This window comes from Sapajus apella, unplaced genomic scaffold (assembly GCF_009761245.1).
Source record: "Sapajus apella isolate SASKATOON/1434 unplaced genomic scaffold, GSC_monkey_1.0 scaffold179, whole genome shotgun sequence".
NCBI lineage: Eukaryota > Metazoa > Chordata > Mammalia > Primates > Cebidae > Sapajus > Sapajus apella.
In genome coordinates this window covers 261,491-331,598 of record NW_022437119.1, presented here as the reverse complement: position 1 = coordinate 331,598, position 70,108 = coordinate 261,491, and the positions used below count along the sequence as shown (strand labels likewise).

Sequence of the window (70,108 nt, the reverse complement as noted above, 5' to 3'; positions counted from 1 at the left end):
GTGTGTGTGTGTGTGTGTGTGTGTGTGTGTGTGTGTGTGTGTGTGTATCTTCTCTTTCCCTCTGAAAAGACAACTCTCTGCTCACTTGAGTGGCCTCTTCCCAAATCAGAGCCTCTCTTCCTTTTCCCATGCCTCTCATCTTTTACTTCTCTCTTCCTCTCCTGTCTTTTGCCTTTTTTGGAGATAGAGAGAAGTGAGGAAACTGGAAGTTATACTGTGTGTCTCCAATAGCGTCCACAGTTGAAATAATAATGGCTAACATTCAGGAGGGAGTTATGATGGTCCAGAACTACACCAGGAACTCTCCAGAGAATATGATATGTTTGGTGAGGGACAGGACATTATGTAACATAGGAGCATAAAATGTGAGGAGTGTAGAAGAAAGACACTGGATGCCAGTGTGACCAAACATCCCTGTTTTCCTGAGACTGTCCAGGATTTTGTACTGACATTTCTGCATCCTGAGCAGACACTCAGACCTGGGCTAACGAGGATGGTTTGTCATCGTACTGTGCTACCACTTGCTCTTTTTAATTAAAGAGCTTACTCTGTCTTTCCTCACCCTTCATGGTTTTCTTGTAATTCAGCTCAGGGGGAAGAAGTAGGGTGCTCTTTGCCAAAGGACTGCTATCTAAATCTCTATCTCAGTGGTCTTAGCCTTTTTGTCTGCTGCTATACAAAATAAATGACCACTGGAGGCATGAAATGCACTAAGCACTACTGCACAGATGGAATGATCTCTGAATTTGCACACGATTCCTAGTGATTTGCTATAATTAGATCCCTTTCTCTCATACTACACAAGTACATAAGTAGAAGATAGACTTTTTTAAGCAGAGAAAAAATGAATCTCCCCTAGTTTACTTTTAGAGATAGTAATTAGTTATACTGTAGTCCCCCACTTATCCATGATCCATGGTTTCCCTTTTGGATGTTTAGTTATCGGCAGTAAACCAAGGTAACAAACTGTACGTAAATAGAAAATTCTAGAAAAAATTCCTAAGTCTCACACTGTTCTGAGTAGCATAATAAAAATCTCTCCCTGCTCTACCTCATCCAATCCAGGATATAAGTAATCTCTCTGTCCATCATATTCAGGACTGTAGACACTCCCTTCCTGTTAGTCACTTAGTAGGTGTCTGGGTGATCAGATGGACTGTCATAGTATCACAGTGCTTGTGTTCAAAGAACCTTTATTTTACTTCATTATGGCCCCAGAATGCAAGGGAAGTGATGCTGGCCATTCAGATATGACAAAAAGAAGCTGTAAAGTGCTTGTATTAAGTAAAAAGGTGAAAGTTTTTTACTTAAATAAAGAAAAATAATTGTATGGTGAGGTTGCTAAGACCTACAGTAAGAACAAATATTCTATCTGTTGGATTGTGAAGAAGGAAAAAAATTACACTAGTTTTGCTGTCACATCTCAAACTTTAAAAGTTATAGCCACAGTATGTGATAAGTACTTAGCTATGATGGAAAAGGTATTAAATTTGTGGGTGGAAGACATGAAGAGAAATGTGGAAATGTGTTCTAGTTGATGGCAATAGGGTTAGGTACTATCCACAGTTTCAGGCATCTATCTGCTAGGCATCCTGGAACATATTCCCTCTGGATAAGTGGGATCAACTGTAAATATTTGTGACTGCTCAAATTGGCCTTGGTACACTTGTGTGCCATGTCACCACAATTGATAACTATTTATTTAGCTTCTTTCTTTTCAAGGTGTGTGTAATCCATGATGTAGCATGAGCATTGCCTGGAAGCTGAAGAGAAATACAGACCCTTGAGCCTCAATTCACAACTGCTCAATCCAAATCTACCTTTTAACAAGGACCTCAACTGATTTGTACTTATATTACAGTTTGAGAAACACTCTAGAGCAGTGATTCCCAAGTGTTATACTGGACCAGCAGCATTAGCATCACTTGGGAACTTGACAGTAGTGTAAACTGTCAGGCCCCCCTCCAAATCTACTGAATCAGAAACTCTGGGAGTGGTGCCCAGACATCTGTGTTTTAACTAGCCCTCCAGGTGATTCCAATGTGAGCTAAAGTTTGAGAGCCACTGTCTAGAGCATTGACAGAAAAGCATGATACTCCTATTCCATGATATGTAGCCTACGGCAAGTATGGTTAGTCAATCATGACGTCCTTTCTGACTGAACCTGGACATGGCTTCAGTGTTTCTCAAAATGGCATTCTAGTCAGTCACTAGCAGTTTATGGAGATCTATTTGTCATCCCAGCATAAGTGGCTACACAAATGCCTCAACAGGAACCTATGCACATACGTTAACAAAGAGAGGAGGCATTCTTTTTGGCACAGGCTAAAAAAGCCCCTGTGTGACTTCCATGAAAATACTGATAGCAGTTAGCATGAGGATTATGTCCTTCAATTGTTAGTCTCATAAAGCAAGGCTATAGTAAATTCACATTATCGGGGCAGTGCTCAAAATGCACTGCTACTATGCTTATTCAATATACTAAGTCTCTCCTCCAACCCTCAGCCATCCCTCTCATCCTTTTGTCCCTCTTATGTGTATTATGATGCAGGAGAGCTGTGAGCTTGCTAGTATAGCTCTCATAGGTACCTGCACCTCCAACTTCTAATACTCGGTGACCGCCTCATTTATTTATTAGTATCTGTCTTGCCCATTTCATGAGAGCAGAAATCACATTCATCTTGCTTATTGTTTTTATTAGTTTCCTAGGGCTACCATAACAAATTATTATAAATTGAGTGGATTAAAACAACAGAAATGTATTCTCTTGCAATTCTAGAGGCCAGAAATCTGAAATCAGTGTCATTGGGCCAAAATGAAGGTGCCTCCAGAAGCTCTAGGAGAGACTAATCTTTGCCTCTTTCAGCTTCTCATGGCTGCCAGAATTCTTTGGTTTATGTTGTACCATGTCAATCTCTACTGCTATTGTAATATCTCCACTGACTATGACCCTCTTGCCTCCCTCTTATAAGGATCGGTGATTACACTGGGCCCACTCAGACAATTCCACTCAGCATGGGCTCCTCTCCTCAAGATACTTAATTTAATTACACCTTTTGCCATATAAGGTAATATTTTCATGTTTCAGGGATTAGGATGTAGACATATATTTGGGGCCATCATTCAGTTCACCATACTGCTGAATCACCATGATTGCCTGGCTCTTAGTAGGCCCCCAATAAAACTGTATGATATGAGTGGATGAAACAATAAAGAAATGAAGATGCAAGAGTAGATGGTATCATCTAGGAAGAGTGCTGACAGAGAAGATGGCTTTGTTTTTGATGGGGAGAGTAGTATGGGGTCAGGGGTGGCTACATATATATATATATATATATATATGTGTGTGTGTGTGTGTGTGTGTGTGTGCGCGCATGCGTGCTACATATATATGTATATATGAATATATATATATATATTGTGTGCGCGCTACATATATATGTATATATGATTTTATATATATATATATATACATATATATATAGTCAACTTTTAAGTTCAGGGGTACATGTGTAGGATGTGCAGGTTTTTTAACATACGTAAATGTGTGCCATGGGGATTTGCTGCACAGATCATCCCATCACCTATGTATTAATCCCAGCCTCCATTAGCTATTCTTTTGGATGCTCTCTCTCCCACCACCTGCCCCAGCAGGCCCCAGTGTGTGTTGATTTCCCCCATGTATCCATGTGTTCTCATCATTCAGCTCCCACTTGTAAGTGAGAACATGCTGTGTTTGGTTTTCTGTTCCTGGGTTAATTTGTTGAAGATAATGGCTTCCAATACCATCCATGTCATTGCAAAGAATGTGATATTGTTCCTTTTTATGGCTGCATAGTATTCCATGGTGTATTTGACCACATTTTCTTTATCCAGTCTATCATTGATAGGCATTTGGATTGATGTCGTTGCTATTGTGAATAGTGCTACAATGAACACTATGTATCTTTATATAGAATGCATGTATCTTTATATAGAATGCATGCATATATCTTTATATAGAATGATTTATATTCCTTTGGGTATATGCCCAGTAATGAGACTGCTGGGTCAAATGGTATTTCTGTCTCTGTGTCTTTGACAAATCCCAACACTGTCTTCCACAATGGTTGAACTAGTTTACACTCTCACCAACAGTGTAAAAGCATTCCTTTTTCTCTGCAACCTCACCAGTATCTATTGTTTTTTGACTTTTTAATAAAAGTCATTCTGACCAGTGTGAGATGGTATCTCTTTGTTGTTTTTATTTGTATTTCTCTGATGATCAGCGATATTGAGCTTTTGTCATATACTTGTTGGCTGCATGTATGTTTTATTTTGAGAAGTGTCTGTTCATGTCCTTTGCTCACTTTTTAATGGTTTTTTTTTTCTTGTAAATTTGTTTAAGTTCCTTGTAGACTCTGGATATTAGACCTTTGTCACATTAGATTGTAAAGATTTTCCCCCTTCCTGTAGGTTGTCTGCTCACTGTGATGATAGTTTCTTTTGCTGTGCAGAAGTTCTTTAGTTTGATTAGATCCCTTTTCTCAATTTTTGTTTTTGTTGCAACTGCTTTTGGCATTTTCATCATGAAATCTTTACCCATGCCTATGTCCTAAATGGTATTATGTAGATTTTCTTCTAGGGTTTTTATAGTTTTGGGTTTTACATTTAAGTCTTTAATCTATCTTAAATTAATTTTTGTATCTGGTGTAAAGAAGGAGTCCAGCTTAAATTTTCTGCATTTGTCCAGTCAGCACTCCCAGCACCATTTATTGAACAGGAAGTCTTTTCTTCATTGCTTGTTTTTGTCAAGTTTGTTGAAGATTCAATGGTTGTAGGTGTGCAATCTTGTTTCTGAGTTCTCTATTCTGTTCCATTTGTCTATGTGTCTGCTCTTGTACAAGTACCATGCTGTTTTGGTTATTGTACCTTGTATTAACAGTATAGTTCAAAGTCAGGTAGCATGATGCCTCCAGCTTTATTGTTTTTGCTTAGACTTTTCTTAGCTATTCAGACTATTTTTTGGTTACATACAAATTTTAAAATAGTTTCTTCTAATTCTGTGAAGAATGACAATGGTAATTTCATGGGGATAGCATTGAATCTATAAATTACTTTGGGCAGTATGGCCATTTTCATGACACTGATTCTTCCTATCCATGAGTATGAAATGTTTTTCTATTTGTTTGTGTCCTCTCTGATCTCTTTGAGCAGTGGTTTGTCATTTTCCTTAAAGACATCCTTTACTTCCCTTGTTAGCGGTATTCCTAGATATTTTATTCTGTTTGTAGCAGTTGTGAATTCATGATTTGGCTATCTGCCTTGCCTGTTTGTATATAGAAATGCTAGTGATTTTTGTACATTGATTTTTCACCCAGAGAGTTTGTTGAAGTTGCTTATCAGCTTAAGAAGCTTTTGGACTGAGATGATGGGGTTTTCTAGATATAGAACCATGTCACCCATAAATAAAGATAATTTGATTTCCTCTAATCCTAACTTCTAATACTATGTTGAAAAGGAGTGATGAGACACTGCATCTTTGTCTTGTGCTGGTTTTCAATGGGAATGTTTTCAGCTTTTGTCCATTCAGCATGGTGGTGACAATGGGTTTGTCATATTTTATTATTATTTTGAGTTATGTTCCTTCATTTCCTAGTTTATTGAGGGTTTTTAACTTGGGTGAATGTTGAATTTTAGCAAAAGCCTTTCCTGCATCTATTGAGATAATCATGTCATTTTTGTCTTCATTTCTGTTTATGTGAATCATATTTATTGATTTGCCTTTGTTGCATCCTGGGATTGAAGCCTACTTGATTGTGGTCCATAAGTTTTTTGATGTGCTGCTGGATTCAGTTTGCCAGTATTTTATTGAAGATTTTTGCATCATGTTCGTCAAGGATATGGGCCTAAAGTTTTTTTATTGTTGTTGTATTTCTGCCAGGTTTTGGTATCAGGATGATGCTGGCCTCAAATAATTAGCTGGGGAGGAGTCCTTTCTTTTTAATTTTTTGGAATAGTTTCCATAGAAATGGTACCAGCTCTTCTTTGTACCTCTGGTAAAATTAAGCTGTGAATCCATTTGGTCCTGTGCCTTTTTTGATTGGTAGGTTATTTATTGCTGCCTCAATTTCAGAACTCATTATTGGTCTGTTCATAGATTCAATTTCCTCCTGATTTAGTCTTGGGAGCGTGTATGTGCCCAGGAATTTATCCGTTTCTTCTAGATTTTCTAGTTTTTGTGCATAGAGGTGTTTATAATATTCTCAGATGGTTGTTTGTATTTCTATGGGGTCAGTGGTAATATCCCCCTTATCATTTTTGATTGTGTTTATTTGATTCTTCTCTCTTTTTTTCTTTATGAGCCAAGCTAATGGTTTATATATTTTATTAATTTTCTCAAATAAACAGTTCCTGGATTCACTGACTTTTTTGAAGTGTTTTTTGCGTCTCTCTTCTCTTTCAGTTCAGCTTTAATCTTGGTTATTTCTTGTCTTTTGCTTGCATTGGGATTTGTTTGCTCTTGGTTCTCTAGTACTTTTAGTTGAGATGTTACCTTGTTAACTTGAGATCTTTATAGCTTTTTTAATATGGGCATTTAGTGCCATAAATTCCCTCTTAACACCACTTTTGTTGTATCTCAAAAATTCTGGTATGTTGTCTCTTTGTTTTCATCAGTTTCAAAGAACTTCTTGATTTCTGCCTTAATTTCATTGTTTATCCAAAAATCATTCAGGAGCAGGTTGTTCAATTTCCACATGGCTGTGTAGTTTGAATGAGTTTCTTAATCTTGAGTTGTAATTTGATTGTGCTGTGAGAATTTGTTATAATTTCAGTTCTTTTGCATTTGCTGAAGAATGTTTTACTTCTTGTTTGTTATGAGATTAATTTTACAGTAAGTGCCAGGTGGTGATGAGAAGAACGTATATTCTGTTAAATAAGTCAGGAGTTTGATACATATCTATCAGGTCTACTTAATATAAAGCTAAGTTCAGGTTCTAAATATTTTGTTAATTTTCTGTCTTGATGACTTGTCTAATACTGTCAGTGGGGTGTTAAAGTCTTCCGCTATTATTGAGTGGGAGTCTAAGTCTCTTTGAAGATCTCTAAGCACTTGCTTTATGAATCTGGATGTTTCAGATAGTTAGCTCTTCTTGTTGAATTGAACCCTTTACCATTATGCAATGCCCTTCTTTGTCTCTTTTGATCTTTGTTGGTTTAAAGTCTGTTTTGCTGGAAACTAGGCATGCAACTCCTGCTTTTTTCTGTTTTCCATTTGCTTGGTAAATTTTCCTTCATCCCTTTATTGTGAGCCTATGTGTATATTTGCATGTGAGATGGGTCTCTTTAATACAGCCCACCAATGGGTCTTGTCTTTTCATTCAGCTTGCCATTCTGTGTCTTAATTGAGGCATTTAGCCCATTTACATTTAAAGCTAGTATTGATATATGTGGATTTGATCCTGTCATCGTGATGTTAGCTGGTTATTTTGCAGACTTATTTGTGTGGTTGCTTTATAGGGTCATTGGTCTGTGTACTTCAGTGTATTTTTGCAGAGGTTGGTAATGCTTTTTCCTTTCCATATTTAGTGCTTCCTTCGGGAACTCTTTCAAGGCAGGTCTGGTGGTGATGAATTCCGAAAGCATTTGCCTGTATCAGAGGATGTTGTTTCTCTTTTGCTTATGAAGTTTAGTTTGGCCAGAAGTGGAATTCTGGGTTGAAAATTTTTTTCTTTAACAATGTTGAATATTGCCTCCCAATCTCTTCTGGCTTTTAGGGTTTCTGCTGAGAGGTCTGCCGTTAGTCTGATGGGCTTCCTTTTGTAGATGAACTGGATTTTCTCTATGCCTGCCCTTAACATTTTTTCTTTCATTTCAACCTTGGAGAATCTCACGATTATGTGTTTTGGGGTTGATCTTCTCATTGAGTATCTTACTGGGGTTCTCTGCATTTCCCAAATTTGAATGTTGGCCTGTCTTGCTAGGTTTGGGAAATTCTCCTGGATGATATCCTAAAGTATATTTTCCAACTTGGTTCCATTCTCCCTGTGTCTTTCAGGTACCCTAATCAGTCATAGGTTTGGCCTCTTTATGTAATGCCATATTTCTCAGAGGTTTTGTTCATTCCTTTTAGTTCTTTTTTCTCTGCTTTTGTCTACCCAACTTATTTCAGAAAGGTAGTCTTAAAGCTCTGAGATTTTTTCCTCCACTTGATATACTCAGCTATTGATACTTGTGATTGCATTGTGAAGTACGTGTGTTGTGTTTTACAGCTCCATCAAGTAGGTTATCTTCCTCTCTAAACTGGCTATTTGGTTATCAGCTTCTGTATTGTTTTATCATGATTTTTAGTGTCTTTGCATTGGGTTACAACATGCTCCTTTAGCTCAGTGAAGTTCATTATTACCTACCTTCTGAAGCCTACATCTGTCAAATCAGTCATCTCAGCCTCAGTTCTGTGCCCTTGCTGGAGAAGTGTTGTGGTCATTTGTAGAAGAGGCACTCTGGCTTTTTGACTTTTCAGTGTTTTTATGTTGGTTCTTTCTCATCTTTTTGGGCTTCTCTACCTTGCATCTTTGAGGTTGCTGACCTTTGAATGAGGTTTTTGTGGGTATTTTGTTGTTGTTGTTTTCTGTTTGTTTTTATTTCAACAGTCAGGCCACTCTACTGTAAGGCTGCTACAGTTTGCTAGGGGTCCACTCCAGACCCCAGTCACTTCAATTCCTCATGTACCCAGAGGTATCACAAGTGAAAACCATGAAACAGCAAAGATGGCCACCAGTTCCTTCTCCTGGAAGCTGTGTCCCAGGGATTACTGACCTGTTGCTGGCCTACATGCACCTGTATGAGATGGCTGAAGACCCCCATTGGGAGGTCTCACCCAGTCAGGAGGAATGGGATCAGCTACCTGCCCATAAAAGTAGTATGGCTGCTTTTTGGTAGAGCAGGTGTGCTGCACTGGAGGGTTGGAGTAGGGGGCTTCTTTATCCAGATCACCTGTATTCTCCAAAGCCAGCAGGCTGGAGCACTGAGTCAACAGAACCACAGAAATTGTAGCTGCCCTGCTCCCCAGGAGCTCTGTCCCAGGTAGAGATCAAAGCTTTGTCCATAGAACCCTTGCTGGAGTGGCTAAAGCCCCTGCAGGAAGGTCCTGCCCAGTGAGGAAGAATGGATCGAGGTCTTGCTTAAAGAAGCAGTCTGGCCACAATCTGGCAAGGCTGCTGTGCTGCATTGTGGGGTACCCTTCCTTATGTGAATCATCTGTATTCTCCACAGCTGGAAGGCTGGAACGACTGAGTCTACTGAATCACAGAAATGGTGGCTGTCCCACCAGGAACTTGAACCATTTCAAGTAGACTCCAACTCACTGCCATTGGGAGCTGGGATTTCAAGCTAGTAAACCTTAACCTGTGAGGTGCTGTGGAAGTGGAACCCACAGAAACATGCTTCCTGGCTCCCTGGATTCGGCTCCCTTCCTAGGAATATGTACAGAAGGAATTCCCACCTTGCTGGGAAACTCAGAGCCAGTATGTGTAAAACTTTTGGGTCTCTGTGTGTGTTCTAGTGGCTGCTCTGCTGAAACTCCACACAGCTTTGTGTATTAGACCCAAGGCCCTGGTAACGTGGTCTCACAAAGGGAATCTCCAGATCTACAGGTTGCAAAGATCCATGGCGGAGGCGTGGTTCCCCAGGCAGGGTCATACAATCACTCACTGCTTCCCTGGGCTGGGGTTGCCTCCCTTGGCTCCATGCAGCTCTCAGTGGGCCATCACCCACTCCCGACTTTTCTTCATTCTCCATGGGTCAATCTGCTCCTCCAGTCAGTCCCAATGTGAAAACCTGGATATCTCAGTTGAAAGTGCTAAATTCACATTGCCCCTTTTCATTCTCTCTGTGAGTGTGGCAGACCACAGCAACTTCTACTCAGCCATCTTGAATCACTCCAAGGAGATGGCATTCAAAGGCAGCCTTGTGTAGTGCTTAAGAGCACAGTCTCTGGGGCCAGACTGCATGGGTTTGTATCCCAACTATGCCACTCACTAGCTGTGTAACTTTGGGCAACTTACTTAACTTCTCTATGCCTCTGTTTCTTCATTTGTAAAATGAGCACAGCAATACCTACTTTGTAGAATTATTTTAAGAATTATATGAGCTAATGTACATAAAGGTCTTAGGCTAGTGTTTTGCATGTTATCTAATAACGTTAGGTATACCCAGCACAAAGCACAGGGTCAAGCATACAGAAGATATTGAAAATGCATGTTGAATGAAAACAGGAAGGAAGGCACAGACTCTGTCCTCCAGGCACTCTTGGCTTGGTAAAAAAATTTTAAGAAAAACCTTAGGATGGCTGTAATATTTCAGCAGAATGAGAAAAGTACCCTAAACAAGGAGGAAGAAAAGATCAATCAGGATCTAAGAGGGGAACATGATGGATAATTAGTGGCCCTGGGAAGGATATATGAAGTGATGACCTCTGAGATGGGCCTTAAAGAACCAGTTGGATTTTCTAAGTGGACATCAAGGCAGTTTGGATGGAAAATGTACTTGAGCAAAGGAGTGGAAGCAGGAATGCATATGGTATGTCTGGTATAATGGGAATCTGGATAATGACAATCAAAGGAAAGGAAGAGAGATATATAATGGTTGATGATGCTCAGATTTTTGAATGGCCTTGAATGCTAGGCTAACAAGTTAATTGAGTAGGCAATAGGAAGCCCTCAAATATTTTTTAACTGAGTAAATTACACAACCAGTGAGTATGTTTTAGGAATACTGATTGGGAAAAAATGAATTGGAGATGGGGAGAGGCAGGGGAACAAGTGAGGATGTTACTGTTGTATACCAGGAAAGAGGGGAAGGGTGCCCTAACCTAGGTGGATGACAGAAGGTACTGAAAAGAAATGAAGGCTACAAGAATGTATTACAGGGGTGAAATTAACAATATTTAGTAGCAAGGGGTAAGGAAAAACACAGATTCCAGGCTTTCCTACTGAATAGCTGTGGGACTTAGTGCAATTCATTTAACTTTTCTGTGTCTCAGCTTCCTCATCTATAAAATTGGGTTAGCTGACTCAAAAAAAATTCTTATGAGGCAACCAATGTTTTAGACTACATAAAATTACTATGACTCTTACTGGCATATGAGCTGTTTGGTTGCAAGTAACAGAAACACAATTCAATTGAGCTTAAACTCCACAAAACATCAGAATATATTTGTTAACATAATCAAAACAGGGAAAGGACAAGAATGGCATTGGCCTTGGGGACAGGTGGAAATCAGAAAGATAAACAATGCTTTTAAGCGTTCTTTCTTCCTCTTATCTGTCTTCTGTTTATGCGTCAGCTGTATTCTTTCCTGCTGGAGGCTGGCATTCTCCATGTGGTGAGAAACTTGACTACAGGGCTGCATCAAGTTCACATCCTTCCATGCCATTGATCCAAGAACAAAAAGGGTTTTCATCTCTAGCTCCAATGAGAAAAATCCAAGAAAAGAATGTGAATTGGCCAGGTTTATATCTTATGAGCACTATATATTTGGACCTAGCTCTATAACAATAGCAGGGATGGGAGGTGAGATGCTAGGAATGGCAGCTTCCTAGAGTCACATAGTCATGGTGGAAGAGAAACAGTTTCTCAAAAGAGACTTAGCACCTGTGGAGACTTCTGGGACCAGGGCAACCACCACAATGCAAGTCACATAGGCAATAGAGGTGAAGGAGTCAAGGCCACCTGAAGGTTCGGGACTGGTCATATCATTCAAAAAGAAACTCGAGGAAAGCTAGTATATTGGGGAGCATGCTCTGTGTGCTTGGATCCCTGCTGCTCCCTACCTCTAGGGTACATATGCAGATTGCCTTTCTGATGGCATTAACTCTATCCTCCCCTATCCACAACCATGCCCCAGCATTTTTAACAGCTGGCTCACCTTGAGAAGCCCTTGGTGCCACATGGCTCTGTTGTACCTTCATGTTCTACTTTCTCAGTCCCTTGTGCAGTCCTGTGTCCAGGGTGTGTGTGGTTCTGTTCTCACCCTCTTTTCAGCTGTTTCCAAGAAGCACACACCTAATACTTAAGTGGACACTTCAAACATGACTACAATGTGACTGACCTGTGTGCTTTATGCCAACTCATCCTCCCTTCCTCAGGTTATGTAATTTTTTTCCTCAAAAGTATCAGAGTCAGATCAGAGCTGTGCAAGCCAGTAGCATCCCCTGGGTACTGCTGTCCCTGGCCTTGAACTTTTCTGGTTGGGAAACTACAGTAATACTTTGATATTGATGACAATAATGACAATGATTATGATGATGATGATGATGAAGAGAAGTACCATAAGGATGCTGATAATTACTTAGTTTTCCATAGGACCCTTCTTTTCAAAATGAGACCCAATCACCACATTATCTCACTAGAGCTACATAACTCTGGAAGGCAGTAAAGGCCATTGGAAAGAACAAAGCTGGCCAACTGCAAAGACTTGGGTTTTGTGTTTCACCTCTGTCATGCATGGACAAGTCATTTCACCTCTTCAAGTCTCACTTTCCCTTCTATCAAATGGAATAATTATAGTATCTGTTTCATAGGTTTCCAGGGAAGACGCAATATGAAAAAACAAAGTGTGTTTCAGGTAGTAAGTGTTCAGTAAACCTTTATTTTTAATATCAATGATGAAGGACATCCAGGTTCATGGTTGCTCTTTTTGATATATTACCTTGGGCAAGTTACTAAATCTCACTGTGTCTCAAATTCCTCATCTCTGGGGTAAGGAGTTATTAATAATGTACTCAACATGTAGGGTTCTTGTGAATGTCAGATGTGTTTTGATTTGTAAAACATATAGAAGGGTACCTTGCCCAGGGTCAATGCCCAATCAATTATTAAGTTTCAGAATTAGGCACAGATGAGTTTGAATGTCAGCTTTGCTATGTACTAGCTTTGTGACCTGGGAAAAATTACTGAATTACTCTCAGCCTCATCTGCAAAATAGGGATTATCATGACATCTGCCTTCTGCAAAGACTGTGAGGACTCAATAAGACAATGTATATACAGTTCCCAGCACTGTGTCTGGTGCCAAGTTGTAACTGATCTTATTTTTGTCTTCTTTTACTCAAATGTAGTGACATCACAAAAACAAAGCCTAAACCCAAGGATTAAAAAGGCTTGATTTGGTCAAAGAAATAAGACCTGTAGTGGCTTGAATAATGGACTTCTAAAAGGTTTGTCCAAGTCCTAATTCCTAGATCCTATGGTTGTGACATTATTTGGAAAAGGGGTCTTTGTAGAAGTAATTAGGTTAAGGATCTTGACGGGAAATTATTGTGGATTATCTGGATGTGCTCTAAATCCAATGACAAGTGTCCTTTTTAGATAGAGGAAAGGGAGACTTGATATTGAGAGAGACATAGAGAAGAGGTGGATATGAAGATGGCAGCAGAAGTTGGAATGATGCATTTATGAACATCAAAGGTTAAGGGCAACCATCAGAAGGTAGGAGCGAGGCAGCAGCCAATGGATTCTCCCTCAGAGCCTTCAGAAGGAACAACCCCACCCACACTTGGATTTCCAACTTCTGACCTCCAAATCTGTGAAAGAATAAATTTCTGTTGTTTTAAACCAATCAATTTGTATACAGCAGCCCTAGAAAACTAATATAGACTGTAGAAGGTAAGCTAAGAGATTAGTTGAGGTGGGGGAGATATTTTACCAAAGGTCTGACACAGCACCTCTAGCCCATGCCATTTTTCTGTTAGAATTGGGGATTAGAATGTGGCCGAGAGACTTCTAAGGACCCTACAAGGAAAGGCATTGAAGTCATTTTAGGTAGAAAAAGATTTCCACAAGGGAAAGAACTGCCTCTCACCCTGAGTAGGAATCATATCTCTCAATACCCTAACAGATTCCAAATAATTTAAGAGGTTGGCCATAATAAGCCACTTGGGAAAATGAGGCTAGATAGACTAACCTGCATAATAGAAGAGGCAGAAAAAAATGGACTCCATATGAAACAAGAAAAGATCAATTTACCCTCTTGGCTATGTTGTGATCTTATTGCTTTTGAAAATTAAATTCCACTTAGGGAAAAAAAGGAACGACAACTTATTGATTGCCAAGTCTCTGCAGGCACCTGGCGCACAATTTCGGATGTGATGGTGACAACTACTCGGAGAGGATGACAAGTGTTATTGTTACTTTCATTTTACCAATTAGGTTACTGAGACCTAAAGTCTCACAGCTATTGAGTGATGGAGCTGAATTTTAAACTCACCTCTGAAAAGGTGAAATATATGTGCAAATACATAAATGTATTTATCTAGAGTGATAACAACTTTGATCAGATAGTCCAAGAATATTATGACTTATTGGCTGAAGAATTCTCACTGGAATCTTCTATTCTTATTCTCCTGATCTCTTCTGAGGTATCACCTTCTTGGGCAAGTCTTCCTTTACACTTCCCTCTAAAACAATCAAGCAAACAGATTGGGCAAGGTGCCTCTTCTCTGTACTCTATGCCACTGTTTCCAAGTGCTTTCCAAGCTCTATCGTCTGTTCATATTTATACCTCCTCTACCAAACAAACTGTGAACAACTCAAGCACAGGTACTATGTTCTCTCCATCTGCATATCACTGGCACCAACCCCAGGTCCTAGTGTATGGGAAGAACTCAGCAATGTCAGATGGATGGATGGTTGGGTGGGTGGATGGATGGGTGGTTGGGTAGATGGATGGATGGATAGACAATAGACGATAAATGATACAGGGATGGATGGTGGATGATGGATGATAGATGGTGGCAGAGTTTTTCCAAGGTCAATAGTTCTGGACTTCTTTCATTGTTTGAAGCTCATGATGTATTAAGAAAACAAGTGATGCCAAAATAGGGTCACAACACTTGTATTACCATTAATATATTAACATGGTAACAATTTTAACATGCACTTAAAGTATCACTGTAGTTTTTAACATCATCTGGATTATATGTGCTATTATCTATAAAGGGCTCAGAATAGGTCCTCATACCTAGCAAGTACCATGTGGCTGTTGTTGTCATTTAATGATTAGTCAAAAATTTAACTTTAAGATCTTCTGTAAATATGTGGGATGTGGGTCAGACCCAGAGACCTCCTTCTTCCACATCTCCTACTACATTTAATCAGTCCTGGTTGGATAAATAGAAGGGTTACTCTTTTCTTTGAAGTGTAGTCCCCATTTAATCTCTTTGCCTCATTCCTGAAAGCCCTTATTGTAGATGTATGCTGAAAGACGTTGATTTAGCTGATAAAGTATATATTACACTTGGTGAAAACAACAAATCAGCTTTGTAACAGCTGTATAGTAGTAGAAAGGAACACTGGTCTTTCAGTCCCAATATCTATCCCTGACTCTGTTCCTAAGATAATATGGAAACCTTGAGCAACTTCTTCTCCCCTCTAGGTCTCAGTCTTCTTATCTGTAAAACAGGGAAGATAATCAGACCAGATTACCCCTGAAGTTCACTTGAATTTTGGAAATGTTATGAATCTCTCAATCTACTGGTAAAGCAGAATGATCAGAACAAAAAGACCAGTAAGAGTCCTAGATTCCTAAGCAAGTAAGATGAAGAAGGTCATCAGGTAATTACAAGTGACCTCAGGTAGTGAGGAAGGGCACAAAGACAGCATGGTTTATCTCTGTTTTCAGGCTTTCCAGCTAAGGGTGGGCTGATGAGTGAACAGATGCTTTTAGGAAAAGGCCTTGGCTTTCCTTGTCACCTTGAGGTGTGTATGCATATGGGAAGAGGGGTAGAGCAGAAATGAAACTACCACTTTTGAGTGTCTACCATGAACTAGGTAGGATGCTAAGTATTTATGAGCACAATATTATTATCTGCATTTTACAGACAAGGAAACTAAAGCTGAATGAGATGGAATTACCCCAACAGGTAGATAGACAACTTTTCAGTTTCTCATTTCTACTATCCAACTTCCCTAGTAATATGGGGAGCCAGACTATGCCTGGTGGTACTCTGTTTCACAGGACTAATCATGTTTTCCTTTGTAATAGCAAATATTTATGAAGGAGCTTGGAACAGCAGAACCAAGCAAACACACACACACCCACACACACACACTAACTATGCACACTTGCTTAGTCCATGACACATGCATTTTGCTGCTCCCCAGCACATGACCAGCTTCAGCCCCTCCTTTATTATTATTATTTTTAGAGATCAGGTTTTACCCTGTCATCCAGGCTGGCGTGCAGTGGCATGACCACAGCTCACTGCAGCCTCGAATTCCTGGGCTTAAGCAATCCTCCCACCTCAGCCCCCCAAGTAGCTGGGACTATAGGCATGCACCATCATGCCTGGCTAATGTTTAAGGAAAAATTTTTGTAGACACAGGGTCTTACTATGTTGCCCAGGCTGGTCCCAAATTCCTGCACACAAATGGTGCTTCTTTTTTGGGTATTACAGCAGAGAAGTATTTTTCTCATTAGTTCCAAGAAGAATTTTGTCACTGTCCCAAACACAAAGAAATAATCCCTGAAGGACATCCAAATGGTCTCAAGAAGGTCTTTTGTCTCCCATAAACACTCCTTGCCCATCCATATCCATGGCTGTTTTCTCATCTCCTACCTTGACTCATTTCCCTCAGACATTTCCATATGTGTTATTTTCCGCAGTCTTATCCTCTAGTGAGGGCACTTTGGTTGTTTCTGCCTACCCAGCAATAATCTCCCCCTCTTCTGATGATGTTAACTTTTAATTGAGGAGTTATTTGGCCTCCCTTCTCACTCCAAATAGTTTGGGTGGGATTTATGCCCATTCATCCCTCAGGCGTGGACATGTGACTTAGGCCTGGCCTATTGATGAATTCCAGCCTCTTCACCACATCGATGGTTTAGGATTAAACAAGGAACTCAATCCAGTTCAATGGAACTCAATTCTAGAGTTTTGGTTGGAAGTTTTGGAAAATAGATGTCTTTTTAGTAGATTTATATCTCTGAGGTCCTCAGAAAGGGGCCAGTCTGACAGGGAAAGCCTGCTTAAACTGGGTTTCTGTCATTTGCAATGAACAGAGAGAGAAGTCCCTCTCTGCCATTCTCCCTCACCTCTTCAACCAGAAATACACTGGCCTTTTTGGTAAGGTTGCCTTAATGACAAGCAGATGTCAGACTGAGGCACTTAAGCAGCTCCAAAGCTGGCTTCCTCTTAAGGTCCATGTTGTATGCGTCTGTCTCTGCCTTTATGGATTCTCCCACCAAAAGAGCTGTTTTCCTCTTCTACCTTATCCCCCTAACCTCTACTCCCCATCTCCAGCATTCCCAATTTTATTGCTGATCCAGGCTTCTAATAATAAAGGTCTACTGCTTCCCTTGCAGATTTCATATTCCCAGATGGCAATTTCTGTGTCTATTGAAGGCACTTAACTAAATTTACTTAAACAAAGGATCATATGGCTTGTAGAAGGGTAGGTCCCACCATTTACTATACCTGGCACTTTAGAATGTTTAGATATATAACAAATGATAACAAATAAAAGTAGTTTGCCTAAAACTACTTGTTTTTTAGGGCATGTTTTGTATTTCTGGAAAGGGCATCCAGACAGCTTTAGATTAGAACTTTAGATGATGTCTAGAGAGATTTAGAAGGTGCTGCTGTTTCTTTTGTTTCTTAAAATAAATGATATCATTTTATATCCTTCACTAAGTGCTTGCTGTGTCCCTTCTCTGTGCCAAGCCATGTGCTAAATGCTAGGGATAATGAGAGGTAGAAAGAGAGAGAGAGATGAGCCAAGAAGGTACAGTCCCCAAAGCACATACATTGAGTATTTGTTAAATGACTTGGACAGGTTACTTAACTTCTCTGGCCTCAGTCTCCACATCTGTCAGCTGTTTCATTTTCTGTCTTTGTCATAGTAGTGCTGTGGAGAACAAACGGGATCATGACTGGGAAAATACATCAAGTTTCTCCAGGTAGGAGGTGGGAATGGGAGTGGTCTTGTGGTCTGTTTTAGAACTTCCAGACTGATCCAGAGTCTCCTTGTTTTTGACTCTACCCGTTTCGTACTGCCCAAAGGCCAAACCTATCCATACAAGGTCCCAGATAAGTAGCTCCTAGAGAACATAGATCACAGGGAGCACAGACTCAGCATGATCACCTTAGATATACTTACAGGGGCAGGAATGAGGAGTGGGGCACCATGACACCCAGGTTGGTTAGTGATTTAGCCTACAGATTGCTCTAAATGAGAGGATGTTACACAAACTTAGCCTTCAGCCTGGTGAAGCCACTACATACATACTGTACTGCTCAACAAACACTGGGCATGGAATTTCAAAATTTATCTCATGACCTTCACTCACTCCTAAATATGTTCACTGCAATCCCTACTCCTACAATCTAGCAGCTCTGGCCCAAAACAAAGGAGTCATCCCTGACTCCTCCCACTCCACCCCCACTTCCAAATAGGCACCTAATGCTGTTTATTCTAGTTCCGAAATTCTTATCAAATGTGTCCACGTCCCTCCATCTTCATTCCATCCCCCTATTCCATGCCACTGTAGTCTCTCACTTGGTTCTCTGTAACAGTTACCCATTCGGTCCCCTGTTTCTTTTCCTATCTCTACCATTCAAGGTCCCACAATGCTGCCAGTAGGATATTTTAAAAATGCAAATCTCAGCATGTCAACCCTTTGCTTAGAACACTTTAATGGCTTCCCACTGCTTTCAGAATAAAGTTTCCACTCCTTACCATGGTCCATAAGGCCCTGTATAATCTATTCTCTCTCTCCCTTTCTAACTTCATCTCATGCCATGCTCACCCTAGCTCTCTGTGCTACAACTACATTAACCTTCTCTCAAAGTTTTCCCCCATTCAGTCTTCCTATTACTTTAGGGGATTTCCTTTCAATCCTTACCACTTCACCACAAATTTTCTTTAATTTTTGGTTTCAATGGATGTATCACTTCCTCTTAGAAGCCTTCACTCTATGAATGCTCAGCCTAATGAATGCTCAGACTAGGAAGGTATTTCTCTCTCTCTCTCTCTCTCTCTTTCTCTCTCTCTCTCTCTGAGACACACACACACATACACACACAAACACTCACACATACACACAGACACACACACCCTCAGTATCCCATATATCTCCTTCTTAGCATTTCTCAAAGTGGAGTGAAATGAATGTGCAATCAGTTGTGTATATACTGCCCCCATCTTACCCAGCTTGAGCTTTCTAGGGGTACTGGCCATGGTTTTCCTCACTCCTGGCTCTGGAGGCCTCAGTCAGAGCCTAGCATGAGCTTGGCCCCAAGCAGGAGCACTCTGACTCATCAAAGCCCTGGTAGTTTACTAAGCTAAGTGACCTCAACCCTTCTGTTTACCGTAGCCCTGAACCTGAGAAAAAGTTTCAATAAGTCCATTGTGAGCTACCTTCTCTGCCTCAAATCTTATGCTCTATGTCTATCCTATTTCAGGCCATCATCCTCTATCTCAGCTACACTCCTACAACTGCATTCTAACTGGTTTCCTGCATACCTTTGGATAGCTTTTTCTCCTCAGATTCTCTTTCATCAACCTCAGACCCTTATCTGAAAAACTCCTCACTGTTCCCACCAGAGTCCCCTCTTTTTATATCATTGCCAAGTTTATGCCTATGCTATTTCTTCCACTGGAATACCCTTTCCTGATATCTTAGCCTGTCCAAGTTTTATTCAATCTTTAAAATATACTTTAACTGATACCTTCTATATTTAGTCTTCTCTAATTCTCTCCTTCTCTTAGCTGAAAGAGTTCTTTCTCCTGTTCTGAACTTCACTGGCACTTTATCAGTACTTCCTTCATGGTTCTAGTTACTTTCTGCCTACCTATATTATAGTCGTGAATTAATGTGTCATCTCTATGACTACCACTTATCAGGACACTGGGAGCAAAAGGCTATCTTTATAGCCCCCATGGTGCCTTGCACTTGCACGGTGCCTACCACATCAAAGGGGCACAATACGCATCTGTGGAATGAATTTCTTCATCAACCCTTTTTCAACCTCCCCCTCCCCCACTCAGCTGCCTACTCATATATGCTGTAGTAGTTTTCTAGGTCTGCAATAACCAAGTACCACAGACTGAGTGGTTTTAACAGCAGAAATGTTTTGTGTCACATACCTGGAGTCTAAATTCAATATCATGGTGTCAGCAAGGTTGTTTTCTTCAGGGGGTTATGAGGGAAGGATATGTCCCAGACCTCTCTCCTTGGCTTGTAGATGGCCGTCTTCTCCTTATCTGTCTTCACATTGTCTTCCCTCTGTATAATTCCATTTCTGTGTCCAAATTTCTCCTTTTTAAAAAGACAGCAGTCATATTGGATTAAAGCCTACCACGCTAATGACAAACAAAAATTGTTCTTCAGGACCCAACCCTAATTAAATCCAATTCCAGTCAAGTGTTTACTGTGTGGGGGACACTGGACTAAGTGTAACAGAAAGGAATAAATATTGATTTCTCCATATTTGAGGATCTAATGATGAAGTTACTATATAATAGTACCTAGTATGATTGTTGGCATGTAGGGGGCATATTATACATGTTTAAAAAATATGGTCCTGCTATGGAAGTCAAAGGCCCCAGATTTTACTGTTAATTTTATCACTTGTTTGCTGTGTAGCATTGGGAAACCACTTCCAGCCACTCAGCCTGTTTCCCTATCTTAGGACCTTAGGGCCTTTCCAGTTCAAAAATCAGCTGGTGAGTCTTTGATACGGAGAGAAATGACATCAAGACCCACATCAGTCAGAGTTACTCCTGTCCTGCCTTGCTGTATTCCAGCTAACTTGTTTTTGAACTTGCAGCCCTATGCTGCGGCCTCAGGTTACTTGATATTGACCTCTCTAGCTCAGGAGAGGATGGGCTTATCAAAAATGGCTGTCAGTAAGGGTCTCCGGAAAATGCAGACTCCAGGAATTCCTTGAAGGCAGCTATTACACCGTGACTTTTATTTAAAAAGCATTATTTTTATGTATCTATTGTGGGAATTTTCAAGCATACACAAAACTAAAGAGAAATGTACAATGAACTACCCTATACCCATTATTCAGCTGCAACAATTATCAACTCAAGGACATTATTGGTTATTCTATATCTCTACCCATTCCCTTCAAGTTCAACCATCATGTCATTTCATTTATAAGTGCTCTGGTATATAGCTGTAAATGGTAAGGCAATTTTAACACAGTAACTATATCACATCTAACAAATTAACAATTCCTTAACTACTAAATATCCACTCCCTCTTGTTTCATAAATGTGTTCTTGCATTTGGTATGTTTTATTCTGGATCCAAACAGGGTCCACATATTACATTTGGTTCATGTATATTTCAAATGCCTTTCAATCATTAAGTTTGCCCTCCTTCTTTTGCTTCCTTGAAATTTATTTGTTGAAGAAACAGAAGAGCATAACATATTCGTCTCTGTATCCCTGGTGCCTCGTGCAGTGGCTAGGAAATAATCAGAACTTAATGCTAGGTAGATGGATGATCCAGTGAGTGAGTCGGTGAGCCATTGAGTTAAGGACCACAGCCTCATCTTCCTAGCAAGATGTTTGAATGGGCTCTGTGCTTTCAGACATAGACAGCTCTCAGCTGTTTTCACTTGTTGTTCATACTTGGAAGAGTCTCTCTCCATTGATCCCTTAGTCTCCTGGTCTGCAAAGTGGAGCTGCTAATACCTGGCTTCTGCTTCAGTTGTCCAGGAAGTTGTGACAAAGGCTGAGATTTAAAAAAAAAAAAAAAAACCTAAAACAGCTTTGAGCAATTGGTGCTATAAATATCAGAGAAGGAATTCTATTATTAAATGTCCCTTCGTTCATTGAAGCTTTCAGCAGAGTGGTATGGTTGATAAGTAGAGCCCCTTTTCTTTGTCCTTTCCACACTGCTTCCACGAATGTGGTGACTGGAAAAGACACAGCCAGGAGCATGCCCTGGGGTGGGGAGCCCTGAGGCCAGGAGTCCTGGGATCCTTTTAGACAAATCTGCTCAGCTCTGGCCGGAGAAGCCCTGCAATATCCCATTCCATCCTGGCAAAAATAGAATAGCCAGGAGAATGCGAGGACTGAGACAACTGTTCCTGTTTTGAAAAGCATCGGAAGGATGTGGCTACAGGTGGGGGTGAATTTCTGCCCCTAAAAGCCAAGCCCAGCCAGGAAGCTGCAGGGCCTGCATGGTGGGGAGCTAAGATTTGGGCTGGATTCCTGACAGCACCTGTGACCCCAGTGTCTGGTCATGCCGCTGGTAACAATGGAGAACTTCTTGCCTGGAAATTCTGCATGTATTTATGAGTCAATTAGTTTTCATTCCAAACAAAGAAGATCAGAGAAGCTCTGATGAGTGGCCAGTATCTGCTACAGAGAAGCTAATCACCAGTTAGGTCAGGTTTCAGCTTTCCCTGGTTTGGAGAAAATACCATTCTGAAGCTAGTAGCCATGTGGTGTAGCTCTGATCCACGCAAGCAGCCAGGAAACACTTCCCTTTGGGGCATCTCTCATCTAACCTGCACTCCCACAGGGGCTCTGCAGGAGGCTGTATTCAATATTTTCCTCCTACTTAACCTCTCTCTCTCTCCCCACAAACACACTTTCCACATGGTGGCACTCATTGAAACCAGTACCTCTGGTCTATAACATACTGGGCACGCACGCAGAGTATGTGCCATGAAATTACAAAAAGGACAACAGAACATAAAAGTTTGCAAAATGAGCAAATCACTAGGAATTTTAAAAGTAAATTTGAAAGTAATGAGGACCTAGTAGTCCCCATATGTGAAGTGGGAAGTTTGGAAGTTTCAGCCTTTTCTGAGCTTTCTGTGTACCCAAAAGAGAAGCTTATTTTGGAAGTAGAATAACTATGATTTTTTTCCTCATCAACTCAAAAAGTGGTTGAACTGATTTAGCTCAAACTATAAAAAGACAAAAACCAAATGCGCCCTGGGACAAGATTTCTGTGTGCAATAGAATGGAAGTAACTAGAGGGGTAAGGCCATGAAAATGAGTTCCTTAAAATCACATTCCTTCACCTGATCTTTCAGATGTCCATTAGAGAGTTTTGAGACTCAATTTTGGATGTGGGGTTCTAAGTAAAATAGGTTAGTTAATTCAGAATTAAACCGTCTTTTTAAATAAGAGGTTACTAGAAGTTTCTAGGAATATGAAATTATTTTTCTCTAAACATTTTAATTTGATTTTATATAAAGCTACTGGCACAGCCAAGACTATCATATCTGTTTAACAAATGGAATTAACTCTGTATTGACCAATTAAGGAGGGAAATGGTCTAGAATTTTTAACAGCATAAACTTTGGAGACAGACAGACCTATGTTTATACCCCAGCTCTTCTTCTTGATAGGTCTTAAACTTGATATTGAGCCTTTGCTGTTGCTTCTGTGAAACTGAGATAAATGTATCACAGAAGATTATGATAGCAACTAGAGAAAATGAAATACTTAGAATAGTGCCTGACATATAATGAACACCCCTAAAATAGTGGTTATGGTATCAGTGGTAGCATTTATAAAATTGGGGGTCCTAAATGATTTATCTTCATGTGCTTCTGTACCAAATCATCTAAATCAGTGTTTTCCAAAAAAGTAGAATTTTATGGTGACCAAGAGTAAAAATACTACATTTTATGCAGTGACTGAGTACACATGTACATAAATGAAACAAAAGTTTGACGGAACATACTTACTATGTGCAGTGCACTCCATTGCGTATAGTAACAGTGGGTATGTTCTGTGAAACTTTTTATTATTTTATACATTTTATTTAGTTTCATTTTTTAATGCTGATTATGCCCTATTAAATAGATTGCATTACTGTCTAACGGGTCATAGCCCACAGTTGGTAAAAAACTTACCTAGATGAAGCCAGGGAGAGAAATTAGCACCCTCAGGAGCCAGGAAAACTGCCTCTTCTGAATTAACTCTTCCTGCCAAAGTTCAAAGCCAAAATAAATCTTCCTGGAATTTTTTTCCCCATTAAAACTACCTCTTGGAATAACAAATGACAGCTGAAAAGTGACTAGACACCAGTCCTCCTCATAGTTTCACCTCTGGCCTGGCTCATGGACGATGATATTCTTTTCTAGACCCTTTTGGCAAGTCTGTCAAAGATGTGGGTTTGGCCTATAGAATCTGATGCATGGGGTGTGTGTGTGTGTGTGTGTGTGTGTGTGTGGTGTGGTGTGTGTGTGTGTGTTTAGGAATTGAGGGGAATAAATGGAAAGGTCTGCCAACTTCTTGATTATTCCCTCTCATGTCATCTACCTATCAAATTTCTGCCAGATTGGAGGGAAATGCCCACTCCCCTGGGTAGTGACACTTTCCTTTCCAAAGGATCATACTGCTCTGGAGATGGCCGAGACATTGAGAAAGGACTAAAGCACCAACAGCTGTGAACTCTTTGCTCCACCTCCCTGGTTTGGTTCCTTCGCCTTGACAGAGCCTTGGTCCAGTAAGATGATCTGATCACAGCTGGTCTCCTACACTTAGAACAAGTTGGAAGCAAGGGAACTCAGGGAAGGAATTCAGTTTCACTAAAAATAGCTGCAATATAGACCCTGTGACTTACCACTCCTCAGAACAGTCTGATATGAACTGCATAGGGTCCACTGGCCCCTGCAATCACTCTGGACTATTTGCATTTCCAGCCTGGAGCCCTTGAAGCCAGGAGGGAATTAGGGTGTTCGGGGTGCTTTGGCTCAGATGCAGACTATTGCAAACCTCAGAAACGCACAGTGACGACATGACCAAGAAGCTTCCTACCCCTGGCCTGGAAGCGAGTGACCGTGGGCACTAATAACAACAGGGCCCTTTAAGATCTTGGTCCATGGTGGAATCTTGCTTGTTTCTCACCACCAGGCCCATTGCGTCTCCACTTCTAAGGTAGGTGAAACCAAACTCATTGGGGAAAATGCTACGGGAATTGGTATCCTCTTGGCTAACCCAGGCCCAGATTTCCTTGGCCTAGGGCAGGGAGACAAATGTCCGGGCAGGACATAGCCTGCGAATAAAAATACAACTCCATGCTCCCAACACACTGATCAAGCCACAGTAATGTTTGGCAATTAATTCCTTTCCTTGTACCCTCTCACCCAAAAGTGAAGGAATTAGCAAGCAAGAAAGCACCTCAATGTTAATTTTAACCCTTTGTCAACTACTCTACCTGGAGCTGCTCTATTCCAGGTGCCTTGTCTTTCCTGACTCATTGCTGTGTGAATGCGAATTTGGATCAGAGCACTGGTTATCTGTGTTTTCCTTGTCTGCTGTGCAGCAGTGGACAGTAAGGTAGAGCTGCACAGGGCAGGGATTCCTATGGTTCAGACAGACCTTGTGAAAGAGAGATTCCAACCCAAGTGAACAAAAGACTTGCTTGGATTCCATTTCCTTCCTGAGATATTGCTGTCAGAGCTCATCTCTGATTTCTAACCTGTTTATAGCAATGGGCACTGGGGAAGGAGTTGGAGTTGAAGGGAAGCTAGAAAGTTCTGGGGGTGAGGTTGGGTACCCTCTGAGAGGAAAAGAAGCAAGCTTGGCTGTTGGAAGGTTAAACAATAGCATTTTCTTCCTTAAAGTTGACTTTTGAGCATTTGCTAAGCAAACTACGATGTCAGCATTCCAGCTAGCCAAACCGAGGTGTTTTCATGGAAATGAAGAGACACTTTAGTAACAGGTATGCTTTGTTTAAATGAAAATGAAAATCTTAAAATATTGCATGGCTTTAGGAAACAAACCTTCAGCCTCAGAATCATCCGTGTTTGTGCATTTTTTAGAAAGATGAATTAGACTGATACTTGAACACTGCATCCGCTGCCCATTTTTTTCCTTTTGCTCATCTTCAAGGTAGATAGTGTACAAATAACATAAACTTAAAATATTAAAGCTAGAAGCAATCTTGGAAGTCATATAGCCTAATCTTTTTGGAGCTTGAGTTGAGAAACCATCCGGTTTTTACCTATATTGGTGCCTCAACTTCCCCTGCTACCTCAAAATGGCTACATGGTATTAGATATGTCCATTTTGAAGCCATGCTCTATCAGCATCACATCCTACTAGCACTATCTCCTTTCCAATATTACCTTATGGTCATTCGTTTTGCTATATAGAGGAAACTTAAATATTTTGAAATCATTTTTCCCATGTTGTATTTGTACAACCATATAGCATCGCCAATACCAGGCATTGAAATGTGTTGTCACATTTTATGGGAAGTTGTCATGGGTTTTACATTTAAATTGGGTGTTTATTAAATAGAAACACTACATAGAAAGTGATTTCTTTTTCTTCTGCTGAGCAAGGAGATTTGCAGGAGATTGCCTCTGAAGAGTCTCCTTGCCTAGTACTTTGAACAGAGGCTCCACTAATAAAATTTCTACATTCAAGCAACATCTTAGGAATGCATTTGTCAGTAAAGGAGTGGTTCCCAAACTCCGTTTCATGAACCAATGCCAGGCTGTCTACTCAGGAATCACCTGAAAAGGTTGTTTAAAGATGTCATTTCTGATTCATATCTTCAGAAATTCTGATTCAGAAAGTCTGGGAGTGGAGCCCCAGAAGCTAGACTTAGCAAGCAATCATTCTAAGGCATGGCTAAATTTGGGAAGTACTGTGTAAGTCTAGGCCCTCATATTTTGTTTTGTCTTATATCTCTCAATATTTTTCTTGCCTTTGGGATAAAGCCAAATTATTTAACTCAGCATCCCCAGGCTCTCCATGATCTAGCCCTAACCTACCTTTCAAATCTTATTCCTCATTATTCCTCTTTGCCACTTCCAACATTCCTGGTTGAATTCAACTGGCCATGTTTTCCTTTTTGCTTTTATGCCTGGAAACTTTACTCACATTATTGCCTTTGACTATATGTCCTTCCCCACTTCTCTGCACACCATAATCTACCCCATTTCTCATGGTCTATACTATAGTGTGCATAAGATTGATGTGGAAGGCTTCTTTCAAATGCCAACTCCTGGGTCTCACTTCTGGGGTTTCTGATTCAGGAGATCTGGAGCCCTTAAGAACCTCAGAGAATATGATGCTGATCACACATTCAGAAACACTGCATCTAGCTCAAATGGCGTCTCTTTACAAAACCATTTCTGGAAATGTTTGCCCATCCCTATGACAACTCTTATAGCATTTTGTTCGTAGCACTATGATTTAACACTTCACTCTCTACCTTGTATTTGATTTATTCATGTATGCCATCATTTTCCTCATTCAAAGCACATTTGTTGAATATAAAAGTCATATCTTTCCTTCAAGAACTTAACCTCTTTGAGAGAGGAAATCTATGCCTATTTATCACTGTAAACTTAGGCGTAAATCTGGTCTGTGTCAATGGGGGTGGTAAAGTTTAAATCTCTTTGCTGTAGCTGGGAGGCAGGATATAACATGTCCCAAGACGAAGCTTTATTTTCCCAAAGAGATGTGTACATGAGACAGGTCTTTTCCCTGTCTCCATGCCCCAGATCTGAGATTTATGCACAAGAGTGGGATTTCAGAAGCCTTCTGCAGTTGGGCAATCTCAGAGCACACTGATGACTGGATTCCAGGGAGTCTCTTGGTTTAGGTAGGATGGGAAGCACCTGGCATTTCTAAATACATTAGTTCTGCCATAAGGGAAGGATCAGCACAGTGTCAAGGGGTACAGAGGAGGGGCAAGAGATATTTGGTGATGAGAATCTGGATGGACTTCCCTTGGGAGAGGCTTTCCTTCTTTGTCTTACTTGAAGCAGTAATTGCAACTTCTTTGAATTTGTTTTTGAAATGCTGAGGCTCCTTAATTATTTTTAATATACTTTACATATATAATATATATATATATAATAATCCATACTACTATCTGAGTATTATATTTCCACATTGCCAGTCTCATATAATTATATAAAACATGTATGTATACACACAGGCCCATGCTTGTCTTTAGCTATAGATTATTTTATAGATATTGTTACTCACACATTTTTGTATATTACTCTTCTTGCCTTTTACTAGTTATGTGGCCTTATATTCTCTGAGCTTCAGTTTCCTCATCTACAAAATGAGGATTATAATAGAACCTATCTCATAGAGTTATTGTGAGCAGTCAACAAGTTAAAATACGTAAAACACTTAAAACAGTACCATATGTGAATGTTTGCTATTAGCATCGTTACTATTACTCCCATTCAATAAAACCTACAAGTCAACTGCAATCTCACTATTTTATTCTTTTTAATGGCTGCACAGCATTTTGTGATATAGATGAAGAATAATTTATTCAACCATTCCACTTTTAGTGGACATTCACTTTATTTCCATTTTATATTTTACCACTAAAAAGCAACATAGTAATAAACACCTTTGTATATATAGCCTCACATGCTGTTGGTTTTTTCAGTCTGAAACAGGTTCCCAGGAATAAATAGCTGGGTTAAAGGGTATATGCATATTGTTTTTAATTTCATCAAATGTTGACTTCTTGTTTTTTAAAAAGCATATAACATATTTACAAGTCTACTAGTAATTTATGAGAGTACAAATTTCCCCTTGCAATCCCACCAACAGATTATCTTACTGCTCTTTTTAAATTTTGCAAGTCTTATGGATAAAAATCAGTCATCTCATTTTTACATTAACTCATGAGTTAATGTAAAATAAGTTTCTCTGTTTACTTATGAGTCTGAGTATCTTTTGAAAATATCATTGGCCACTTGAATTTGCTTCTCTGTGAGGTGGTTCTTCCTACATTTTGCCTGTTTTTGAATGGATTGTTTTTCTTTGCCAATTGTTAAGAGGTCCTTGTATATCATAGCTATAAGCCCCTCATCTGTTCTCTGGGTGCAACTATGTTTCCAGTTTCTTGTTTACCTATTGATTTAATTATTGTGTCTTCTGCCCAAATTTTGAAGTATTATATATAGTCAAATATCTTTTATAACATCTGGGTTTTGAAAATTGATTAAGAAGGTCTCTCCATTTCTAGATTGTGTATGTTGTTGAAAATCTCCCTAGATTTTCTTGTAGGACTTTTACTATTTTTACATTAAAATATGTATTTATCTGGAAACTATATTGCTTTTAGGTATACAATAGAGGTTCTTCCTTTGTCAATATCACATTTTTGTGATAACTGCAGCTTTATTGTAGTTCTTTTTTTTTTTTTTTTTTTTTTTTTTTTTTTTTTTTTTTGAGACAGAGTCTCGCTTTGTTGCCCAGGCTGGAGTGCAGTGGCACAATCCTGGCTCACTGCAACCTCTGCTTCCTGGGTTCCAGCGATTCTCCTGTCTCAGCTTCCTGAGTAGCTGAGGTTATAGACGCCTGCCACCATGCTCAGCTATCTTTTCTCCTTCTAGGAGACTTATTATTTTTCAGGATCTCTCTTCTAAGGTTCTTATGTTTTTCCTCATCATTTCATTGTTTTTGTATTTTTGACTTTGTGCTTTGTGACTCTTATTCCACTTTATCTTCCAGGCCACTATTTTGGGTCTCACCCATAGTCCTCTTCTTAAATGTATCTACTGAACTGTTTATTGGGGAATTTACATTTTTGTTTGCAGTTCTGGAAAGTCTATTTTTATGCTGTGCTTGAATCTCCTGATATGCTCTTATTTTGTTATCGTGTTGGTTGTGATGGTGTTCAAGTTGTCACTTGTCTCTCCTCCCATCAGTTTAATTTTTTTAGGTATACATTGCCTAATTTACCTCTCTGGTTGGTGATTGCTGAACCCACAGAAATGGTTGTAAACATTTAGTTGTCAGCACATTGAGGTCAGCTTATAGTAGAAGGGGGGCTCTCTATGTGGTTGTAAGCCATCAAGTAGTGGGAAACCAGTATCTGGAGAAAGCCGCTGCCTTCTCAGGTCTGCACTGACTCTGTCTATTCCTTTAGTTCATTCCTTTTTGGCCTCTTGAAGGTCTAGGAGACCGGGAAAACAAGTATAATGTTGTTTTCCCAGTCTCCTAGTCTCTTTGTGCTAGGCTTTTCTGGTGCTGGATCCAGGCTTTGCTCAAGAGACAAAGCCTGACAACACTTCTTTCTGTTGAGTCTTCCACAATATCTAGGGCCCCACTCACATCCAGCTCTTCTCCTTAGGCTTTAGTTGCCATTAGGTTGAGGAGAATTGGTAGCCTGGAGCTGGAAATGGGAAACAACACATGCTTAGGTCACTATCTTCCCAGAGCCCTCTGTGGTTTCTAAAGAAGAAAAAAGGCCTTTGTATGGACTTTAGATACATTACTTCCTAGGGAGTCATTTTATAATAACACAAAACTAGTGGCGAAATTCAGAGTAGGTACCTGAATCAGTTTGCATACAGTCATGAAAATAGAGCCACTAAAATATTACAATGATAAAGAATTTAATGTATTTTAGAAACTAGATTCACAAAAAGTAGGAGTAGCTAGGAGAGTGAAAGTCTGGGAGGTTCATGCTGGAGGATCAGACAAATATCTCTAATGACTTTAACTTGAAACACTGGAGAATGTAAGGAAACCAAAGCTCACAGGAATTCTGAGAAGTCACCAGGTCTAGTTGCATAAGGCTAATAGGAAATGAGAGCTCATAGAGAGATCTGTGACGCCACATACCTGACTGTCACAGCCTCCTGAGAATAATGACTTCTGCTTCACTCCCACATTCCAAGTCTTGAGTGAGTTTCTCCCACTGGCAAACTCTAACCTGGAACCATACATGGAAGGAGTTTCTGCAAACCTACTTTCCAGCCTTAACCAGAAGTGGTTGCTGAGTTGACATCAGACAATTCAGAAGAAATAACAAAGACCGGCAGTGAAGGATTATGGCTGTGGCTAAGGAAGCCTCTGGAGAGGACTCCTCCGTCCTTAGTCACAATGCCATAGCTTTCTTGATTAGTGTGCTTTCATATGGTTCTCAGAAATGTCCTCTTCACTACCAAAAAAGACAGAGCATCATTTACTATCCATGGATTCTTTCAGAATCCTCTGGCCCATGCCAATCACAGCTTTCTTGACAATGTCAGCATCTGATATGCAAAAAGTATTGGATTCTGCAACAGAAAGACCTGGGTTCAAATACTGCCAGTGCTATTCCATAGATATGGGAAACTGAGCTGGTAAATTACCATTTCCCAGTTCTTTTCATTACTTGTAAATCAAGCGTGACACTATGTAATACTGAGAAAATTTACAAGGATGAAATGACAGTTTATGTAAAGCACCATATATTAATTACATCTCTTATTTTGGGTCATTAGTCTTGCTGCATTGACAATCCTTCTGGTACGTGCCTAAATCAAAGCAAAATGATGCTGTCGCTTCTTTTATACTAAGTGGGGACCCTCCAAGCAGAGTCTCTTTTGCTGTCCTAGCAACATTAAGGCAAACCTTCTATTGTTGATCTAAATTGCCTCCCCAAAGCAGGCAATAGTGAATCCTTACCTTGCAGGCTGGGCGATGTAGGGAGGGAAAAGGCCATATAGAATAGAGTGGAATAAATATAGAAAAAAATGTAATAAACAATCATTCAAGGTTCTCATAATGGGAGAGGAGATGAGAACATGGAAATGGAAATCGCACCAGAGACTGCACTGGGAGAAGTAGAATGGGGAAGAATAAAGAATCCCACAAGTGGGATACTGAGAAGAGTACATGAGTAGGGAGGTCCCTTAGAGAAGACTACAATTAGCCACAGTATAGCAGATATGGTTATGGCAACAGTGTAATAGGTAGTCAATTACACCATGAGCCAGACATATCCATTCTGCACCATGTAAAATCATACCAAGTAGGTTAAAGTTTGAAGTAAAGGGAAGTATAGGTCTAAGTGTCTCATCATTAGAAACCCAGCTTGTTATTTCTTGACCATCTGTAAGTCACTTCTCTTTCTCTAAAATGTAACAGTTGTATACAGTACCAGCTACGTATAAGGGCTCTTCACATGTCCTAACCCCTGGCACTTCCAAAGAAGGCTCCAAGAAACTACCTACGAAAACAAAGGATCAGAAGCAAAAAGCACTGGCAACACAGTGAAGATCATTTAAGTGATCAGAGGAAGAGGAAGAGTACCAGAATCTTTGTTTACCAAAATCATGGGCACTAAGACAGGGTTGGAGGGAAACAGGGAGAGAAGGTGTCACAGATGGGAATCTCCGAAAGCAGATGGAGTTTGTGGTGGAAGACATTTTCATTAGGGATCAACAACTGTGAAAGGAAGTAGGAAGAGGCTCGATTGAGCAGAGGGAGAAGTTGAACTGTGAAGCAGGACCAATGAAGCCTTAGCCTACCTGGCAGGGAGCTTTGGAGTGAGTATTGTTTGTCAGAGTGCCTGTGTTGATGTAAAATGGCCAGGCGTTGCTCATTCATGGAATGTGGGCTGATCTCAGGTGAAGGGAATGACCTCAGGTGAAGCAGTTCCACAGCAGAGACAAACTGTGAGGGAGCTGTCAGCTGGAAGGTGCCCAGTGATTACACTCCCCACAGCTGAGCAGCAAGTATTTCTTGGGAGGAGAATCTGGAAAGCACTCCTCTATGTTTATCACACTGTGGGGGTGGAGGGTGGCTGGACGTGGGGAGGGTCAGGGGTCAGGCATTGACAGAAAACAAAGGAAAGGCCAGTAAGCCCTAAGATCTCTGCTCTTTCTCTAATGTTTGACTTTATTTTCAGAGAAGTTTTAGAGGTACTTTTTATTTCATAATATTAACAAAATATTCAGTATCATATTGTGGAAAGAGCAGGGACTTTGGAAGCAAAAGTGCCTACTTGCATCTCAATCCTACTTGGGTGCACCTCTTAATAGCTGTATAATCTTGGATAAGTTGCTCCACCTCTCTGAGCTCGTTTCCTTTCCTGGAAAATGGAGATAATAATAGTCATTAACTCAGAGGGTTGTTTTCAGTATAAAGTGCCATATACTGGATAAATATGTAGTACATACAAGAAAGCTAATAAATTAAACAAATAACATTATAATAATGAGGATATTTATTGTGCCTCTTATGTGCCAGGCACTATGTTATACCACAGTTTGGGCATGGGACAAGTTAGAGGAGTTTCACACAGTCCTTTTCTTCTAAGAACTTACAATCTTGTTGAGAGACTTCAAGATATAGGCAAATACGAGAAGCTAACAACTGACTACTACATCCAAGAATATTTTTTGGGAAATAAAATTTTCTTTCCTGAACTCTTTTACTATTGTCAGTATAACTGCTAGAATGAAGGCAAGAACAAGACCTGCAAATCTTCTGGAAACTGACCCAGACCGAAGTCTTTTGCGTGTTACTTCCTGAGAGAGACAATGGCAAGGTCCTCAGTTTTGGATGTAGTGAATATCGGGAGCATGCTATGAGGAAAAGGGCAACTTTGATTACCCTCTCCTCTTTGACACAGGTTATTCTAAATGTTGTGGAGTGATAGAGATTCTGGGTGAGGATTCAGTGCTGCCCAGTGATATTGGTTGGGAATGAGACTGAATTCTTGAAAAGGCTTTGCTCATTGTTTCCTTCTTCATTGGAGAAGAAAGTGGCAAAACATTTAAATATGTTCATTCCTGACAGGCATCCCAACATCACAGTATAATGGTCCAAATATTTAATTTTACAGGAGGCAGAAAATCACATATCTGCTTGGTGTAGATTGGAAAGGTCTTAGTGTTAAGGTGTTTTTGGATACATCATTGGCATCTCTCTGTCCTGTAACTTTCTCTCATTCCAAAAACCCATTCTGGTTTATAGCAGACAAACGTAGGGAACAGAGAAGACTTGATCTGAAAATGTTTCTGGACTTCTCATTTCAATTATCTATTGCTGTGTAACAAAGAACCCCTAAAGTGAGTGGCCTAAAACAGCCACCAATTTGCTCACAAGTCTGTTCTTTAGGAATGTGGACACGGTCCAGCAGAAATGGCTCTTTTGTGTCCCACAAAATCTGGAGGCTCACGGCTTGAATGGCTAGCAGCTAACTGAGAGGGCTTAACTGGTGCGATATGTCTGGAGCTTTGGTTATTGCCATCAACCAGGTTGCTCAGTTCTCTTTCACATGGCCTCTTCATATGGCCAGATTGGGCTTCCTCACAACTTGAGTCTCAGGGTGTCTGACTTTTTACGTGGTGGCTGGCTTCCACTTGAGGGAAGGGCAGCTGCCAAGTTTCTTAAAGGTGAGGACTGAAACTGGCATAGGATCACTTCGGCCATGTTATAAGTCACAAGGACAGCCTAGATTCAAGGGTGAGGGAAATAGACATTAGCTCTGCAAGGTGGAGCAGGACATACATGTATTCAGGATTAGGATAACTTTTTGGTCATGACTCCAGTAACTATTGCTGCACAGCATATTACACTAAAATGTTGTAGCAAAAAAACAAATTAGAAATTTAAAACATTTAATTTTGCTCACAATTTTATGGGTTAGGAATATGAGGAGGACTTCCCTGAGTAGTTCTCCACTGAGGAATCTCTCATAAAGTTGCAGTCACATGTCAGCTGGGGCTGCAGTGGTCTTGTGGTATGATTGGACTTGACATCCAAGATAGATCTCTCCCTTCGCTGGCCAGCAATGTTGGCTGTTGCCTGGGAGCTCAGCTAGCATGGTTTGCTGGTGAGCCTAGATGTGAACTCTCTAGTATGGCAGTCTCAGGGTGGGCAAACTTCATATATAGTAGCTGGTTTTTCCCAGAGCAAACATTCCAAAGAGGGCCAGGCAGAAGCTACATGGCCTTTTCTCACCTAGCCTAAAAGTGACAGAGTAACACTTCTAACATACTCTATGGGCTGAAGCAGTTACAAACCAAGTCAGGATGAAGAAGGGAGGACATAGTGGCCGTCTTTCAATGGCCATGTTTTAAAACTGCCACAGTGGCCATCTTTGGAGATTATGTTTCCAGCTCTTATAGAAATCTACCAACTAATTGGAGATTCTAATAGAAAGGAACCTTAACTCATGATATAGATAAACACTGAAGGGTTTGAATCAAAAATGAATGCCTTTTAGAGCTCTGGCATTTGCATATCAACATTCAAATTGTTGAGACTTGAGTGTAAAAATTAAAGTTGATTCCAACTCCCAGATCTCGGCCCATTGGGCTTTTCTTTATCTCAAGCACACTGGCTGGTAGGTTTTGCCAGGCTGCCTCCTTTTGAACCAGTTTTCTGCTGTGAAATGTTTTCACAAATGGAAAACATGTTTTACCCAGTGAAAAGCAGTCTTGTCACTTAAGCATCTAATTTGGTGGTGCCTGATGACAATGTCTCTACACCCAGGTAGTCCAAAACTGCCAGAAAAAAGCCCTAAGTATATGTGTCCTCTACCTTCCTGCTCACTCCAACTTTACCCTCTAGCACAGACAAGGGAACCATGTGGCCTCTTGCCCAGAAACATTGTTCAGAACTGCTGTAGAATGAGCAAACCTGGAATCCAGAGGCTGGTGTCTTGAGGCATTTGTAGACTAGCAGGAAACTGACACTGAGATAATAGGGCCAAGAGTGAGACTCTTAGGGCCTTTTCCACTTTACTACAAAGTAGTAATTTATTCCAGAAAACAGCCCAGCCCTCTTTAGAGGCATGGCCATGCAACATTTTGTTTTAGAATATTGCTTTAATTCCAGGACTGAGTCCCTCTACTACACAGAATAACTCTGCACCCACCCCCCCGGCCACCATGCTCTATCAGGTCAGTGGAATATCTCTCATAAAAGCGGCAGAGACAGGATGGGGCACATTTTACCAAAGTGACAAGGCACAGAGAGGTGAAGTGACCAGATAAGTGCGAATTGCTACACTGAAAACTTCTACTGCTATGGGATGAAGGAGATGGATCTGGGTGGGAAAGTGGAAGTACTACAAGCTAAGGCAGGTTTTCCTTGAGACGCTTCAAGACTGAATCTTTTTGGTGAAAGGAAAAGGCCTTCTGACCATCGTCACACAGATGGCAGATCTTCCAGCAGACCATCCTGCATTACCAAGTAGCTTGGGGGCTGGACACTGGAGCATGCCTTTCCTGAGTTGATTCCAACAACATTTTTTTTCATATTAAATATTTCATAGGGCTTTGAAGAGAGAAAGTCCCCCATTCCTTTCACAGAACAGGCTGTGACCTCTTTACCAGAATCTTCAGAATCTTGGCTTAGATAAGATTGTTTGCCCCTGCACTTGAATATTCATAATCTTTGATCTCTAGCATGTATGCTCTTGTGATGTCATTGATTTGTCTCTAAATGGACACAAACTACCAGACTGTTCTTGCATGAAGTATTTCCTTTATCTTCTGATTATTTCTTTTGCAAGGTGGTTTACAGGGAAAAACAACAACAAAAACACTGTATTTTACCTGTTTGTGTTCCTGGACAGAGAGACTCCACTAATTTTCCACAGCAGACATCTGAACTCACCTTGATTGTATTAACTAACTTAGGTTTAGTCATATATTAATGATTAGTGTCCTTTCAGGAACAAAATGATGTCTATCTTCCAGCTGGAAGTTACCCTTCCTAGAACTGTCATTGTTGATAGGGCTTAGCGAGGGGTCTTATCTGTGCAGAGAGCTTTCCTGGAAATCTTAATGTGGCAGGAAAGCTGAGACACCCAGTGTCCCCATCAATACCGTGCTTAATATCCTCCAAGACAGAAACCGACCCTTTTCCAAAAATAAGATATTGTTGCTTAATGGGGGGATGTGGACAAAGTAAATGACGTGTACACAACAGAGGAGTATGTGTGTGCATGTTTTTGATTGAATGTGCTGAGCTAGGGAAGTCTGAAAAGAATTAGAAGTTTAGAATTGGCAGACAGGACCATGGAAAATGTGCTTCCCACGTCTTTTTAAGAGGCTGATAGGAGTGTTGGGAAACCCTGTGGTGTGACAGAGGAACACTGGTTTTAGAGATAGACCCACCTGGTATCCTAGCTTGCCACCCATATTTGTCATCCATGCTCCACCATGTACCAGCTGTGTGACCTCCTGGCAAGTTACTTTACCTCTCTGAGATTCATTTTCCTCATTTGTGAAATGAAAATAGCAATAGAACCAACATGTCCTTAGGGTTGTTGTGAAGATGGAATAAGATGATGTAAAGCATTTAGCATGCTGATTAACACAAATTAGGTACTAAATTGATGATTACTGTTATTGGGTGTAAATTATCTTTTAAATTTCAACTTTTGTTTTAAATACAGGAGGTACATGGGCAGATTCATTATATGGGTATACTGCGTAATGCTGAGGTTTGGGGTAGGATGTCCCTTCTCCTCGACCTTTCCTCTAAACTCATCTAAACCTTCACTCCTTTTGAATTCGATCATTTGAAGAGAAATGTTTTCCTTCCCAGACAACTGATATTAATTAATGGTCTAACTTTGGGTTGGATAATCACATTGTGTCATCAAGCTCCAGATTATTAGATATTATTTACAAGAAAAAATGGGCCTGGAGTTCCTCTCAGACTGAGGATGGAGGCTGCAAATTGAGTTTAGAGGGTTGCCGACCTTTAGACCGGGACTGAGAGCAGGGGCAGCCCACACTCCTGGTTTTGAAAGCCATAGCAGGCTCTTGTAATTGAGTTACCGCCTGGAATTCAGTAAGACTAATCCATCTATATGATTTCTTCGCCTGGTTTAATGCCATTAACAAAACCGAATTAAGAAGCGGTTGGTCTGAGTAGGATGAGGGAAAACGAATTTTCTGCGTGGGAGTCGCGACTGCGCCTTCATGGGCAGGCTGAGGCCTAAGGTCTGATTAATGTATGGTTCTGAGGGCCAAGTACTGCTAGTCACCACCCCAGTCCCTCAACAGAGCACGAGGCTACCAGGGATTTGGATGCACAAAAAAGGCCATCACAGAAGAAATTTTCCAGGACGCCCCAGGAGCCATTTCCTAACATCTCATCCTCCTTACCTAGTCAGTTTCTCTCTTTTCTCCTTTCTCTTTCTTTCTTTCTTCTTTCTTTCTTTCCTTCTTTCTTTCTTTTCTTTCTTTCACTTTTTCTTTCTTTCTTTCCTTCCTTCTTTTTTCCTTTTTTCCTTTCTTTCTTTTCTTTCTCTCTTTCTTCCTTTCTTCTTTCTTCTCTTCTTTCTTTCCTTCCTTTCCTTTTTTTCTTTCTTTTTCTTTCCTTTCGTTCCCTCCCTCCCCTCCCTCCTTCCTTCCTTTCTCTCTCTCTTTCTTCTTTTTCTCTTTCCATACCCATCTGCCCTCTGTAGAACAATTTCTGAGCAGTTTTCCTTCTAGTTCTAATCTTCAGGGACCTTCCCTGGGTTTTGTCACAAGCATTTTCAAGCAACGTTTCAATACTACTTATTCCTCTTCAGTACTCGTCCCCAGTCCCACCTCGCCCTTTTGCCTGGGATTGGCCATCCTGGGCGGTGGACACTCTTTGCTTCCAGTTTACCAACCCCAGGGACCAGCCCTAGAAGGAGGGGCCTGCGTGCGGGTTGGGGGTGGGAGGTGGCAGCCGCCTAGGACAGTTTCACTCTCTGACCTAGTGACACCCAGATCCCAGAGAGCCCTTCTCTCCTCCCTGAAAGCCCGGCTGTCTCAACTTGAGCAGCTAGCCAGAAGCGAAAAGTCATCGACTCCCGGCTGAGATTCCACTGCTCCTTGCGAGCAGTTGCTAACAGGGGAGTTCCCAAAGTGTAGGTGGCGAGCAGCGCGGACCTGGGAAAGCAGGCGCTAGGAGCAGAGGAGTAACAGGGGCCAGGGTGGGGGAGCACCCGACTTCCATCTCCTCGGCCAACGGTGCGAGCCCGCTACAGCGGCACACTGCCCGGGAGGGGCCAGGGGACGCCCAGCAGACACGCTTGCCAGCACTACGCGGGGCTCGCCGGGGTTTTGTCAACTGGCGGCTGACGTCTGCGCGCCCCTGCCGAGCTCTCCTTTTACTACAGCGGGCAGGCGGCTTTGTGAGGCCCCGCCTTCGCCAGCCCCCACCCTCCGCGTGCCCACACCTTGCCGTTTATATAGAATGCGCCGCGGTGTTGATTCGTGGCTCTCTGGGACCGGAGAGTTCTTTGGAAGGAGAGTGCGAGCGAGGGAGCGGGCGAGCTCCGAGGGGGTGTGGGTGTAGGGAGAGAGAGAAAGCAAGCAGGTAAGGGCCATCGTCTCCCAATCCTTCGCGGGCGACCAACTCCGGCCCCCTTTTTGGCAAAATAATAGGAACCTGAAAATGGATTAAATAGAAAGAAAAGAGGCGACCCTCTCCTCCCGATTCCCCGAGGGCGAGAAGCTGCGCGGCTCTGCGGTGTAACAGGCTCACACGTTGCTCATCACATGTTCAAACATTTCCCTTTCGGAGAGGCTTGTTATTTTTAAGTGAATATTTTTATCTTTGTTTTGATTTTTTTAAAAAGCCTTTCTCGGGGTTTTATTTTCATCGAGTTGGCGGCCCGCAGCGGATTGGGAGAGGCGGGGGAAAGCAGCCCGCCAGTGTGCGGGCACCCCACCCAGGCAACTCCCGGCGAGCGGCCCGCGCGGAACCCAGGGAGGCCGGCAGCGAAGCCGGGGAGTCCCGGCCGCGCCTCTCTGCCGCCCCGGGGGTTGTAAGCGTGGCTCTCTGCAGGCGGGCAGGAGCTGAGGGCGCGGGGCGCGTAGGAAGCGCCGCGCCGCTTTGTCTCTTCACTTCTTGAGCGCGGCGAGCGGCTCCTCCCGTGGCCGGCCGCTCAGGCTCGCGGCTGCGGCGACCGCGGCTCCTCCTTCACCCCTCTCCTTTCCTCCCGACTCTCTCTTAGGCAGCGGCGGCGGCGGCAGCGGTGGGGGAAAGCGAATTCCGCCCCGAACCACACCGAGGGGAGCTCGTGGTCGAGACTTGCCAGCCTAAGCACTCTCCCAAGTCCGGCCCGCTCCGCGAGGACTTCCGTCTTCTGAGCGAACCTTGTCAAGCAAGCTGGGATCTATGAGTGGAAAGGTGACCAAGCCCAAAGAGGAGAAAGATGCTTCTAAGGGTAAGCCCGCCCGCCGAGTCCGCCTGCTTGCCTTTCCTTCGTTTCCCTCGCCCCCACGCGTGCGCGCCGCCCTCCGGCGGCTCCCTACCTCCCTCCTGGAGCCTAACCTACCCATGACCTCTGCGACCCCGGGAGAAAAAGGGGGGCAGAGGCCGTCAGGGGGTGGATCTACGTTTGCACCACTTTCCCTCCTTCCTCGCGGAATTGTTGCCCCTCGAGTGCCTCCAGCCTCCTCCACTCCCCCTCTGGACACACGGTGGTGGCGCTGCGGGCAGACGAAGCTGCTGCAGCCGGGAGCGCCGGGAACCGTGCTGTCTGCTGACGGCCGCCTGTCTGTATGAGTGCATGTGTATGCTTGTGCGCGCGTGTGCATATGTGTGCTGCGCGCGTGCAACATGGTGACATACTCAGGAATCTGCCCTGCTCTCAGAACCCAAGCTTGAACCCACCTTCAGCCCCCTCTCCCTGCCCCCAGTGCAAACAAAGAGCCTGGTCGAGACGCAGAACCCCTCCCCCCACTCCTCCCCCAATACACCCCCTAATCCCAAACTCCCTATCCACCCCACCCCCCGCGGAAGGCAGGAGCTTGCACCCTTCGACACGCCGCGTGCCAAAGTGAGCAATCCTGGTGCCCCGGCGCTGCCCGCGCTGTGCTTTGGCAGCGCAGCCTCGCCAAGACCCAGGAGAACAAAGGCTGTTGTCCCCTTGCCACTAGTGCCCAGCATGAGTGGGCCTCCGTGGGAGGGGGCAGTCCCCCTTCCTCTGCTTGCTGGGGTTCAGCCACCTCACTCGGGGCACCCTGGAGTGCGCGCCTCTGCCCGGAGCCTCCCATGGGCGGGCTGGGGAGGCGCAGCAAAGGGGTCCTCAGGCTGGGGAGAACTAAGGCAAAGGAAGGGGACGCCCCCCACCCCTTGCCGGTTCTAGCCGTTGCCTTTTTGAGGACTATGATTAGCTCCCGAATGTAAACTGGAGACAGCGGCCTTGGAGACCGCGGTGCAGAGAGAGGCTCAGAGAGGGAATGTGGAAGAGCAGTGGGGAACGGCAGGTGCCTTAGGTGCGAGTGTCCGGAATGGCCACAGAGCAGACGCTGGAGTGGGCTGGACTAGCCCTGAGGGCCCCAAGCACACTGGACCGAAGCGACCCAGGCCGAGTCCTCGCTGCAGAAGTGAGGTTGCAGCGCGGGGAGTCCCAGCTGTTGTTCATGGGGCCCCAATTCCTCCCTGAGCCCTCGGGCCCCCTTCACTCCCACTCCTTTCTCTGTTCCTTTTTCTCCTCTCCTCCTTCTCGCCTCTCCCCATCTCTCAGAGCTTTCTTTCCCGGGAGATTCTAGGGCAGCGCCAGCCCTCCCCCGCGGAAAGTTGTCAAAGTCTTCAGCTCAGGGCCTTTATCCTTGTTTTAAATGGAGCCATTTCTTCCCCAACTAGGCGAATGGCTGAGGAAAGGTTACGGAAGTTTGTGGAGGGGTTAGATCTGTTGTCTTAGGGGTCGTTGCTGCCCCGGGTCTGGCTCAAGGCTAGCATTCAATCCCAAATGAAAGAATAACTTCGGAAAGTAGAACTACTGCTGTAGGTTTCCAGAGCTTGTGGAGTCTCAAACAGGCATTTATATGATAAAGGAAAATGACTTCGGGGTCATTAAACCGTTTTGTTTTCCACTGAGGGCCCAGAGAAATAAATGTAATTAAAGACTGTAGCACCAGATTGATCTAGTCACCTCATTACCCTGTTGAATCTGAAAGTATTTCACGTTTGCTTCTGAAACTTTGGATCCTGATTTCCATCAGGTGGTTACTTCAGGTTTATTTCAGGCTACCTTTGAAAGACCATGAAACCAAATTCATTCACATAAAATGAGTTGCTGTTTTAGGAATATAATTTGCAGTGGTCCAGAATGGATTAATGCATCTGGAAACAGGACAGGTTTCTGTAATTCGATAATGAAAATTTGTACTAGGCATGTGTCATAACATTTTCTTATGTTGACTCGTCACATTTGAAACTACATACCTCTGTAGGAATTGTGTAATTAGCACTTGAAATTATGGTTGTAATTAGAATAAATTAATTTTACAAGGAAACTTTTAAGAACAGGATTTACTTCCTCGAGGAGATGGGAAGCTTTTGGCTGCTAAGAGCAAGCTTGCCATTTCAGCCTTTCTGTTGGTTGTTGAATTTAGAGCATTTTCAAAATAGGAAATGTGTAGTAGACATTAGTATTTTCTTCTTTCAAGTAATGAAAAGTCTTACATGACTAAATTTTAAAGACTGCTTTTTATATTAGAGATGAAAGATACAAGGTCTATCTTTTAGTCAATAGAGTTTATATATGTTGACCATATTTCTGAAGAGTTTTCCTTACTTACAAATTTCCTATATGTAGGTCATCTTTAATTTTTTAAGCTAAAAAACAAATCGGCATATTCTTTGTAACATAGCAAGATGTAGGATCAAGCATTTCATAGATACTTCGAATATACACACATTTAATTTTGAATAGTGGTGTGACAAATGATTGGATGAAGTAAAATAATTTAGTAACAGTTTGAATGAATTTTATGATCTGTTGTCAGAGCCTACTGCTCATTTAAATTCAGCCTCCCACCCCCATCAGTTAGGGCTCAGACCCACAGTGTATTAAAGCTACATAGATTATTATAGAGTACAGTGTTTCTAGAGCTTTTAAAGCACAGGTAGTAGGTTTCTAGTAAATTATTTTGTGCTGCTGAATGAAATATGGCTTTAAGAGTATATAAATTGCTGATTGTCTTTTTAAATGACATTTTCTTCAATTCACTGAGGTTAAGACCAGTGATGGACACTGGTCTTTGTCATAACCTTTTCAAAAATATAGCCAGACAAGATAGGCTGTTCTCTTTAGAAAGAAGGCAGGGACCTTGATTCTGTTTGAAACTATTAAAAAGGCCTCTTGTGCAGCCAGTTGCTGTTTGTGTATTTATTTATGCTTTGTATAAACTTTAAAATTGGCAGATGGGTATATAGTTTGAGTCACACGGCTCTTGGATTAGAGGATCTGTTTCCATTCCAGGGAAGAAATAAGCATAATATTTGTTTGTTCAAGCAGATATTCTCTTAGCTTTGACTCATTCTCTACCTTGTCACATAAGACCTTTTCAGCAGTCTTCTGTTGGACAAGCACTCAGTTAAGTCTGTTTCTGGTTTATTGCAACAGTTTTCCTGTGGTATCGGAAATTTTCTAGGCTGCTATAGATGAAACCAAACCTTTTTGGATTAAGTAAATATGCTAGCTAATTATTGCTTTCAAAACTGTCTTTAGGTTTGTAGCTACATGTTTGGAGTTGGGTGTGTTTTTTTCAACAACCCTTTCCTTTGTGCTTAGCCTAAAAGCCACCATATCCAGGCAAGTTTCAAGGCCATGTAGGCTGTGGGTTTTCTTGGTGAGACGGCACTGTTGTCAGGCTGGGCTCAGTCTGGCTGCTGGACAATGGAGGATAATTCCATGCATAGTTCAAAAAGCCAGCCACTTCTATAGCTGCTGTTGTACTGGATCATGGTGGCCCCATACATTTATACCATAGTTCATTTTTGTTCACTTTCTGGCTTTTTTCCAATAGTCTTTCTACCCTACCCTACTTACAAAGAATAGGGAATTGTGGTCATGTAGCCAGCATATCTAGGCTTGCGTCCTGAATGCCTTCCAAAAGATCATCTTGATCGTTGTGGTTTACTATAGTAGGTTTCATCAAGTGTCTTTCTCAGACTTGGGCCAGGCAAAAGCAGAGGTTTAGAGGTAGTTTATCAAAAAGAAATTATGAGGTTGGTGAACTTTATTAAAAAGTAGCAATGATCATCTGTCTATTACTCATGTAGGGACTTTTTTTTTCTACTCTGTCATCATGGTCCCATGGTTTTACATACAGTGTCATAAGCCACATGCTCTCTTCTGTGCTGAAGGAGGTGATCGTAGCCTTGCTAAGGAGGTGTGACCAGGGAGATCTCTAATCAGAAATGTTGGTCTGTTCTTGGGGATAGGTGCACAATATGAGTGTACATTGTACGTAAATCCTCTTCATTATTATTTGTAGCGGCATATAGCTGCTTTATTGACAAAGGCTAAAGCTAGAAAGGGGAACAAGTTGGGGCATGGGTTAGGGGTACTGTATCTTCCATCTTAGTACTCCTTCTTCTAAGCCTCTTTTCAGCACAGTTCAAATAATTTAAAAGGTGCATATGTGTCCTAGGTCTCGATATGTGGATGAGGTTGGAGTGGGAATGGATGTTGAGTTGGGGCTTGGGTAAGAAGCAGAGGGTGAATTGTGGGGTGCAGGAAGGAGTTGAAGTCTATGCCCATAGTAGGGAGATGTTACGGGTAGCCTTAGGGACAGGGTCAGGACTGGGGAGAGAATTGGAATCAAGGAGAGAATTGGAATTGGAATTGGATAAGCCAGAGGGCTGATTTGTAAGGTGGTGAGTAAGGAGATGAAACTGTTAGCGTTCCAGGTCTCTTTGCAGCTGTGCTGTTTAATGTCCAAATCAACTTCTCATTCTGGGAATTACAATCAACACAGAACAAAATGTGTTGCAGCTCTTCAAATATATCCAATAAAAAGGCTTTCTAGTGTCTGCTTCAGTATGACTTATATTTTTGGAGTGGAGAAATTTGAAAAGAGTGGAAAATAATTGTCAAGATTAAGCAATTGGAGGAGGGAGGAAAAAAAAACCATGGGCATTAAAGTAGAGTGGATGAATGGAGAGCCTACATGTCTATTACCTTGCTCAGCTTAACATTATCTTTGAAATGTGAAGATTAGGCATATAATATATGCAATTAGTACAGAACACAAATGTCAGCATAACTCATTTTCTGCAGTCACTGATTGGTTTCCCTATCAAGAAGACACATCATCACCATGATTTATCAGCACAGGCTCAAGAGTGGATTTCAGGCTCATTGTCCTGTGTAACATGGGTCATCTTAGTCCTCATCAGCTTGAAATGTAGGTTTCCTATTTGTAATATATCAGCTCTACAAACTTAGTTGAATCTTATTTCTGACTTTTTTTAACATGGAATTTTATTACTTTTTTGGATGTCATATATCATTTTTTTCAATGTCATATATCACTTTTTTTTAATGTCATATATTGATGAAACTTTTCTAAGAATGTGGATTTCCAGGTAAATGCAGTAATTTCCTAAAGAAAGTGAAATAATATATAGTATTAATTATGACCACCACTCCAAGTCTAAGATCTAATTTCTCCTTGAATTAAATGGCCATTTTTTTTTTCCTTCAAAGCAGTGTTTTCCAGAGTATTAACTCTGAAAATGGGGGGTTTTTATTAGAAAAGAAATAAATTGTTGATTCTTAAGGCATGATGGTAATATGAAGGACTATGTTATTATGGGATCTGAGTTGGAATAAATATTAAGTCTAAATTACAATGACTGTTTATTGTGATTACTGTAAAGCGGTTCTCATGGCTATTCTTGCTTCTGCCCTTTGAAATTACTTTTAGTATTGATTTTCAAATGGAAATAGTATTATTAGTGTCACTGGCTAATGACATTCCCCACAGGCAAAGGCTTCTGCTGGTGTAAGGTTGTGGTTGACATTCTAGGGAGTACAATGGGGCTGGCCAGAGCTAAGTTGCTTGTTTGGCCTGCCTGCTGAGACATCAAATTTGGTCTGGACGATCACTCTTTGGCCTAAAGGAATCCCTAGTTGTACATGTCTGTCCTTTTTTTGTGGTTGTAAGTAGGGCTGGGAAGAAAGCAAAGAATCTTCTGGTGAAAGGCAGGCCTAGTCAAGGGCCAAATTAAAAAAGGGTTTTTAAAAAACAGTAAAACTCAATTTCCTTTTGTGCAATTGAAATTTACCTACAGTAACATGTACAAATCTTAAGTGTGCATCCCAATGATTTTTGATAATATTTATACCCACGAAATCAACACCAAAGTGAAGATACATAATATTCTGGTCACCCCAGAAAGTGTTCTCATGCCCCTTTCTAGTCATTCCCCCCATCTAAAGATAACTCCTTTTTTTTTTTTTTTTTTTTTTTTTTGAGACAGGATCTCCCTCTGTCTCCCAAACTGGAGTGCAGTGGCATGATCGCCGCTCACTGCAACCTTCGCCTCCTGGGTTCAAGTGATTCTCCCGCCCCACCTTTCCACGTAGCTGGGATTACAGTTGCGTGTTACCACAGCCCGGCTAATTTTTTTGTATTTTTATTAGAGACAGGGTTTACCTGTGTTGGCCACACTGGTCTTGAACTCCTGACTTCAAATGATTCACCCACCTCAGCCTCCATACAGGTGTGAGCCACTGTGCCTGGCCTCCTATTTTTATTTCTATCATCATCTATTAGTTTTACCTATATGTACTCTGGTTTATGACACATCTAGTCAACTCCCCTTCCAGCACTCTTTGTTCCCTGTTGATGACTCTTCTTGTCTTGTCCTCTGGTTTCTTGGAAGACTCCCACCTTGCCGCACACTGGGGCATTCAGTAGAATCTTGGACATGGTTAGTCTTCTAGGAGTAGTTATTGAATGACCTGGGAAAGATAGGGGATTTCTTTAAGCAGAGGTATGTTTTATTCATCCTTTAATAACAAATAACAGTAATGGACATTGCTATCTTTAAAATAGTAGCTTCTAAATTATTGAGCAGTTACTATTTACTAGGCAAACATTAATTTTCCATATATCTAATTTAATCCTCATGACAGCCAAATGAAGTACAGTAACTCTTAGTACATACAGACTTTAAAGATGAGAAAATTGAAGTTCATGGAGATAATGTAGCTTGTATGAAGTCACACAGCTAGTGGTTTGCAAATTACTAGCACAGTGCTTGGCCTTGTAGTAATCAATAAATGATGAATGTATATGCCATGCACCTATGAAAACTCATTGGTCCTATGCCCTGCTTACTTCCTGTTTTGTTATCACATCAGAAGGCATTGTGATAGAGAAAGACTTTGTCAGAGCTTCCTGGTGGCTTAATCTGATAAATACTGAGGGGTATTTACATTTTATTTAAGGATTGCCTGGGGCAGAGCTTTCACTCAAAAAATTCAATTGTTAACAGTTGACTTTCTAACACCTAGATACATTGGAGAAATAATTTTGATGGGTTCTAAAAGTAATAGTATTTTCTGATCACTGACTATAGGCCGGGGAGTTAACATGAAATATCTCATGAAATCTTCATAACAATGTATGGAGAATGAATATCCATACTATTTTTCATATGTGACAGATGAAGAAACTGAGAGACTGAGGCCGTCCTTAGGCCACTCAGCTAACAAGATGGTAGAGTGAAGATTTGAGCCAGATTTGACTGACTCCAAAGGTACCTCCTAATCACTAACCACTATATCATACTCCCTTCCTAGGCAGCACAATTGAGTCTTTCTAGTGCAGGTTTGCACAAAGGCAAAATTACTTTCATTCACCAAATTGGACATAATTAGGAGGAATGTGCCTATACCAAATGCATAGTTGTTCCACAGCTGTGGTATTTGTTCAGTTGAACAAACCTCTGAACATTTCTTAAGTGACTTTTCTGTATCAGGCACTGTACTGGGGTACCCTTTCCCTCTTCTCTGGTCTGGGACATTCTGACTTTTCACTTTCCAATGTGCAGCTCACCTCACTTGGTGATTCTCTTGAACCATTGCTACAGGACATTGACCAGGTGGCTGTGGCTTTCATTGGTCAGGTGACTTTGGCTGTCATATCGGTTTAAAAACAATGGTACTCTCTTCTACAAGTGCATCTGGGAGCTTGTTTCACCTGTATCTTCAAGATTATACATCCTCTTAATTCACTGTTGAGTAAAAACTCTACTTATTTTTCATTACATGGTATAGGCTTTCAGTCTGTCTCTCATCAGAGTCATATGTCTCATTTCCCTTCTCTCTGTCTCTCAGCCCTACCCCATTCTTCCTCCCTCTCTCCTTTTCTCCCTCCCTCCTTTTCTTAACAGATATCAGTGGTTTTTATTAACCGAATGGGGCTCCTCAGGGTGTGCTGAGCTCATTGAAAGATTTTCATTTCTGGATGTTTTCCTTTGATAGCTATATTAATCTTGGTGAAAGAAATCCACCCCCCACAACAAAGTGTAGCTTCATAGAAGAGGCTTTTCACTACTTATATAACTCATTTTAAATGGAAAAATAAAAAAGTTCAAGCTTTATTTTGTACACTATTTATGCTGCCTTCAGTTAGATAATATTTCCCAAAATATATCTTGTTAACAGAGACACAACGCCTTGAACGAGCATATTAATTATAGTTCTCGAAGTTGAGAATCATCATGTAGTGTTTTTCTGCATTGTAGAATGTTTGCTTAACAGCAATAATTAACAGTGACAAGTCCATTGTATGTTTATAGGTAAATTTAATAACAAACATGAAACCCAGTTCTGAAAACTTGCTCCAAATAATGTAGGTAGCATTTGTGACTGTTCTGGAGTTAAGGGTTAGTAAACAGCTAGGGTTCTTAAAATATTTATTTAGCTCTTAAAAGTAGAAACAAACAACCTAAAGAAGGCAGGCTGAGTGCGTTCTTGAATATACTCATAGATATTTTCTTTCAATGGTGACTTTGAAAGTATTGAGAATTGACCTGCTTATTTTGCCTTTGATTCTCTGTATGTATGCTTGCCTCTACCCTTGGGGGGTTTATTGAACATCAAGGCTTCCAAGAGCTCTTGAATTTGTGAGTGATTTTTGGAGCTCTGGGAACAATGTGAGCCATTCTCTTGGAAACAGGACAAGGTGCTCCTAGATGCTCTCATTCCAGGGAGCATTTGTTTTCCGACTAGCTGGGAACCCGATGATCGCGCTAAAAGGTCTGGTCAACCAGCCTCCCTCAGTTCCTGTGTATCTGGCAGGCGGATTCATTACAAACCTTAGTGTGCTCATTAGCCTCGTGATGTGGCAACTGCCTAAAAAAGAAACACGGAAAAGTTGTGTCACCGAAGGTGAAACTTGGTAAAGAGCTGCCCGGCACCGGCTCCAGGCATGACAAAGCGCCTTCCTGGTGGCGGCAGCGGCGGTGGGCAATGGGGGTTTCTGTTTGCTTTGCCCTCGATACCCGCGGCCCATTCGACTCACAGGGAGGCGTCACAAAGGGAATCGTGGCCCGGGCCAGGCTCTGTGGCTGACTGTTCGAGCAGCTGCAGTCCAGGGGAAGAGACTGCGCTCCCTGGTGCAGCCCGCAGCCTCGCAGTCTAGACCGCGGGCACGTTGCAGCCTGTGGGGAAGCAGCGTTAAGATGGTGGCGGTCAGAGCAGCGCTGGTGGTGGCCGGGCGGGGCTCAGGGAGGCGCGCCGTCCTCCCCACCCACACCTATCGAGGCTGTCTTGCTTTCTGTACACCTGACCCACCCGCTGGACACCTCAAAGGCAGGCATAGAAGGCCAAGAGCCTTGAAGTTAGTATTTGACCAACACAAGAGCTTTGCTTTCTCTGTCTTCTTGTTAATGCTAATTTGACTTTAGCTGCTCAAAAACCGACGGTGCATCTTGAGCAGGCAGTTTTGAATTTATTTGTGTGTTTTATATTGCTTATGTTTTATTGCATTGATATTTTTCAGATTGCAAAATAATGCATATTTGCTGGAGACGATTTGGAACATCATGAAAGCATAGAGAACAAAATATCGCCAAGGTTCCACTACCAAGTTAACTTTGAGGCTTTCCTTCTAGTCCTTTTTCTCTGGATATTATAATACATAGACATGGCTAATTATCTTTAAGTGTGTATGTGGAATCAGGCAGAATATACGATAACTTCCTTTTTTCCCTGAACATGTTAGAATGTTCTTTTATGTCATTAAATAATCTGCACCATCATTTTTAGTGTGTATACTAGGTGTCCACTTAGGGGTAACCAAGGAGAGACGGTGATTTCTGCCTGGGGTGTGAATGATTTTCCTGCACTTCCTTGAGATCCTTCTCACTGGACTCCATAAGCATGACTACTATTTTATAAAAGTACATATATGAATATGTACACATATGGGGCTATGCATATGTATGTATATATCTGAAAATACCAAATTAAATATACATAGACAACTATGCACATATGTAAATATATGCACAACAAATATGCTTAGAATAAATCTTGAAAGAACATACACCAAAAGGAATCTTTGGATGGTCGACTTATAGAAATTTATAGTGTTTAGTCATATTTTTCTATTTTATCTATACTGGAAATACATAATTCTATTAATGATATAATAATAAAAATATTAATGAAATATTACTTATTGATTGTCTTCAAACTAAGTTTTCTGCTCTAACCATTCCTTGAGTTGGAGTGAACCACTTATTATTTTTATATTCTACGATGCTTCAAGTCCAAGCTAAATCTCCATCCTCCATGAAGCCTTTCTTCCACCCTCCCAGCAGGCACTGCTTACTTCCTGGACAGGGCTTCTATGTGACCCCTCTGGCAATCTCCATGAACTACTTTAGGTATATCTCATAGTTAACTTCTCATCTGCTTATGTCTTATCTCTCTAAATAGACTGGAACGTCTTCAAGGATCCTTTTCACAGAACAAGTGATCACTAAATGTATTACTTAATGACAATGCTTGTCATCCGCCCTAGGTTTCTGTAAATGTTCCTTTACTTTTGAAACTCTATACTAAAAGCACTTAGACTTATAGCAATAATCCTGCTGAATTTAATTTTCCTAATTGAATTTAGGATACAATTGCTACTTCACAATTGGCCATCTACATAGAATTTGGTCAGTGATGATACTGACAATATTACTGAAATAGTAGTGATTTTCATATTGATTTTTCAAGTTAAAGGACTCTTACTAGAGGGTTTCTTGGTGATAGAAACAAATCTATAGATTCACACATACATTGGACAGTCATAACCTAACTTAAGTGATTTCAGTTATTTGAATTCATGTGTCAATTAATTCATCCATTAATTTACTCGATAAATATGTATTGAACCTTCTGTGTGCCGTCTGCTGCCTTAGACACTGAGAATACAGCAGTGAGAAGAACAGATAACTATCCCTGCCTTCATGGATAATATGAGCATATTTTGCAAGCTTACTTCAGGGAAATAGACTTTCAGTGCATGAGGCACTCTGTTCCATGTTGGTGGTATGTCAAGCAATGAGTGATCTGTTGCCCATCACAGCCATCAGTCTCTGGCCAGGCCAAATTACTAATGAGTCAAGCTGGATAGAGTCATACATGGGTTGCTTATCTGTGGTTCAAGAACCACTGAAGCTGTGGTTCCTGGACCAACTTGGCCATCAGCATCACCTCTTACCACATATACATCCCACCAGGAGAATTTGATTCAGTATATCTGGGAGTGAGCGTTAGAAAGCCACATTTTAAAATTAAACTCCTCAAGGGGTTCTAATGCACAGCTGTTTTAGGAACCTACTGCCTCTAGGTAATGTTTCTCAAGCTTGCCTAAAGAATCACCAGTAGGGTTTGTTTGTTTTTTCTAAACAAAACAAAACAAAACAAAAGAACCCTCCCTCTGACCTGCTGAATTAGAACTTTAGGAAAAGAGCTTGTAATCTGACTTGTAAGCCGGTGTCCTGGTGATCCTTATCATCAGGCTAGTTGGGGAAACGTTGTCCTGGAGACAATCCTAGGATTCTGAGAAATTAATGTATAAATGTCCATTTTTTTTTCTGGTGAGCAGGTTCCATAGCTTTGAACAGATTCTCAAAGGCATCAACAACTCCAAAAATGTTACATGAGGTGGAGCCCTGAAGTCTAGGATGCGCATTGTTGTCAACTGTATGTTTTGAGTTCTCTGTGTCCTCATGGGTTGAATTAAGTAATCTTAAAGACCTTCCCGGCCCTATTCATCTTCCACATATAAGTGTTCTTCTTGGAAGCCTCCTCTCTCCCTTTTTGCTACTTTTTTCTATCTTATTGCCAGTCTTGCCTCAATTGTTTCTCTTTAGAAGAAAGTAGGGAAGAAGGAGAATTTCAAAGCCTGGGCTCTTGCAGAGAGGGCCGGACTGGGAGACAGCTTTGGGCTTGCCATTCAGAAATGGCAATCCTAGCAGAGCTGTTAGAATAGCAGAGGTCGACGTCCAAATACTTTGACTCTTATGATAGCTTGAACCTCAGTGGATCTTAAACTGGTGAGATAAGGGGGTGGGAGTGGGGCCTCCAAGATATTTCTCTGTTAGTCTAGAACAGGATGATGCAGGGTGGACAAGGTATTGCCCTTTTCCTTGGACATAATTTTTCTCCCTGTATCTGGTGGCAGGTGTTTATGGGAGGTGGGAGCAGGAGTGTGAGTGTTGGGCTTGGCCTAGGTGCATCCCAACCCTGTCACATCCTTGAGGCACCAAGCAGTGTCTCTGTAATTGGTTCATGACCAATCAAGTGCATTGACCTATTACTGCTAGTTACTTTGAGTTATAAATGGTTTTTATTTCCTCTGTGGAATTGGGGGTTCAGGCTATATAGGATGACCTGATTTGTATCACAAGAGCCTTTGGGACTTTGACAGATTTCACTGTTTAAAACACACCCAGCTTCCTCCCTCCACCCCACTGGACATAAAAGCAACCTTTGAATTTATGGCACAAAGAGCATGTCTTTAAAGGGCAGCATGCAGAAAAAGGGAGGAAAAGGAAGTAAGGCAGTTCATCTTCTTTTCTGAGGCCATTGTCTCCAGACAAGTGACAAAACTGAATACCTTGAAAAATCTTGTATTGATTTTTAGTGCAGAGGCATCTCCCCAGGATCTAAAAATCCTGGTTGAAGATAATAAACTTATTTCCCTGCCTTTGAGCTAGAGTTGAGTTGCTTAGTTTACACGGCTGGAACAAATGAGAGTAGTTGCTCTGCTGAGAGTGAGATTTGGACCAGAATGCATCTCTCTTGACCATATTGTATATAGGGGAGACAAAATTTATAAAAACCATATATACAAGTCGAACTCAAATGCTGAATGTGGAGGTAGTTCCGAGATTGAAAGAGTTATTGTTTTATGAAAGGTTTTTCTTTTAATAGCATCATCTTTAGTATACTTGCATGTTTCTTTGGGCATGAAGGACTACTCGATTAAAAAGAAAGAAAGAAAATTCAAGCCTAGAGGCCTCTTGTTGAAGCATTTGTTTCTTGCTATTCTAGTTAGAAACTGTTGCTTAGAGTGGCTGTTTTGCTTCTTGAATTATTATATTTTTTATTTTAATTATTTTAAATACAATTCTATGATATCCAGTTCTATGGTATTAAGTATATTCACATTGTTCTGCAGCCTTAATCACCATGCTCCACGGGTTTTTAATCATAGGCTATAATGGCTGGAAGGGACCTTAATCATCATTTGGTCCAACCTGCCCACTACAGAGTAGAAGAATTAGGCTCACAGAGAGTCAGTGACTTGCCCAAGGTCATAGAACAAGTTAGTGGTAGGGGCCTAGACCAGTATATTTCCACATTGACACAGTAACAGATTCAGGCAGGTGGCCTCTGTTACTCTACTGATAGCAGAATCAAGGACTGACATAAATGTTTAGGATGTTTTTCTGTGCTTTTTTTTTTCCTTTATCAAGCAAGCAACCAACTATTATGGTTTAGAGCCAGAAGGTCCTTCAGACACTGTCTAGTTCAGTTTCCTTATTTAAAATATTGGCCATATTTGTGATTTCTAAATCCAAGTTGAACTACAAAAAGATGCTAACATTCTTATTTCTAAAGTATAGGACAATTCTTTTCAAGGCTTCCTTTCACTTACTCCATGACATTCTTTGGTTGAAACCAGGTCCTTTGTGGGTGGCTGTTATTAATAAGCTTTCTTTGGGATGTTTACAGTAACTGCTGTGACCTAAATAAGTTTGCTTGTATTGTTTTCTACACAAAAGCAAGAACAGCTTTTAAAACTACAGTTATCCTTCTCATCACAATGAACTCATTCATGACTACAAGAACTGAAGCATTGCATTTTCTCACATTTGGGGCCTTTGTACAACCCAATCATGTTTTCTTGGAGTAGACCTTCAGGACAATATACCATGTAGCATTATAGCATGATCCTTCTTTAAAATTTTATTTTTACTTTTAATTGTGATAACATGCACATAACATACAATTTATCATCTTAACTATTTTGATGTGTACCGAACAGTAGTGTTAAGTGTAAGGGTTATTGCCGAGTTTAAAATGAGGAAACTGAGGCCAGTATAAGAACAATTAAATTACAATTTATTCAGCTCCCGGGCAAGGTTCTATGGTCCGGGAAAGGGGGGCCAGAGAAGTCGTGCTGACTTCCTGAGGTGTAGGGTTTTTATAGCTATAGCGAGCAAGGAGGAGCAGGGTGCTCTGATTGGTTATGGGGGAGTGGGACGTAGACAGGGCTACGTCCTGGTAGGTAGATTGTTGGGCGGGATTTTCCTAATGCAAGATCCGGCTAGGGTTACATTAGCCGGATCCTTCCAGGAGAGCATGTGCTCCTGAGGTAGGTTCCGGGTGCAGAGATGTGACGTAGGTTTTGGGTGCAGAGATGGGTGGGTGTGTCCGAGCTCCTGGCTAGGCATCCGACCTTACATTAAGTACTTAACTGAAGTATATAATCTGAAGACTGGTTGTGCAGCCAGTCTTCAGAAAGTTTTTGTCTCTCAAAAGTGAAACTATGTACACATTAAAGAATTCCCCATTTCCCTCTTACCCCAGTCCCTGGAAACCATCATTCTACTTTGTTTCTATGGATCTGACTACTTTAGATACCTTCTATCAGTGGAACTATAGTTATTTGTCATTTTGTAACCGGCTCATTTCATTTAGCATTGCTATAAAGAGATACCTGAAATTGGATAATTGATAAGGAAAAGATGACCCTTGAGGCTCATCCATGTTGTAGTATAGTATGTGGAAATTTATTTCCTTTTTCAGGCTGAATAATATTGCATTGTAGGTATAGAACACATTTGGCTTATCCATTGGAGACCACTTGGGTTGCTTTCATTTTCTGACTCTTTTGAATAATGCTGTTAATGAACTTGGGTGTAGATCTTTTTTTTAATTGATGGGAGAAATTGTTTTAAAATACTCAATTTGTTTCCTCAATCTTTAAGATTATTAAAATAACATGGTGAATAAAATAAAGGAAGAATGCAAGTTGTTAGGGTACTGGAGTTTTCAGGCTCCAGTCCAAATGACTTGCAAGTTTGAGAACCATTAGTAGAGTGAATAGGACTTTTCTAGGTCCTCTTGGGTCTATTATGTTTACTTTTATTATAGTGATTGTGTGTGTGGAAATAATGAACTTCCTCTTTGATAGCCTCTATGATCCTTCATCCTTGCATTTTTGCCCTTTACAATTTATTTACATTCCCCACTGTACTGTAAACTTGTTGAGTGTAGGGACCAAGTTATTAATTTCTAAATAATGCTTAGGACAAATCCTGGCTCATAAAGCAAATGCAATAAATGATGGAATAGACATTTGACTTATTCTGTCATTTGGAAAAATTTAACTTCACAATTAGTCTTGGAATAATTCAACATTTTTATTTGTTTTTATCTGCTTCTTTTATATTTGAAACACCTCATGTTTAGGAGCACAGATTAGTTATAAATATGTGGAAATCAGTTGTTTTTTTTTTTTTTCCTAAACTCTTTTTGGGGAGAGGGAGAAACATTTGTTGAATACTTGGCATCAAATAGAGGAAATATCCAAGCCTTGACTTTAGTTTTGATTTGAGTAAGTCCCTCTGATGTTTCCACTGTGAAATTGCTTTCCTCCCTGCCACCTCTTTGTGTGTCGCTTTGAGTTGTGCAGCTAGTGCTGTGAGTGCTGTTTTTGTATCAGGGCATAGATTTCCCCCTCCAAGTTTTAGCTCTTAAGCTTTGTTTTCATGCCCCCGACCTTCTCCTGAACCTCTCCAACATCTTTATAATGTTCCAGAAATAGAAACCTCCCAAAGTGGATTGTGGTTTGTAATAAAGGCCCTTAATCTTTATTATGTTGTTTCCCATTGGTGGGCAGAAAGCCTGCAAATATATTTATTTTCAGATGATAGACAATACTTGAGAGACTCATGCCTAGGTGTCTGGACTCTGTTCATTCAAAGAGCACCAAGCATTATGGCAGGCTCGGGCACTGGTGAAATAGTGATGAGGAAGAGTCTCTGTACTCTTACAAAGCTGATAGTGAGAGAAATAAAAAGGAAGTGGTGCCTTGACTGGGAAACACAGAGAGCTAGGGAAACTCATAGGAAAGGGAGCTGACATAGTTGGGTGGCGGTAGCAAGTACAATCATTAACTTCACACGTGAAGGATGAGTAAGAATTTGTCAGTTGATGAGGAGGAAGAAGAGTGTCCTGGAAAGTGGGAACAGCACATGTGGAAGCTAGGAGATGAGCAAGAACATGGCTTAGACAACAGAAGGAAGTACATTATTCCTAGAGTAGTGAGTCACCTTAGTTACATGGATAGTCCTGAAATATGCCGAATTATACCACTCTTGTTTCAGTGGACAGTCTCATTGATTCCAGTTTGTTAGCAGAAATATTGAAAATGCAATTTTTCTGTGCATTAACAAGGAGGTTCCCTGGTAGGGAGAAATATATGAAAGACAAGCAGGCTCAATGGGAACTTAATGCACTTGATGAAATGCTGATTGTGAACAAAACTTCAGGATACTATCATTATAAATGAATGAAACTCATTAGATTTTAAGTAGAAGACTTTTTTTTTTTTGCTGCTAAGATTAGAGGCCTCAGGATTTTGTCAATTGTGGACTCCATGATCAAAAATCCATATATGCGTCTGCAGCCATGATTTTTTTATTAGTAACAAGAATGAGGGATAACTTCTTAACTATTCAGAATATGGATTATTTAGCAGTAAGATACAACAAGTCCAGAAAGCAGCTTAATCAACTTTATTCATATGAAAGTACATAGTTATATGGCTATTATTAGTAGGCCATGAATTTTTATTAAGTCAAAAAGAACACTGATATTTAACAGATAATGTCATTCTTGACAGTCAAGAGGTAGTCAGGCAGAACACAACTCATTTCTGGCTTCCACTATAACACTCATGTTGACTTTCAGCTTTGACTTCAGTAGTTGTGTGAAAGTAAATGTGCAGATTTTGCCACACAGGAATTTCAGGATAGTTCTATTCATAGCATTTATTCCTTCAAGGAAAGTGTATTGGGTGCTGGCTCTCTGTCAGACTTGATTCTAGGTGTTGGAAAAATGTGACCAAGCCAAAGATTGTCCCTGTCCTTGCAGGGCTCACAGTGTAGTGGGGAAGACAGATAAGCAAATAGTCCATTGGGACAAATACTATGTGACCAGTGGTGTAATAGCAGATGTCCTGGAAACTGTGCAAGCTCAGAGGAGGGCAGCTAACACTGTCTTGAAGGGTCAGGGATTGTTCCCTGAGGAGAGAGATCAGCTGGGATTAGAAAAGTGACTTAGGACCTGGCCTGGCAAAGAGGAGGGCAAAGAGAATTTCAAGCAGAGAGAACAGCTCATTTGAAGACAAAGAAGTAAGAAGAATGGCAGGAAGGAAGAGCGGGGGTGGGGGGGATTGCAAATATAAATGTAAAAGGGAATAGCTGCATGACATGCATTATGTCTAGAGAGGCATGAAGTGTACTTGAATAGGTAGGCAGGGGCTAGCACACAAAGGCATTGAGGTATACCTTTGTGTATGAGGATGAAGAGTTTGGATTTCATTTCAAATGCATTGGGAAACCTTTTGAGAGTTTCGTGATGGGAAGCCCTGTGATCTGATGTACATTTTAAAAAAAATTCTGTCTGACTGGGAAGACAGTGAGAAAGCTGATGCAGTGGTCCAGGCCGAGACTTGGTAGAGTAGGAGTGAAGATGGACAATGTCTAAAGATTTGAGAGCACTATCCAGGGGTTGGGGTAGATTGGGTTTCGTGCAAATAATAACATGAGTGGTACATTGATATCTCATTTACCTAAGTGGGAGACAGGAGTCAAGAATGATGACTCTTATGTTTCTGGGATCCAGTTCCATTGCTAACACTTAAAACTGTGTGATTGAGCAGTATCACTTCTCCTCTGCATCTCCTTTTTTTCTGTCTCTTACATTTCCCCACTGTGATTGCAGACTGATTTTCAATGGTGATTCATAAGAATCCTAATATCCTTTACTTCTAAGTTACATAGCAGACTGTTTATAAATGTTGCCCAAATAAATGAACTGACATTATGCAGGTACATTCTTTTGCAGGTATACTTCCTGGTTAGGTGCAGATTAGCCTATTTAGTCTTTCTTATCTGTAACTTATTACTGGAAATATATTTTCAAATGAGGACTAAACCAATCCAAAGTGGAAATCGAACCTTAGAATGTGTGTAACGTAATGGTCCCCTGTACTGGACTGGGACTTAGGAACTCACATTTCCCCCCTTTACTTTGTTGTTGTCTTGCCTTTATTTAGTGAAACAGAAAATCGCTTACATGCTTTATATTAATATTCCCATTTTTTAAATATATATGACAATGCCAGATCCTGACTTAAATTTTATGGGTGATATTATTAACAGGATAATAGCTTTAAGCATAAGCATTTAGTGTCTATAACAGACCTTTCCTCTAATAACTTCCTGGAGTTTGTCATTGGAGGTGGTGTAAGGCAGAGAACAGAAGCCCCTAAAGAGCTTTTTCAAAGAATCTATGTCCTGACTCTACCCTATGCTGACTTCAGTGGGGGCATGTGGCTGGACATGCACAGTGGACTACCACTGTCTTAGACCTTCTGCATAGTCTTTTAGCAATATGGTCTTTTCATGTTTCAAAACATCAAATGTAAAAGCCAAAACTACAACTGGTAAGAACTCACTCACCAGTAAAGGGGAAATGTACGGGGATTGGAACTACTATTGACAAAATCTAGATTATAAGATCAACATTGCAAAGACAAGCAGATTTGCAATAATTGCATCAGGGGACAGGTGTTTTCTGAACAGTAGAACCGAAAGTCAGTGTTATATAATGGGCTAAAAGGGATACTTTTTTAATGCTCAAGTATACAAAGTAACCTGACCTTATAGCTAGTAGAATTTTATGGGTTTCATGATTTGCCATAATGAAGAAATAAAAATCTTTTAAAATTTTCTTACTGTATTTGAAAGCAGTTATTTTGAGTGTGGTTGGCAAGTATTCAGCCTACCCTTTTCCCATAGATAGCTAAAGGAATTCTGCATTGTTGGGTCTGATTTAATGAGTTTTGTTCCAGTGAAAAACAAAGCTAATACAAGTACTTTCTAAGTCTGGTTTCATCTGTACATGAACTAGAACTAAATGATTTAAATGTGGGGCTAAAATAATGAGAGTACTCCCAATAAGGTATCCTGGAATATGCATTTGAGTGCTTTCTCTAAAGAAGAATACAACCATGTTAAGTCACAAATGCATCAGCAAAAGAAGAAATGAAAAAGATTGTTCATTCTGAAATAACACTTATGGATTGTTTAGCAAAACTTTATTTCAAATTTGAAAATAAAGGTTTTTTGTTCAACATTAATTCAACAAATATCTATTGAATACCTACTATATGCCAGTGTTCTAGATATAAGTGATAGGCAGTAAGTAAAGCAAACACCTTTGCCCTCTTGGGTTTATATGTATGTCTCTGTGTGTGTGTGTGTGTGTGTGTGTGTGTGTGTGTGAGCGTGCACGTGTGTGTATGTGTGTGTGTGTGTGTGTAGGGGCATACAATAAGCAATATATAAAGGTAAAAAAAGATATGTTACCTGCTGACAAGTACTATGGAGGAAAATAAATCTGGGAATATGTATGTATGGTGGTGGTAAATGGCTGTAGTTTGAGTATGATGATGAGGGATAGACTTAACGAGAAGATGATATTTGAGTAAAAATCTGAGAGAAAGCCATTTAGGTATCTTGGGGAAGGGGGTTTTGCATTTTGCTTTGGTAAAATTAAAGTGCACAAGAATAAAAAATGTATTGCCCATAAGTCAGGCAGTCAGAGTTGTCTTTTTACTGAACAAGGGTGAAGTTCTTTCTGCATTCCTGTATAAATTCTGCAAGGGAGAATTTCAAATGTAGTCTCTGGTTATTTGAATCTTAACAGTTCATGAACAGCTTTTAAATTGTACTCTGAAATTTCTGTATATGCATACAGATAGCATTTATATGTACTAAGTTGGTATGTACCCATGCATATACCCTGCTTTAGTGTAGAAACTACTTGATGATTTGCAAATTCAGGCATATCATATTTTCATTTATGCAAAATAAAGTATTAACTGTTCTGATGTCTGAGAAGAATGAGCACCTCTCAGGTACATCAGTTCTGCTTGAGCTACTTTAGACCATTTGACTCCTGAAAGTAGGAGAAAGTATCAGCTAGATAGATCAGCCTCTCCTGAGGACCTGCAAAGTGCAAGGAAGAACAGTGGAGCCACTTGCATTGAGTAGCATGTGAATCAAAGTCATGGAGAGGAGTGGTTGTTGTTCAGTATTTGCTGTGGATTCTGTTAGGACTAGTAGATCCATATTCTTTCTATTTCTTGGTGTTGGTCCTTTTTGCATTGCTATAAAGGAATGCCTGAGACTGGGAAATTTATACAGAAAAGAGGTTTATTTAGCTCATGGTTCTGTAGGCTGTACAACAAGTGTAGCATTAGCATTTGCTTCTGGCAAGGCCTCAGGAAGTTTACAATCATGGTGGAAGGCAAAGGGAAAGCTGCCTTATCACATGGTGAGAGGGAGAAAAAGAGGGAGGAGGTACTAAACTCTTTTAAACAACTAGATCTCATGTGAACTCATAGAGTGAGAACTCACTCATTGCCCTGGGGATGGCACCAAGACAGTCATGGGGCATCTGCCCCCATGACCCAAATACCTCCCACTAGGCCTACCTCTGACATTGGAGGTCACGTTTAAACATGAGATTTGTAGGGGATGCACATCCAAATGATTTCACTCTCTGAACAGTGCTCTGTGTAACTCTTGCCACTTGTAGGTAGATAAGGTGGGGAAGGCCCACTAGGTCTAGAAGAACAGAGTTGATTCTGTATTGAGGGGGTCACAGACCTAATGTGAAAAATTATTGCTCCAGACTCCCTTGTACAACATTTGGACATGTGATATCTTTGACATGTTTTTGGCATATACTACCAGTCAATGGTGTCCAAATAGACAGGAGGGGAGTGAATCCATGCCAGGACAATTAGCTGTTGTAGTAAGAGGCTGGAAATTTGTTCTTCCCCTTTTTCTTCAGTGAAGTGCCTATCTGTTATATAAATATTTGAATGAGGTGGTAAGAAGGGACAGAACTGTGTGTATTTGTGGAAAGAAGACAGGAACTGGGTGCCCTTGAGTGAGCCTCTTAATCTCAATGGGTCACAGTTATGTGAAACTCTTCAGTGAGAATAATGACTTTAAGTACCCACTAAGCTTGTTGGAGTATAAAACAAAATAGGATATGTGAAAGCATTTGGTATAGCATTACACATGTAAGTGTACTTTTTTTAATGAATAGATTTGCTTTCCCCTAGAAGGCCTTTACTCATGGAATATTGTTCAGCTATCAAAAAACACACAGCGTTTCATCAGGACTTTCCCCTAAATTACCATTATTCACAATTGAAATTACATACTTAGTTTTAAGTTTCCATGGCCCAGATTATTTTATTTTGCTACCTTCCCCACCCCATCCCAAGGAAATATGTGAACAATTTACTATTGACAGATAAAAGATAATGTATTGTGAAAGTGACAGGCCCAAATCAGCAGGAGAGCCTGCACTTCTGCTGCCTTGCTGTCATTCAGTGATGAAAATATTACAGAACATTTAATACTATATGAACTAGAACAATACGCAATTTCAGAAGAAGCCACCTTATGACACTTCAATTTATTTAACATAAAAGACTGATGGTCCTACTGAAGTTCAAAGCTTGGAAAATTTTCAGGAAGGACAATTTAAACTATTTAGGAAATGCTGTCCCTGAGCTTTACTGTTTCACATTTAATCCAGGGTACTTCCTGATATTGCTCATGAAGTCCCTTTTGCTGTGTGGACCTTCAACATCCCATAATAAAGAGGTAATACTATGTAGTGGTTAAGCATGCAGAGCTTGTGCCTTTTTTCCCCATCTGTAAAATGGGGATAACAGTAGTACCTACCTCATTGGGTTGTTGTGTGGATTAAATCAGTTAATATATACAACACGTAGAATAGTGAAAGACACAGATAAGCTCTATATAAGTGTTTGCTATTATTATTATTATTACTTAAGTCGTTATTATGGAGATTATCTGCCTGGAACATCTCTGTCCAAAACAATAGTCTGCATAAAGTCTGGATTGTGTTAGAGAGGGAAAAGAGGGTGGTGAAGGAATTTTATTCAATAAAGAACCAGCAATATCTTGAAGGGACTGGTGGGACTTTTCCAGTTGGATGATCCGCCTCATCCAACTGGAAAAGCCTCATCAGTTCCTTCAAGACCCTGTGAAAGTGTCAACACTCTTCACTTTCCCCACTCTTCTCCCAGTGGATAATCCCCACTGTTGTCTCAGCACTTTATTAGTCAGTTTCTGATTTATAGCAGTTATCATACTGCATTATATTATCTGTTTATGGGTCCCTCCCTCACTAGACTGTGGACTCCTTGAAGGCAGGGACTGGTGTAATTTGAGCAGTGTCTTGGTACACAGTAAGCCATTGATGCTCATGGAATGGCAGACTATAGCTGAGCAGATTTCTCTTTCAGTGTTGCCCTTCCTTGTGTTCATTTCCTTCCCTGCAGGCCTAGACTAAGGCCAGCCTCGACTTCTCTCAATTTGCCACTTGGCCAAAGGCCTAGACTCTCTGTGGTGCGGAGCTAAACATGTGAATGAAGTAATCATCAAAACCAAACCAAGGTGAGCTGTGGAGATTGCTAGGCAGAAGCGAAGAGTCAACTAGAATGACAGTACATCTTTGCCTTCCTGGAGTGGGGGTCTGCGTGGGGCATAGCCGTTCCCTATGTCAGTACTCCAGCTAGACTGAAATCAAGAACAGGGCTGGTATCTACATGCCCTGTATTACCTCTTTTGTGAAGTCCTCTGAGATGTCCCCTGGCACACCTAACTGCTGGTACTCCTGTGTTTCACTGCAATTTGAACATCTCTGTTAAAGGACTAGTGATTTTATGGCATATCTGCTTCTCATCAGACTGAGACACATGAGGGCAAGAACTGTGAGGTTTCAGTTCTGTAGAGCTGCTTTAGGTAAATGGTTGTTGAACGAACAAATGAGTCAGTTTATCTTTCTGATACTACTTCACTGATCTGTCCAAATGCCATTAAGAGGCATATTTTGTTACTTGTTTATCAGTCATCTTTTCTGCTTGTTTCAACCTTCAGTAAACTGTGGAACTATTCTCTCTCAGATAGTACCTGGCACATAGGAATAGTTCAACAGATAGCTATTGAATTGAATGGCACCTGAGAGCAACACAGATGTAGGGTTCTTTTATTTTCTGAATGTATTCGGAATCAGGGATATGGGTCAACAACCCATAGTGCAGTAGTCCTTTGGGGAGGGGGTCAGTGTGCCAACCTGTGCAGTTTAGAAATAATTGGGGACAGTGACCACACACAGTCATCTAAAAATCAGGCAGCCCTATTGAACACCATCATCATGTCCATCTTCAGTTGTGTGTATAGCCAATTGTAATTACTGATGAATATAAGGTGGTCAAATCATGTTTGAGAACCTCCACTTGAAAAGTAAAAGAATTATATTTTATATGTTAGAATGAGGGTTTTTGTTTTTTTTTTTCATTCAGAGAGAAATAGAACTAAGAAAAAAATCCCAACATTTCGGAAAACTCAATTTTTCAGAACTCTGGATGATCGAATTCTTGCAGTAGCTAACCAGCTCAGAGCAATTTGTGCATGGAATACCCATAGGGTATATAAGTTTCAGAAGATCATCATTCAGCCTAGTGCCTAGTATGATAGCAGTCATTGTAGAAAATTTGACAGACTGATGATGCACGGCCTTTGCACCCAAAGAATTTGCATTTTAATTGGTGATCTTATATCTGCAGTGGTGGTAAGCAACTTGGAAGCATATAAAATATAAAGCTAAGCTGTCTATTATGTGCATGTGGGAGGCATTCAGAGGAGATATGATAAGGGTACGGTACATCAAGGAATGCTCTGTGATGATAGCAGTAGATGAGTGGAAATTAAAGGCAAAGTGGGAGGGTGGGGGGACCTAGGAATGATGGTAAAAGTGAACCTGAGTTGTTGATAATGGCATATCCTGACTGGATTATTCATAAATTCCTCAGTTGAAATTTATGTGACCAACTGCATTGGGCCAGAACCTATGATGGATACCAGGGACACAGAGATACATAGGACATGGTCCCTGCTTTTGGTGTACTGTGGGGACACACAAGGAGTGCCTTTCTTTATTGACCATAGAGTTAAATGACTGATGAGTCATTTATGCCTTCAACGAACATCTATTAAGTGTCTGCTTGGGTCTTACTCAGTATTGTATGCTGGGGATACAGAAATGATATTTCCATACTCCAGGTAGATTCATGTGTTAAAACATACAGTCAGCTGTTTGCCATTTCTGAAGTGCTTCTCTCATATGAGGCAGGTTTAATCCTCACAGCAATCCAGTGAGGTTGTTTCTGTTATATCCCTCATCTCACATAATTTGTGAGATTATAAACTAAGAGATTATGAAGGTAAGATTGTGAACTTAGATGGCAGACTAAGGCATAAAATAGTTAAGCAATTTGTTTATGATCATACTGCTAAGAAGTAGCTGAGCTGGGAAGTGAATCCAATTCCTTTGTATATTTGTTTGTTTTTCTTAAATGTCCTGGAATCACAAGACTGTTTGACTTACACTGTAGGAGCAGAAATAAAATGAAAACTGGTTTCTGCAAAAAGAGAGGCATCTTTCTTCTAAAAAAATGAAAGAATGATTCTTTGAGTGGGGAAATTGCCATCAACTCAGGGGAAGTTATGAAAAGCTTGAAGGCATGTAACTAGTCCACTGTGAGATATTAGGTATACTAGATATCTATTGCTAAACTAATAGATACCCAGCTTGGATTTGCCGTGACCTCTGGTATGTCCCGTGTCATTCCTTCTTGTCTCAGAGCACCAATGCAGGTGTAGAATCCTTTCAGGCTGACTGCTGAACATCAAGGTGGCAATATTTGGAGAGGAAGGACCTTGATTAAAAATGAGAACTTACTAGACTAGAGCTTTCCCCATTAAAACTCTTCTTCACACCACTTTTGGGCTTGTTGTGATCTATTAAGTTTTCTTGTCCATAAAACTGGTGGTAGGCTGCAGACAGTATCATGGAATATTGACCATAAAGTTAAATGTTCTATAAAGTAAAACTATCGTTAAATAGTCACTTGTGTTGTCTAATCACCTGCATGTGGTAGTTATTGATCTTGCTAGCTTGCAATTTATAAATCTATTTTTAAAAACAAGAATTCATTAGGTAGATTTCCTTTTCCCTCCGTCCGTCCCTCCCTCCCTCCCTCCCTCCCTCCCTCCCTCCCTCCCTCCCTTCCTTCCTTCCTTCCACTGAGTCAATAAGTTTAAGAATAGAGATATACAAAAGATCTATTATAGAACATTGATGTCCAGTTTAATCCCTTATTATTTTTTGCAATCAGAAGATAAAGTAGGAAGATAACTGGAATCAGTTTGTGATAGAGATGAAAAAAAGAAACTGATGATGATTGCAAACCTCACACCAAAATTATGATTATATACCTGACACCCAAATTATGCAGATTGAGACCACATGAAACACATGGTGTAATGTTTCTCTAGGCCTGACTTGTTTGGTGTTTGTTTAAAGCCCTTAGATATAAAACTGGCTCTTGAGATATTTTGTCTCTCATAATCACATTCTGAATATGCCCTGCCCTCACTTGAGGTTTTCATGCAGAGTTTCAAACTGAAATAAGCAAAAATTCCTTATGTGATATGGTGGTGTGGAGTGTGGGCTTTAGCTCTAAGTTTGTGATGGGATTGGGGTAGTGTTAACATGAAAATAATCACATACTTGGCAGTAATTTCTCTGAGGCTATTTGACGTGAATAAACAAAAATATTGATTTTTGCAAGTTTCCTTTGGCAGTATGGTGTAAGTGATGTCACTCACATCCTTTATTTCCATTTTCTGTCTTCGTAAATTCAGTGACCTCAGAGATCATCCCACCATTTCTTCTATAGTTGATGAACTGAGGCCTGGAGACTGTAAAGGACCTGCTGAAGGTTTTTGGCATAGCCAAGTATACCTTCTGGAAATACATTCCATTGTTCATATTGCTTACTCTTTAGAACTACCTGATGAGGTGGCTGGCAAGATGGCCAAATAGGAACACCTCCAGTCTGCAGCTCCCAATGAGATCAACGCAGAAGCCAGGTGATTTCTGCATTGCCAACTGAGGAAACCGGCTCATCCCATTGGGACTAGTTAGACAGTGGGTGTAGCCCATGGAGTGCAAACCTCACTCAGGAAGCAGGGTACGGTGTTGCTTTACCCTGGAAGCACAAGGGGTTGGGGAACTCCCTTCACTAGTCAAGGGAAGCCATGAGGGACTGCGACCTGAGAAACAGTGCATTCAAGCCCAGATGCTACACTTTTCTCATGGTCTTCACAACCTGCAGACCAGGAGATTCCCTCAGGTGCCTACATCACCAGTGCCCTGGGTTTCAGTCACAAAACTGGGCACCCATTAGGCAGACACTGAGCTAGCTGCAGGAGTTTTTTTTCATACTCTGGTGCCTGGAATGCCAGAGAGAGAGAACCATTCACTACCCTGGAAAAGGGGCTGAAGCCAGAGAAATAAGTGGTCTAGCTCAGCAGATCCCGTCTCCCAAAGCTCAGCAAGCTAAGATCTAAAAGCTTGAAATTCTCACTGCCAGCACAGCAGTCTGAAGATGACCTGGGACACTCCAGCTTGGTGGGGGGAGGGGCGTCCAACATTACTGAGGCTTGAGTAGGTGGTTTTCTTCTCACAGTGTAAACTAAGCCGCCAGAAAGTTCAAACTGGGCAGATCCCACCCTAGCTCCCTAAACCCACTATTGCCAGACTGCCTCTCTAGATTCCTCCTCTCTACGCAGGGCATCTCTAAAAGAAATGTAGCAGCCCCAGTCAGGGGCTTATAGATAAAACTCCCATCTCTCTGGGACAGAGCACATGGGGGAAGGGGCAGCTGTGGGCACAGCTTCAGCAGACTTAAATGTTCCTGCCTGCTGGATCTGAAGAGAGCAGCAGATCTCCCAGCACAGCATTTGAGCACTGCTATGAGACAGATTACCTCCTCAAGTGGGTCCCTGACCCCTGTTCCTCCTGATTGGGAGAAACCTCCCAGCAGGAGTCGACAGACACCTCATACAGGAGAGCTCCAACTGGCATCTGGTGGGTGCCCTCTGGGGCAAAGCTTCCATAATAAGGAACAGGCAGCAATCTTTGCTGTTCTGCAGCTACTGCTGGTGATACCCAGGCAAACAGGGTCTGGAGTAGATCTCTAGCAAACTCCAGCTGACCTGCAGCAGAGGGTCCTCACTGTTAGAAGGAAAACTAACAAACAGAAAGGAATAGCATCAACATCAACAAAAAAGATGTCCACACAAAAACCCCATCTGAAAGTCAACAACATCAAAGAACAAAGGTAGATAAGTCCATGAAGACAAGGAAAAACCAGCACAAAAAGGCTGAAAATTCCAAAAACCAGAACACCTCTTCTCCTGCAAAGGATCACAACTCCTTGCCAGCAAGGGAACAAAACTGGACAGAAAATGAGTATGACGAATTGACAGAAATAGGCTTCAGAAGGTGGATAATAACAAACTCCCCTGAGCTAAAGGAGCTCTAACCCAATGCAAGCAAGCTATGGACCTTGAAAAAACGTCAGACGAATTGCTAACTAGAATAACCAGTTTTCAGAAGAATATAAATGACTTGATGTAGCTGAAATACACAGCATGAGAACTTTATGAAGCATACATAAGTATCAATAGATGAATCAATCAAGTGGAAGAAAGGATATCAGAGATTGAAGATCAACTTAATGAAATAAAGCATGCATACAAGATTAGAGAAAAAGAAATGAAAAGGAGCAAACAAAGCCTCCAGGAAATATGGGACTGTGTGGAAAGACCAAACCTACATTCGATCGGTGTGCCTGAAAGCGATGGGGAGAATGAAACCAAGTTAGAAAATACTCTTCAGGTATTATCCAGGAGAACTTCCTCAACATAGCTAGGCAGGCCAACATTCAAATTCAGGAAATACAGAGAACATCATAAAGATAATCCTGGAGAAGAGCAACCCCAAGACACAATCGTCAGATTCACCAAGGTCAAAATGAAGGAAAAGATGTTAAGGGCAGCCAGAGAAAGGTCGGGTTACCCACAAAGGGAAGCCCATCAGATTAACAGCAGATCTCTCTGCAGAAACCGTATAAGACAGAAGAGAGTGGGGGCCAATATTCAACATTCTTAAAGGAAAGAATTTTTAAACCAGAATTTCATATCCAGCCAAACTAAGCTTCATAAGTGAAGGAGAAATAAAATCCTTTACAGACAAGCAAGTGCTGAGAGATTTTGCCACCACCAGGCCTGCCTTACAAGAGCTCCTGAAGGAAGCACTAAATATGGAAATGAAAAATTGGTACCAGCCACTGGAAAAACGTACCAAATTGTAAAGACTGTCGACACTATGAAGAAACTGCATCAACTAATGGGCAAAATAACCAGCTAGTATCATAATGACAGGATCAAATACACACATAACAATATTTTTTTTTTTTTTTTGAGACGGAGTTTCACTCTTGTTACCCAGGCTGGAGTGCAATGGTGCGATCTCGGCTCACCGCAACCTCCGCCTCCTGGGTTCAGGCAATTCTCCTGCCTCAACCTCCTCAGTAGCTGGGATTACAGGCACGCGCCACCATGCCCAGCTAATGTTTTTGTATTTTTAGTAGAGACGGGGTTTCACCATGTTGACCAGGATGGTCTCTATCTCTTGACCTCGTGATCCACCCGCCTCGGCTTCCCAAAGTGCTGGGATTACAGGCTTGAGCTTAACCTTAAATGTAAATGGGCTAAATGCCCCAATTAAAAGACACAGACTGGCAAATTGGATAAAGGGTCAAGACCCATTGGTGTTCTGTATTCAGACCTATTTCACTTACAAAGACACACATAGTCTCAAAATAAAGGGATGGAGGAATGTCTCCAAAGCAAATGGAAAGCATAAAAAAGCAGGGGTCACAATCCTAGTCTTTGATAAAATAGACTTTAAACCAGTGAAGATCAAAAGAGACAAAAAAGGGCATTACATAATAGTAAAGGGATCAATGCAGCAAGAAGAGTTAATTGTCATAAATATATATGCACCCAATACAGGAGCACCCAGATTTATAATGCAAGTTTTTCGAGACCTACAAAGAGACTTAGACTCCCACATAATAATAGTGTGAGATTTCAACACTCCGCTGTCAATATTAGACAGATCAACAATACAGAGTATTAACAAGGATATTCAAGTCTTGAACTCAGCTCTGGACCAGGCAGTCCTAATAGACATGTATAGAACTCTCCACTCCCAGTCAACAGAACATACATTTTTCTCAGCACCACATCACACTTATTCTAAAATTGACCACATAATTGGAAATCAAATACTCCTCAGGAATTGCAAAAGAGCATAAATCATAAAAAAAAAAGTCTCTCAGACAACAGTGCAATCAAATTAGAACTCAGGATTAAGAACCTCACTCAAAACCACACAACTACATGGAAACTCAACAACCTGCTCCTGAATGGCTACTGGGTAAATAACAAAATTAAGGCAGAAAGAAATAAGTTCTTTGAAATCAGTGAGAACAAAGACACAGCCTACCAGAATCTCTAGGACACAACTAAAGCAGTGTTTAGAGGGAAATTTATGGCACTAAATGCCCGCAGAAGAACATGGGAAAGATCTAAAATTGACACCCTAACATCACAATTAAAATAACTAGAGAAGCAAGAGCAAACAAATTCAAAAGCTAGCAGAAGACAAGAAATAACTGGGGTCAGAGCAGAAATGAAGGAGATAGAGACATGAAAAACCCTTCCAAAAATCAGTGAATCCAGGAGCTGGTTTTTTGAAAAGAGTAACAAAATAAATCACTAGCCAGACTAATAAAGAAGAA

The 70,108-nt window shown here is 41.0% G+C and overlaps 1 protein-coding gene and 1 long non-coding RNA gene across 3 annotated transcripts; both read left to right on the top strand.

Moving 5' to 3' along the window:
- Positions 1-24,590: 24,590 nt before the first annotated feature.
- On the top strand, positions 24,591-41,063 carry LOC116543025. Of its 2 annotated transcripts, none has more exons than XM_032268309.1 (2): positions 24,591-24,896; positions 39,682-41,063. In XM_032268309.1, the coding sequence occupies exon 2, from the start codon at positions 39,846-39,848 to the stop codon at positions 40,233-40,235; it is 390 nt and encodes a 129-aa protein (XP_032124200.1). In that variant the 5' UTR covers positions 24,591-24,896; positions 39,682-39,845; the 3' UTR covers positions 40,236-41,063. The 2 variants fall into 2 exon arrangements, with proteins under 2 accessions (XP_032124200.1, XP_032124199.1); XM_032268308.1 differs by lacking the exon at positions 24,591-24,896 and adding an exon at positions 38,811-39,041.
- Positions 27,429-57,174, top strand: LOC116543026. The gene is made up of 3 exons (XR_004265444.1): positions 27,429-27,439; positions 41,058-41,064; positions 54,366-57,174. It is a non-coding gene; the product is annotated as an uncharacterized LOC116543026 (long non-coding RNA).
- The last annotated feature ends 12,934 nt before the right edge of the window (positions 57,175-70,108 follow it).

Bases quoted from the DNA above. Each gene is read 5' to 3' on its own strand.
- LOC116543025 (XM_032268309.1), top strand. From the start codon at position 39,846: ATGAGTGGAAAGGTGACCAAGCCCAAAGAGGAGAAAGATGCTTCTAAG.